Below are 72,089 nucleotides of genomic sequence, written 5' to 3' on the forward strand. Positions count from 1 at the left end.
ATATATTATTTGCACAATTCAAACACATTACTTAGGTCATCTCAAATAAGATCTATCAAGTGTAACATTTGAATCAGAGAAGGTCCACCCTAAACATGTACATTGATCATAAAATTTAGTTGTAAATCAACCAATCACATAACTAAAACCTTTAAATCATACCTTAATGCATCTTTTAAAATTAATTAAATATGTCTAGACCATCCACAAATGAAGGAATGCAACATGAGAATCAATTATCAACACAACTCTCTAGACTACTTACTATTAACATCTTTACCATCAGCAAGAAACTCACAAAATCACATGGACCAATGAAAAGGAATTTAAGGCCATATAAAACATTTCAACAACATCTCTTGAATAGATCAATCATTATATGATAGTACAGAGAAGAAACATCACTGAATTGGTAAATATTGTGCAGATTGAACCAACTAATGAAATAATTACGAAGAATACTATGCATCAGAGCACCAAGAAACATGAAACTCTTGTCACTAATCCAACACATTATCTTGAACTACTTCCTAAAACCACAAGGCCATACTAATTATTGTGGTAGAATGTGGATCATTCTAGTGACCTAACTAAGACAACTTACACTAATAGATTGTGAACCAAAGATCCACCACTCATAACTTTCTGTATACAAATAATTGCAACTTAAAAATTGGTAGATTGATACTTGACATACTTCAGAGTATGATTCAAGAACTGCACATAAAAAATGTGCAAGACATAAGAATGCAGAGTATATTTCCATGACACAGTCACAAGGAGCTAGATTGTTCTATACTTCAATTTGGCAGTAAAATATATTATTAGACTAATACATCATATAACTAACACCTAGAGTAGTCAAATTCATCTAAGAAAACCACAACATATATATAGACAATTTAAATAAGCCAATACAAACCATCTACCCCATACCATCTACTTAGGATCGGTATGATGTCATCAGGTGATTCTCCAAATAGTCTTTGATATCTCATATTATTGGCATAGATGCACTCTAATATCTTCAACCCATCAAACACATTACTAAGTAATATATTCAACCCATCAAATAGATACTACTAGAAATCAAGTTGACATCAATACAAAAAAACATACTTCAAATAAGGTAGAACCCAAATATTTGTTTGATGCTAAAAAGGGTGAAGGATTGTTTAAGTCAATGGAAGAAGAGCTTGATCAAATTGATATGAATCAAACATGAGAACTAGTCCCTAGACCAACATATTATAAAATAAGTTGAATGAAGAAGGACAAGTGACAAGGAACAAAGATAGATTGGTTTGTTAAGGATATTCTCAAGTAGAAGCTATTAATTTTGAGCATAATTTTTCTCTAGTGGCTAGAATGGAGGCAATCTGAATGTTTCTTGTTGGCATTGTGTTGTCATTGATGTCAATTAGTAATGGTGACATTTATGCCAACTAGTATAGCAGGTAACTGGTATAGCTTGTCATCGGTAAGAAGAGGATGTCAACCAGCATTGTGGTCATTGGAGTCACCGGTACACAAGTTAGTATTGGCTTGTGTTGAAGAAATAAGTATTGGAGACTTGTATGGTATGTGGTCAATGGAGTCACCAGTACACAAGTTAGTGTTGGATTGTATTGAAGACATAACTATTAAATACCGGTATGGTATGTTAATCAGTAAGTGATATGTTGGCAGTGCGTTGTTGCCAACTGGTAAGCATGTGGCTAGTAAGACAACAGGGAGGATCTAATGATGAAGTTCAAAATTGGTATGTCGTTGGATTTCAATCAATGGGAATCTCACTAGATGTAGATGCTATCACAAGATATTGATATGAATGACATAGTTTGGACCACTGCAAGTTAGTAAGGTAAACAAACGGGATGTCTACTTGGCTATCTGCTAGATTGAAGATATATTTGCATAATGATAGTAATATCATATCAATACAATGCCAGAAGAAGATGACAAGAATCCACTCCCACCAGGTAGTGGAGCTTATCCCCCAACATGCATGGAATGAATCATAACCTGCTAGGAAAGGACATAAGAGTTAAAGGTAGGTGACTGAAGGCTCACATTTGATGAAATGGTGAAGTGTAGGGATACCTCAGGTGTGTGAAGCCAGAGATGTGCATCTTATCAGCAAGAGTTGGCATGTTGAGCTACCAAGATAGAGAAGGAAGAGTAAAGAAGGATAAGTTTGTCACTTTGACAAACTAGTTGAGAAGTGAACCGGTCAAATGAAGATGAAGGTAAGGTTGAGAAGCTGCAAACAGTGAGTGCATTCGAAATGCAAATGGAGATAGTTGAAGATTGATGGCATGGTGTCATCAAGGTGCCTACCAGTAAGTATGTGAACTAGTAAGAGAGCAAACATGCAAAGTGGTGTGCTCCTATCTAATGAAAATGAACATGTTGTAGATTGACAAGGTTGGTGACTGAGTTAAGGCAGTCCACCAACAAAACAACAAAGTGCACGCTTGAAGGATGTCTAGTTGATGTATAGCCGGTAGGGTTAGGGAACTGGTAGATGAACCCAGTTGTGTGTTGGTCGGTGATAGAGTCTAAACTGACACGATGACTGAGCTGAGGTGCATGCTGATAGAGATGTCACATGGAGTCCAGGTGTCAAATAAATGGATCATGCATTGTTGGTGAGGTAGTTGGTGGCTGGTTAATATTAATGTTGATGGCATAAATCATGAGTAGAAAAAGGATGCGGCTCAAGGTAGATCAGAGGATGGATATTTGATTTTTTGGCATCATGATCGATGTAGTGTGTTTGGGTGTTTATCAGTGTAGGTGAAGCTAACTACGTGATCGATTCATTGTGGTTGACAAGTGCAGACCAACAAACATGCCATGTTTTCTATATTTAGCAAACGTGTTTTGTATACAATGGGATTGTCAGAGTTGAGTGATCTGTTGTAGGTGGTCAATCTTTAGAATGAGATGTGATTGGATTTGGTACACCTCGTGGTCGATGAAGAAATCCTAGACATGTGAAGATTGAATGTCGGTCATGGCGAGAAAAATCTCATATAAATATGCAGGTTTAAGATCTAAGTGGTTGTTGTTGTGAAGATTGATGAAGGAGGTCAGATGCTAGATGTCATATGCAAGTGTAGAGTGCAAACAAAATAGTCTGAATGTTTAAGTGTTAAACATTGAAGTGACTAGGAGTGTTGAAGTTAGAAACTGATAAGAGGGTTTAGCAGAAGGTTAAACTGACAAGGTCAAAGTGAGCGGTAAGCTGCAAAGTGTGTTGCAATCAAGTGAACTGGTGGTGCTAGAACCTATAGGAAGGAAACAAAAGGTATTTTAGTGCACTCAAAGTGTTGGTAAAGATCTCACAAGGTATGATCTATGCGGGGCTTGACCTATAAGCTGAGAACCGGTAATGATTAGAGTTAAGACAACTGATAGATTAAAGAGTATCGGTGGTGGAAAGTATAAGTGTGTTCGAGTGAGCAGTGAACCGACAAAGAGAAGAGTAGAGGAAGATCGATTGAGAAGAGTATAACCAAAAGAAAGATTGTAGAAGTTATAAAATTTATTTGTACACAGGATATTACTTTTGTATTGATATATGACTTTGTAATCACTGAGTTGGATCTCGATGAAAGGGTTGGTGCTCCTTGGGTTGGTGCCCTAAAATCAGAAGAAATGGAGTTGACAAATCGATAAGATCATGTCATGTTTGGCAAAACAAATTTGTAAGTAATATGCCCTCCTTCTTCGGTTACTATTTTACTTGCAAAGATTATGGCCATAGGGAAGATGAATGCAAAATGAGGTCTAGAAATAGACAAAATTTTTCTCCTAGGAATAACAATGTAGTCTGTCAAGAATGTAATGCATTTGGCCATAGAAGTCATGATTGTAGAAAGATGAACTTGCAGTCATATGGAAGTTAGTATAAAAAATGTGCTCAATATGGAAGTGGGTATAGAGCATATGTTAGTGAAAGATCTGCATGAAACCAAAGAAGAAATGGCCCTGCATGATCAAGGAATAAACCAGTTCTGGTTGCTAGCTACAATAGCCTGATCAAAAGAAGAGGGGAAAACCGGTTGGATAGAAGGTCCTTAAGAGAACTGCTTGGTATGAACACCATTTTCTACTATAGCAATGTTTATTGAATCAAGGACCAATCAGCAAAATAAGGTAAGACCTTCTCCAAAGACTGCAAATGAGAAGAAAAGGGAGATCAATTAGGTTTGGAGGAAGAAGGAAGAGAACATGATCATGGAACAACTTTGTGCATTCAATGCACAAGTGACATCTCCTAAGGCTTAAAGGAGATGTAGGACCTTAGGGAGAGTTACTTATTGACCATATTATTCACCCCTTAGTGAAATGGACAAATGGAAGCACAAGTTGTTGCCGGTATAAGGAAGAAGATGAGATGACAATATGTGTAGTTGTTGCCCTGACTACACATCTATAGATGAGAGATGGATTACTGTTGCATGTGTCAATGGATGGTTAAATTTCCATTAGGATCAGAAGCGCTTGACACAAGAAGAAAAAAGTTATAGGAAGGTTATTCGGTGGAGATGATGATCCGGTGTAGTAAACATGTACGTACAATATGTTACTGATATGGATATTGACCAATATTGCAGGTTATATAAGTCAATGAGTTTTGGGATCATTGCAATAACTCTGGTGGCATGGTTTGAGGCATTTATGTCTTAGGTGATATTGGACATGACCTGAATGACATGTGTTGGCCTGATAGTTGATCATATATGCATGCATCCTTTTCGGCTAACCGGTTTGATAATTGGCATGATAGTGATGTGGTATGACATTGTGCTCATTTAAGATTATATCATAAGTTATGATGGATATAATGGAGCTGAAAAATAATTTCTAGATCACATATACATAGCTCAACCAATATAAGGTGTAGATTAGAGAACCGGTTTAGAACTTGACAAGCAAAGATGACCCGAGATCAATGGCTCAGGGGGAGTTCACAACCATATTTTTTAGTTTTATCAGATATACTAGACACAGTGGGAGATCAAGTGTCTATGGATGTACCAGTATGATTGAGACTTTGGGATTTGCTCATCGGTCCTTGTTTGTGAGGTCTTTCAATGTCTACTCAATTTGTACTTAATATAAATCATAACTGGACCACCGGGAGAGTTGCCTCCAAAGAGGGAGAGTTACCTACACAGGAGAAGAACATACATTTGGTATCCAATTGGTATTAGTGTCATATTCAACACTTGTTATTAGGAAATCAAGGTTAGAATAACTTTTTGCATATCAAAGGGGAGATGATGCAGTCTGATCGGCAGGTAATTGGAATTCACTGACACATTTTTTTCCTACAATTGGTATCAAACTTGTCTATACACTTGGTACCAGATTTATACATACACTTGGTGGCTAAGCAATTGGTGTCAGTTGGAGTCTGATCTCTCTTTCTCAATTGTTGTTGATTGAGAGGATGTAGAGTAAATGGTCATAGAGGGAGAAGCAACTAGTAGAGAAAAGAGGGAGAGAAACTCTATCAGTGCCCTTTTCCATTGTTGTCAAAGGGGGAGAGAGAATCTGTAGTATGTTGGATACTACATGCATTGACATCAATGCCAAAGGGGGAGATTGTTGGCATTGTGTTGTCATTGATGTCAACTGGTAATGGTGCCATTGATGTCAACTAGTATAATAGGTTACTAGTATAGCTTGTCACTAGTAAGAAGAGGATGTCAACCAACATTGTGGTCATTGGAGTCACCGGTACACAAGTTAGTGTTGGCTTGTGTTGAAGACAAAAAGTATTGAAGACTGGTATGGTATGTCAACTGGTAAGTGATATGTTGGAAGTGTGTTTTTGCCAACTGGTAAGAAAGTGGCTAGTAAGAAAGAAAGGAGGAGCTAATGAAGAAGTGCAGAACTGGTATGTCGTTGGATGTTGATCAAAATGACTCTCACTGGATGTAGATGCTATCATAGGATGCTGATATGACTGACAAAGTTTGGACTACTGCAAGTTAGTAAGGTAGACAAAGGGGATGTCTACTGAGTTATGTGCTAGATTAAAGATATATCTTCTCAATGATAGTAATGTCATATTAGTATAATGGTGGAAGAAAATGACAAGGATCCACTCCCATCGGTAAGTGGATCTTATCCCCCAAAATATATGGAATGCATCATAACCTTCTAGGACAAGACAGAAGAGTTAAAGGCAAGTGATTGAAGGCTCACACCAGATGAATCGATGAAACACAAGGAGACCTCAGGTGTGTGAAACAAGATATGTGTATCTAATCAGCATGAGTTGGTATGTTGAGGTACTGGGATAGAGAAGGAAACTAATAAAGAAGGATAAGTTTGTCACTTTGACAAACCACTTGAAAAGTGAACCGATCAAATGAAGACGAACATAAGGTTGAGCAACTATAGATAGAGTGCATCTGGAATGCAGATGGAGATAGTTGAATATTTATGGTATGATGTCATCATAGTGCCTACCAGTAAGTATGTGAACCAATAAGAGAGTAAAGAGGCAAAGTGGTGTTCTCCTGTCTAATGAATATGACCATGTTGTGGATTGACAAGGTTTGTGACTGGGTTAAGGCACTCCACTGACAAAATAGCAAAGTGCATGCTTGAAGGATGATCGATTGATGTATAACCGACAGGGTTAGAGAACTGGTAGATGAACCTAGTTGTGTGTTGGTCATTGACTAAGATGAGATGCATGCTGACAAAGATGCCACGTGGAGTCCAGGTCTCCAACAAATGGATCATCATTGTTAGTGAGGTATTTGGTGATTGGTCAACATTAAGGTCGATGGCGTACATCACAAGTTTAAAGAAGAAGGATGTGACTCGAAACATATTAGAGGACAAATATTTGATTTGTTGGCAGCATGATTGATACAGTGTGTCTAGGTGTTGATTGGGGTAGGTGAAGCTAACTGTGTGATCACTTCATCATGGTTCACAAGTGAAGGCCAACAAGTAGGTCATGTTTGCTATATTTAGCAAATGTGTATTGGGAACAACAAGATTGGTGAACTTGAATGATCCATTGTAGGTGGTCAATCTCTGGAATGAGATCAGATTGGATTTGGTATGCCTCTTGGTTGATGAAGAAACCCTAGACATGTGAAGTTTGAATGCCGATCATGGAGGGAAAACTCATGTATAAATATATAAGCTTAAGATATAAGTGGTTTCTACTATGAATATCGATGAGAGATGTTTGATGCAAGTGAAGAGTGCAGACAAGATAGTTTGAATGTTTAAGTGTTAAATCTTGAACCAACTGAGAGTGTTGAAGGGAGAAATCGGTAAGAGGGTTTAACAAAAGGTTAAACCAGTAAGGTCAGAGTAACCCATAATCTGCATAGTATATTATAGTCAAGATCTGCATAGTGTATTACAGTCAAGTGAACCGATGGTTCTAGAACCTACAAGAAGGCAACAAAAGGTTTTGCAGTGCAGTGGGAGTGTCAGTGAAGATCCGGAAAGGAAAGATCCATGCAAGGCTTGACAGATAAGCTCAGAATTGGTAGTGATCAGAGTGAAGAGAACTAATAGAGTAAAGAGTACTGGTGGTGGCAAGAAGTAGTGTGTTTGAGTGAGTAGAGAACCAACAGAGAGCAGAGAAGAGGAAGACTGGTTGAGAAGAGTAGAACTAGAAGAAAGATTGCAGAGGTTGCAGAACTCATTTGTAACTAGGATATTACTTTTATATTAATATATAACTTTCTAATAGTTGATTTGGAGCTTGGTGCAAAGGTTGGTGCCCTAAAATCAGGGGTTGGTACTCCTTTGGTTGGTGCCCTAAATTAGGGGTTGGTGCTCCTTGGGTTGGTACCCTAAAATTTGTAACAATATTTATTGTGAGGCTAGATTGGAGTAGTTGACTCCAACAACATTCCTCAGCAAGATTTTTTGCATGTTGGGTTTTCCTCATAGATCGAGTGTTGTGTGATGTTCCTTTTGTGTGTGGTTGCATTTGTGTCATCTTCTTATCTCACCGGCACATCCACCTTGTGTTAGACCTACTAGCTATTACACACCCTTTAGGATTTAAAGGGGTTAAGTTTAGAAACCACTGATTCACCCCCCTGTCAGTAGCATCTTGTGTTCTACATTTCTTTCATTTGTAGCTCAAATAATTTTAACATGTATCATATAGCTATCAAGTCAACATTCGTGATTAGAAATTTAGAGGAGGAAGTGTACATAGAGAAACTTGATGCTTTTCAATTTATAAAGGATGCAAACATGGTTAACAAACTCAAAAAAGAACTATATGGTTTTTAATGTAAGCTCCTAGGGCTTGGTATGTAAGGTTGGACAAGTACTTACTTCGGTAGGGTTTCAAGAAAGGTATTGTAGATAGCAATCTTTACTTTAAGGTTGAGGAAGACACTTTTATACTTGTATATATTTATGATATTATCTTTGTTGGAGATGATGGTGTGTGTAATAAATTTGAAAAATAAAAGGAAATAATTTGAGATGTCAATGATTTGTGAGTTGTCTTTCTTTCTTGGACTTCAATTTCCTTAGCTACACGATGATATCTTTATTTCTATGGTTAAGTATATTTAAGTGGAGATGAGGAAGTTTGGTATGGAGAATTATAAACTAGTTAGTACCCCCATTTCTGGTTGTCATTTGAGTAAGGATGATGAGTCTCTAGGAGTGGATTAGAATCTCTATAGGTCTACGATTGGTGGAAAACTATACTTAAATACTTCTAGACCTAATATTTTGAATCAAGTGTATTTGGTTTCTAGATATCAAGCTAATATTAATAAATCTCATGACAAGGCTGTTAAAATAATATTCTATTATTTGAAAAGGACTATAGATTATGGATTGTGGTATAAGATGGATATGTTTTCTCTTTGAAGGCTTATATTGATGCTAACTAGGTTGGCTATGTGGATGATAGAATAAGTACTAGTGATAGTACATTTTTCTTGAGATGTGGATCGGTTTCCTTGTTCAGTAACAACTAAGATTCGATATATTTATCAATAGAAAAGGCTGAGTATATTGCTACAACATCCTACTATGCCTAGGTGATGTGGATGAATAAAATATTGAAAGATATCAAGGTGACATAAGATGAGCCCATTCCTATTATGTGTAACAATACAAGTACTATAAACATTTCAAACAATGCATTGATACATTCAAGAACTAAACTCATTTCTATCTGGTATCATTTCATAAGAGAGAAAGTGGCAAAAAAGGAAGTCAAATTGGATTATGTACCCACAAAGGATCAAATCAATTAATGAATATATTTACTAAGGAACTTTCAAAGGATTCTTTTGAGTATCTTAGATAGAAGTTAGGGGTTATTACCCTTCATTTTTCTAATTAGATGCATAAGTTGGTGCATCTATTGAAGGGGAAAAATTCAAGTTATATCCTTTGTCTCTTGGATTGATGTGACTGCTACTCTCAAGGAGAGCAAGTATTTTTTTGGTTTCTATTGAAAAGAGAGAATAATGTAGAAGTATATAAGAAATTAAAAAGGGAGAGATAGTGCCAATGAGTAAGAATGCAGAATAAGATGAAGACATGTGCCCTTTGTCTTTGATGGAAAAAGGGAAGAGATACTAGATGGATACTATTTCAGGAGAGTATAGATATGAAAAGAGAGAGAATGTATAGTTGACTACTTTGTCAAAGGAGAAGAATATTAAGTATAATTGAGTATTTCCATCAATGAAAAATAGGTGATTCTTGGCAATTGTTGTACTATCACTCATTTCAACCTACAACTTGTGTGTTATAAGGAGAGGACGATTAAGTATAAGTGAGTGTTTCCATCAATGACAAATTGGTGACTGTTGGCAATTATTATACTATCATTCATTTCAACCTATAACTTGTGTGTTATCATTGATGATATGTCCAATATGATGATTGTTGAAGTATAAAAATATTGTTGGTAGTTTGTAGTTGTTATCACTAATTATTAGTGTACAAATGGATCATAGTTGTAGATTTTATATATTGTGTATGTCCATCTTGTGGGTTTCTTATGTCTACACTTATTATGATGTGTTGATGTTGATGATGATGTTGATAATGTGTTTGATAGAAAATATGGTATAATGATCATTTCATATTAAAATGAGGATTAGATGCATTAACATGATGATTAGAAGTGTTAAGATAAGGATTAGAAGGATGGAAAAAAGTAGATATGATTATCATGATATTATGTATGCTACAGGATTATGGTTTCTCTATGGAGTAAGAAAATATTGTTTGTGGGACATTGTAGTCATTGGAAGATTAATAACGTAAGTAATTGCATGAATGTATGTTGAAGAAAGTCTAGAAGAATGTTATGATTTCCTTGACATTTGGTGACATGGTCTTGGGGATTTGAACATAATTGCATGCTCAATGTATATTTCACTCCTATCATTTCAATTCTTTGGTGTTCTAGCTAACATGGTTAGTAATTCCAATTTGTTGGTAGTCTGGTAGTTTATCAATATTGATCTAGAAAATGCCTTTTTTCTACACATTGATGTTTCTTCTACTACAAATTTTATGTCATTTTAGTAATGTTTCTTTTTTACCTCAAGTCAAGTTTTAGGTGTTGAATTGTTCTACAAGAGTTGAAAATGATCTATTCATGATTGAGCTTTTCAACCTTCTAGAATGAAGCATATTCTTTATCAAGTTGTGTTGCACCAATATGGTTTTGAAGTGACTGTAAGAAAGAAGAATTTGGGAATTTTGTGGGATATTCAATGGATTCCATTATGTGCTTCGCATGATGTTGGATGATCTATTTTGTGTTAAACTGTAATTAGTATTTGTGTTTCAAAGTAATTATTATGGTTTGACCAACAAAGTTTTCTCTCTTCCTTCTGGTGTATCATTAGGTGTCATTTCCTACATTCGAGACTATGTTAAGGTGTATTTGTTGGAAACACGGTTCCCATTGCACCAAAATATCAGCCTGTTAATGCCTGATACAACAACATGACACATAGAATCCATGGGAGGTGGTTAAGGCATTTCACAAATCCATCGCTTGTGCTGAACAACACAAGGAGACCAAGGGAATACACCTTGCAAGAACCCCCCCAGCACAAGTGAGGGGTTTGAACCCATGACCACTCTTTGATACAAATTGTTGAAAACACGATTGTCATTGCACAAAATGCTTGACACAACCACGTGACACATAGAATCCACGGGAGGCCATTAAGCCATGTTGCAAACCCATGGCTTGCAGTACACAACACAAGGAGACAAAGGGAACACACCTTGCATTAGTATTTGGGTCCTAATTTAGCATGTGAGGGTCCACACTTCATTAATTCATTTGAAAGATATGTTATTTTGTCGACTAGTTATGTGCTACATGATTTATCTACATGTTACCTTGTTACCAACTTTGGAGGATTTATTGTAGTGTGTGCAATTTTTGAGGCTTCTTAGAAAAATGTGATGATTATTTGGTCCTCTCTATCTCCTGGATTGAACTTATTTCACCAAAATTATTTTTTGTCTAACTTGATAGTACTTATTCTTGTCCCTTATTGTGGTCGACCTAATTTATTTTTTGTAATGAAGAGGATGATATATAGAAGATCAAATATATATTGATAGTGGCATGTATGAATTGATTGGAGTGTGTGCAGTTGAAAGATCAAATCAATTGAGATGTGAATTTGAGATAAAGAAAGTAAGTGGTGAATGTTTCTGATGTTGGTCACTTGAGACAGAGATTTAAGGGAAGCTTCATACTTGGAGATTTCTAAAGGAAGTATAATATAGACATTCATATTGATTCATAAATACATGTACATTTCTCAAAGATATCAAGTCTCCCTAGTAAGTTCTTTGTATCTTTCCCTTGGGAAGTGATTCTTAGCCTACAAGTCAATTGTATCTTGCCCTATGGTAGTGCACCTCACCTTATAAGTCCTTATAGGAGCATTGATATTTCTAGGCAACAAGCCTAAAATATGTAGTGTAATCTTGTGCATATATTATGAGTAAAATATCACTATGGTTTTTCCATCCTTGGTATTTCCACATAAATATAGAGTTCTCTTGTGCATGGTGTTCATTTTTTAACCTTTTATTTTTTCTAATAATATTAAGTATAAGTTGAAACTGATTTGAGGTATAAATTTTAAGTGACTAATCAAGACTATTCCACCCCCTCTAAGTTTTGAGGTGTGTTCAACAAAGTACTCATCCCATAAAGAAAAAATTGGAAGGGAATAATTAAACTTTTGAACTAAATCACTTGGGGCTATTCATAAGCTAATGCGAGTCTGATTGACAACAAAAAAAAATAATGAATTCTAATATAGTGTCTTAAAAGGAGGAGTGAGAACTGAGAGAAAAGCCTCTAATCCATGTGAGGACGTGAAAGACTCATGATATACTCAAACATCTCAGGAGTACCATGACATAGGGTATACGATTTTCATATGCCATGAGAAGGGAACAATTTCTTGTGAGATTATCTATAAATGAAAAGATATGAGGGTCTTTAAAGATCTCCCAAAGGAATGTCCAATGTATGCATGAACATTCAATGCCCAACAAACTACACATAGTGTCAAGATCAACACTAGAACCAATCAGTCCTACAAAATGGTGATTAATGATCCTCTAAGAATGGTGAACCCTCTCTGAAGATGGTTGAGAGATGAGTCCATATATATAGGAAAGAAAATGAAGCCACCTAAGAAGTGTGAATACTTCCTTTTGCCAAGACTCATAATTATAGTTTGCTAGACTAATAACAGAAGGATGAAAAGAAAAAAACATGCTACCTCCTCAAATAGAATAACCAAAGTCCAAAATTTTTATCACATGCAAAGCACATCAAATATGACCCTCTCCAACAAATTGATCCATGCCAAGTGCCAAAACATCCAAGTAATTGACTATATAGTGAAAAAATGTAAATATAAATAAAATATACTTGGTTCAAAATATGAAAAAATAGAGTTGAGATTTGGATAGAGGACTCCTCGAACTTTCCAATGTTGTTGGGTTTTCAAAAAAAGGATTCTAGATGTGAAAGATATTGCCTTAGAAGCACAAAGAAGAAGGCCTAATTTTGAGGCCTACTATAGAAAAATAGAGGAGAATATAAAAAACCACCTATAGATCTACACTCATGTCAAAACTAAAATTTTTACAATATCTTGTTTGTACAATTTTGTCCCTGTATACCCAAATTATGGCCAAACAATCACACCTTAATCAATTAGGGTTTGGATTCTTTAAATGGGTCTAAGGGTTGGCCATATTGCTAATGTTAGTATCATATTAGTGATTCTTTGAATATTCACCTTTGATAGAAAAAATTTAGGCTCCTCCAAAAATAATTCTACCCATGTATTCCTTAGATCCACTAAAATACTCGCCCTTAACACTGCATGCAAAAATAATGATGATCCAATCATAGGGTTGGCTACTAAATATAGTGACAATATCCAAATTAGTTGGTGAGGTCATTAGTAGGTACTTGCATAGGGCTCACAAAAAAGTACAATCCCCTTGACTTTAGCATATTTTAAAATGTTTGCAAAAAATTTGTAAGATTTTTCACAAAAAAATTAAAACTTTACAAAAACTAAATGGAGCAATTTTTTACTAGCCTATATTTTTTAACATTTCTTACCTTGTGCATGGGTTCATATACCCATACATATCTGTATGGTATGGTACTAATTTATCTATCCCCCAAAAATGAATTTGTATTAGATTGTCCCAAGTTAAGATGTTTTGACAAGCAATTTTAGGGTTTTTGGGCCTCCTAGGTATGATCATTACCTCCGTTCCACTCCCAAATGCCTATATTTTTTAGCCACGCATGAATTTTTCCTTAATTTTTGTGCCCTTAGCTAAATTAACCCAAAATTTCAACTGCTTAGATTTTACTAAAATGATAGGCAATCTTAGGATTTTGGGATTGTTTGAACACAATGGCAACCTATGTTTCATTTCATTGTTCATAGAAAAATCAGCCAAGCTTGGATCCCTTAAGCATGTGGATAGGAACTTGATAGACTTGATGCTCTGATACCATTTAGAATTTGAGGATACAATCACATGAGTCAAGAATCATCTACAAGCAAAATTCCTATAACACAAAAGAGATCAAGCAAAGATAAAAGGTTTCAAAACAACATGGGAATTTTGTATTAATGAATAGTAATACTAGAGATACAATTGCAATGAATGAAGGAATTTCTCTTATAGAAAGCAAGAGATTCCCTAATCCTAAAATTAGCAGAACTAAATAAAAGTAAAGAGGAGCTATACAAAGATCAACTACAACTGAACTAAAGCTAGAAAAGTAGAATGTTAGATGAAGAAAACACCCAAATTTAACTTTAGTAAAAAATTAACTAAAAGACCTAATTAATAAATAATTAGATAAGGTGTCCTAATTACTCCAACACTATTTACACAAATTGATGCCCAAACATTAATCACAATAATAGAAGATACATCTTAATACATGAGAACATTCATGCAGCATCTAGGTTGTACTATTGACAATATTTTTAAATAATTTAAAATTAAAAAACTTATCATATTCTAATTTTTAATTAATTAATGAATGCGATTAAATATGCATCTTATAAACCACATAGACAATGGTCTAATACATTACTTGAACAAAGATATGATTTATTTTCTATACCTAAGTAATCTAGTAATAGAGTTCATCATTTAATTCCTTCTATTTATAAATTAAAAAATTCCATTCATAGGAGTTCATGTATCTACTCTTTCTCATCTAGCAATTTCTATCATCTTTTCTAACACATGGCATTATGTACTTAGCTAGGAATCATCCTACAACGTGGAATGAAGAAAAACTGAAGATATATAGTTACCATCCTCTTGAATATGAGTGCAACAAATTTGTGAGGCCTCCCAATTATACCAAAAACCTAAAAATATTCAAGAGCATGTTCATAATTTGATGCAATTCCTTTTTGAACAGTTAGTCATCATTCCTTTACATATAGACATGTCTAGTCATCATTGTCCTAATACCTCTCATTACTTTTGAAACACTCATAATTGGGCATCCTTGACAATTGTTGGATAGAGTATGCTATAAAATACTTGTTCTCCAAGAGGAAACCACTCACATAATTGCATTGCAATATTAAACCCTCACCAATTTTCGTACTTCATTATAATTTGATTCTAACCCAACCATAGTGATAGTATAGTAGGTAGATTTCCAACACATAGAAGCAATGTATCTTCAAAATAATTCTACAACCTTTGTGAGAACTTGATGTCACTATCCATGATAACCTATGATGAGACATGTGTAGTTTGTAATGCCTCGATAGGAAACCCCGAAAGGATAAAGCTAAAACACACAAATGGAGTGCAAATATATATTTTTTTAAATTAATAATAACATAATGATACAATAAGTTATCAAAAGCTTAGATAACACAGTAAAGAATAAATAAAACCTAAGGAGTTTCCCAATGTTATTACTTAACTTAACATCTAACTCAACTCATGACATCTGACCCAGTAAAGCAGGTTAATTTAATTTCATGTTATTACTTTAAACAAGGATATAATTTGTTTAGTAAATTAACATTAAAGATAATAGGACGCACTCATCCATTATGGTTGAAGATGAGTCTAACATGAGGAAATTTACCCACAGAAGTTAAAACATAGATAACATATGAATTCATACATTAAGGTTAAAATATAGTTAACTTGACGAGTCCATCCATTTTAGTTACAATATAGCTAATATGATGAAGTTTATTTATTAAGGTTAAAATGTAGATAACAAAATGAAGTTCATCCAATATTTTTTAAACCATTCATTATGTTCAATTTTACATTAAACACATGCCATGCACCTTGTTCCAAAATGCACTTTAATTTCATCATAACTAGTGAGATCTTTTAAGGCATACTTATTTTCATTAACAATAATAGAATGCATTCTTTCAAGATCCAATTTACTGCATTTAAGATGTGACTGCATACATGCATTTACAATAAATCTCTTCTAATCCACTTATACATTCTATCAAAATGCCATCCATACATGCTAACACTAAACATGAAACATAAGAACAAAACCATCACATAACACCAAAATTGATATCGGAGTTCACCCCTAAAGGGCTACATTTCTGGGTCTACTCAACTGCAAGACCCCTCTGATCATTTAAATAAGTTAATGATATATAAGTTTCACATCGTTTACATTCCTTCCATCAAGGCGATCATACCAATAAACAACTGGCCACATCAGTCAATAAATACCTAAAATATCCCTGAATAGGAAAGGATCCACTGAGCTTGTTAGAAACAAATACAAGGTCCATTACCCGATGATATTGTAACTAGAGACCTGAGCCGCTATGGTCAACCACAAATCAACACTTGACACCCGCATAAAGGAAAAGACTAGTTATAATACCATCACAAGGCAACAACCAAATGAGAGACCGAGGACATAAACAGGTACCCCAAATCAACCAAATAATAGGGTCCAAACAAACATATCAAGGCCTTGCCATTACTTTAAGCAAAAGCGAATACAAAAATAAGACTTCCATAGGCAATAACTGGAAAAGGACAATCTTTTTCCATATTGATTTAAATATTAAAGTCGATAAAATTTCTTAAATGATCTAAGTTTGATTGCAGTTTGTCTACCTTATCCAGGTACAGGTCGTTTTTGGTTTTTCTAACTCACAAAAGTTTGTTTGCATCAAACAAAACATAAATACATCATTACGAGTTTTTGAACCAAGTACACATAAATATAATTAAATAAATATTAACCGTCTAAATATGATATTTAATCTTCAAATAAAACATCATTTCATCTTGAGTCAAATGCAATAATATAATCTCATCTCTAGCAACATAATATATACCTTTCCAAAAATGGAATTATACATTAAAAGAAAATATTAAAATAAATAAACATCCCCCAACAAAATATAGTTCCCTTGCATATATTAAACAAACACAAGATCTAAAGATACTAATCAGCATATACATCTCTCTATATATACATGCCTAAATTTATGAATCAATGACTGAACAATCATTATTATATATTTGAAAATATATGCTGATTGGGACTTAACAATTAAGATATAATTAATTATATATATTAATATAAAAATTATCACAATTAACATATATATTTAAAATATACTTTAATTAATAATTAATAATTAATATATAATTAATCAATTATATTACTTAAATTTTAATCATTTTAAAACATTCGAAACACAAAATTTAAATCTAATATATTATATATCTATTTTTTTTTTAAACTAAAAAAAATACTAAAAGAAAAAACCATCGAAGGGCAGCTGTGGGCCCACCTCCCATCCACAGGAGTGGGGCAGTCGTGCCCTAGCCATCGAGCTAGTAGCCACCACGGTGGACGCAGACCCTTGGCCTCCACATAGTGGAGTAGGGGTCTCTGCGACCACCGTGGTGGGCGCAGACCCTTCGACCTCCACCTTGTGGAGCAGGGGTCTCTACGGCCACTTACATGGATGCAGAACCTTGACTGTGGATCTACGGAGAGGAGGATGCGAGTTGACCCTCAGCGTCTCTGCCCTCCAACCCAAAATCAGCCCAAAACAAAATAAAACTAAAATATCATTTTAAATAATAATTTTATTATTATTTTAAAACTAACTTTGAAAACAAAATTGAAACCCCATATTTCTTTAGAAATCACAATCTCATACAGAGACTAAAAACATATCTCTTTGTACAAACTTTTAAAACAAAAACAAAACCCCAGATTTCTTCAATAAAAAAAATAAATTTTAGGCAACGAGAATCATTGTTCACACATGAATCCATCATTCTACTAAACTCTGACTAATTCCTCAATCAAATAATACTGAGAGCATTTCAATGGAGATTTTAACCAATACAAATACAGGGAGAATACCAAACCCAATCTTTGACCCAAAAATAACCAATATTCCCAAAACTAAAACTTAAATTTTAAGAACATTCATGGAGGTTTTAAGAAAGAAATCTTCAAGAACAACCATTCGCTAATTTTTATTTTTTTTCAAGAGACAAATCCAATAAATAACACAAGAAATAAAAAAGATGCACCTGAATCCTACCTCATTTCACATTCCTGGCAAGATCTAATGAAAAGCCCAACCTGCAACTTAGGAAAACCTTCCTTCCAAAAATGCCCAAATCTCCTCCAAAAATCCTTCTCCAGAAATAATCCCCCAAAAATATTTCCAAACCTAGGGTAAATGGAAGAATAATATGACCTAATCCCTTATTTCGGAATTTAAACAACTTTTGAATAATAAAGAAAAATCATTCTTTTCAACTATTCCAATAATCTAAACTTGCTTTTCTACTTAAAAATCAAAATGCTTCTCTCCCTCATTTAATTTTAATTTTCTCAATATTAACAAGATAATATTTGTATTTCACAATATTAATGAGAATAAGATATTTTAATTAAATTAAATTAAATTCCCAAAATCAATCTTTCACACTATATCAAATATATAAATTAAACTTCCCTTTCTAATAAAAATTGATTTTCTTAAATAATTAAAATTTACCTTTCTATTCCAAAAAGAAAAAGGGATTAAATTATTTCTATTTCAAATAAATTTAAATCTTCCCTTTCAAAATGCATAAAACTAAATAAATTCATCATTTAAAATTAACCATTAAATTAAACTTGCTACAAACATGAATAAAGCAATTTTTTAAAAATAAATGATTAATTATATAAAAGAAACCTATTTACTTTAGTTTCTTAATTACTAATGCATAAATGAACACATTAAATCAAAATAACTACTTAGGATTAAATACTCAGTTTTACCACATGCCAAGCATGGAACCCAAGAAAGCCAACCAAATACATGACTGCAACCCCAAATGAAAGGGAAAGTAATGGACCACAGGCGATGCTCACTTGAGCATGACTAGGGTAAACTGAGGGTTTTACGACCACCTAACCCAAATTCTAAGGACAAAAGAGGTATACTCAACCCTGGGAATCCAGGTGAAGACGACCCTCACACCTAGGTGGTACTATACCTGCAATCTCCTGCAACCAAGAGTCACACAAGCATATATATATATATATATATATATATATATATACTTAATGAAGGTGTTAGTTCATGATTAATAACAAGAATCAGGAGAACAATTAAGCTTACATAAGAATGGATGCGAAAGCACATTAACAGGTATGCATAGTAATCATAATATCTGACTACAACATTACATAATGGTAAATCAACCATCCAATAATGCCACATAAAAAGTCAACCAAGGTCAAATCCATTTTACAAAGCTGACTAGGGTAGGGGCACTACATCCTTCCCCTAGGCTCCGACTTACTCCCAGACGTCGTAAGGCTAAGTGGAAATCATGCAACATGTATTATCCCTGAAACTCATTTAACAATTATCAATTTGCACATATAAATATTTCCTCAATAATTAAAATATTATTGCTAAATCCTCTACGACTGTCATTATCCATTGGCAAGATACATCTAAAACCATACACTTCTTAAAATATTCTAGGAATTATACACAATCATAGCAGAGAAACAAGAATCTTCTTCCTTTCATTACACCACATTAAAGCATTAAAAGAGGTAAGCAACCATTACCAGACTCATCTATCAAACATGACAAGAAAACATGCCATCATGATCAATTTCTTTTACCAATTCATCTTTTTTGCAAAACTTTATCGCATAGAACTAGCTTCAAAATTCAAATTCTACAACCAAGTTAGCTTTCATTGAATAAGAGCAACATATTGAGCACAATTATTTACACTTGTCAGGCATATAAAAAAAATCTGTCTAATGACTATGTCCCATAACATAGTGACAAGATAACACAATTTTACTCCATGATTACACATACTAACCATCCACATAACTGGAATGCACAACTCAAAAGGCCACATGTGAGCATGTCTAATGCTCAGTCAAAGATAACATGTAGGATCAACATATCTATGCCTGATCTCAAAATAATAATTTGGTAATAAATATCCAATATCTCACTCAAGGGCTTGATGGTGCTAGGGCACACCATAGTGGTGCTACCTTCCATACAAGACCTTCATGAACATTCCTTGTTGAGTAAGGTGGTTAGCCTCCAAGACATAGTCACCACACATAGGTAGGTAGTGGATCCTAGCTGTCATATAGCCTCACATACCTCCATCCTCAAGGTTCCCTACATCTTCTTCCTCGTAAACACTCAACTAAGACCATCTCCTACGTTCTTGGAGAGGAATTCACATTTCAACACAAGACCAACATACAAAAACAATAAGGATTAACTAGTTTAGCCACCAAAGTATAGAAAAATAGAGATAATAATCATCAATTCCAACAATAAGGCAAGAAAATATTTCCAGAATTGTAACACCAAATCAAGTAAGCGAAAGATCACAAGATCATGGCTAAACCTTCAAGGTCAAAATCAAATAAATTGCTGGCCCACAAGGAAATAAATAAATAAAATATCATAAGTGCGCATAACATCACTATGTGACTAGCATCTAGCCACCAACAAGGAAGTAAGGAACAATCATCTAGCTATTGCAGTAGCTCATCATGTGGTGTGGCCTAGTCACACATCCGCATGGCATGGCAGTGTGCACCTTGACATAACCCTGCATCACGTCATCATGCGGCATGTCTCTAAACTAAACCAGTTGGTAGGCTGCATAGCAATGTCTACTACATCTCGCATCGTGTCTCAACATGGTATGGCTATACTCCAAGCAGAAAAGGCATGCAATGGACGTATCCCGCATGGCAGTGTACCTCACGGAAAAGGGCACGCGTAGGTCACACCCTGCATAGCGATGTACCTCTCAGGATACTCACCATAAGCCAGAGTTATACATGGCTAAGGTCCACCCACATGTCTACCAACGCTGGCTAATTGGTAGCTCATGTGAAAAATGACATACCTTTCATGAAGACAAGGGAAAAGATCCTCCAATAAAAACCATCATTATGCTCAAGAACTGTCATCAATATGCTCAAATAAAGGATAGGAATAGGCTGGCGCACATAAACCTTATAAATTTGTTCATCAAAAGGGAAAGTATTGAACACACCTATAATCTATTTTCATTATTTAACTATATTTTTCCTTAAAATAGAGAAGCTAAAGTCGCTTCATGCCGACATTAATCGTACGCCGATCCATACTATTCAAGGAATGGTGACTTCTAATACTACCCCTTAACATACTGAATTACCAACAACTCGAGGTTTGGTACTTAGTAGGGTAACAATTATACAACATCACATAAAAAGTATGGTTTCCCATACTCATAAGTAAACATATCTTCCATGGTTGATTATTTCACCATCCCATGGGCACACAAAGCAAGCACAAGTTTATTAAAATACACAAGGAAAGCACCAATATTGGTTTAGTCACATTTCCGGGAAGTACTTTTCAGTAAGCTATCATCTACTCAAGGAAGGTTTTAATTATGCTTTTCACATGAATAACTGAATAAAATTTATTCTAGATACAAGTACTGAAATTCTTCTTAACCATTCAAATTACATAAGGAAATAACATCATTTTGTTATCTTTTCTAAATCCATTAAGCATTCACAACCACATTACTAACTATGCAAATTTTGTTATGAAGCTCAAGACTTTTGTCTTTCCATAAAAAGCCAAAAATGCAAAAAGTATAATTTCACATGTTTTATAAACACTCTATTTAAATAAATGCACTCTTTAGTAGCATTACTAAAATCTAATAGTCTAGACAAAGAGGCGGAAAAAGAGAGTTTGGTAACTAATCTATTTCATACATGGACACAAGATCACACGACATTATAAAATTTCTCACTATAAGTCTATCATATTAATTGTATGGTTTTTGTTTCACTATTGTTTAGAAGAATGCCAACAGGTCTAACATGACATTTCCATTTATTATGGTTGCAACAGAATGTTCTAGTTTTCCAAACAACAAAGATCAAGACAGACAATCTTTTCGATAATAAAAGATCTCTTGCAAACACTCACTATTTTTAATTCTCTACAAAGACTATCATAATATGCAACCTTTCTTTGAAAATGTAGGGTACGATAATAAGGTAAACGCGAAATTTATCAACTAAATAATACATATTACTGTATGCACATCAAACAAGCTTTTAATTCACACTTTCTCATCATAATAAAGCAATCATATATATCCAAAAGTAAGTTCAATGTAGCATTGTTAAAATAGATCCTCAATTGAATCGATATTATGAACACATAAAACAATCTTTCAAGGAACACATTAATACACTCTTAGCCACTATAACATGTTCCCTTTTTTATACTTCTTTTACAAACAAACCAGTTTCACATAACAACTATTCAAACATTAATGCACATTACTTAAGATATAATTTAATTATGTTAATCCTACACTACACATGGAGAATTCCTTAATGAAAACATAAAATTTCCTCCCAATAACCAATATGATTCTTTAAATCCATAGCCCTCTTATTATCTAGAAGTACAAAAGCATCATAAGGTTCACACAAGGGTTCCAGAAGTCACTACCTTCTCTCGCAAAAAGAAAACTCAAATAAGAGATAATTACACATATCAAAAAATATTTAATTTCTAGAGAGAGAGAGGAGGAAGGGTGATAATAATTCAATTGTCTACATAATAAGCATTCAATATCTACCACACTAGTCCTACAAGTGAACAACACTAAGCTAGATCATAACCTTAAACAATCACATTTCGTACTTTTAGATTCAAGACAACACTAACCAACCCAAATGGATTAGTCTAAAGAGCACAACAATCAAAAAGGAAGGTACATATGACTTTCTTTTTGAATAAGAGTAATCGTAGACCAAGAAATCCATATGCAAACAAAGCACATATAATCACTCTAAAGCACCAACATCAAGAAGGTGAAAACAAGGTGTGAACACACACATTACACACAAGTTAAGGTTTGCTCAATAACACTCATACAACAAGGAGGACAAGAATACAACAAAAAAATGATACACCACACACCAATGAAGGGCACAAGTGAAACCAGAGATCCCAATGTTTGCAACATGGGCTCTGATACCAAATGTAATGCCCTGACAGGAAACCCCAAAGGGATAAAGCTAAAACACACAAATGGAGTGCAAATATTTTTTAAAAAAATTAAACATAATATAATGATACAATGAGTTATCAAAAGCTTAGATAACACAGCAAAAGACTAAACAAAACCTAAGGAGTTTCCCAACATGATTACGTAACTTAACATCTAACTCAACTCACGACATCTGACCTAGTAAAGCAGGTTAATTTAATTTCATGTTATTAATTCAAACAAGGATATAATTTGTTTAGTAAATTAACATTAAAGATAATAGGACATGCTCATCCATTATGGTTGAAGATGAGTCTAGCATGAGGAAATTTACCCATAGAAGTTAAAACATAGATAACATATAAATTCATCCATTAAGGTTAAAATATAGTTAACTTGATGAGTCCATCCATTTTATTTACAATATAGTTAATATGATAAAGTTCATTTATTAAGGTTAAAATGTAGATAACAAAATGAAGTTCATCCAATAATTTTTAAACCATTCATTACATTCAATTTTACATTAAACACATGCCATGCACCTTGTTCCAAAATGCACTTTAATTTCATCATAACTACTGAGATCTTTTCAAGTATACTTATTTTCATTAACAATGATAGAATGCACTCTTTCAAGATCCAATTTACTGCATTTAAGACATGACTGCATACATGCATTTACGATAAATCTCATCTAATCCACTTATACATTCTATAAAAATGACATCCATATATGCTAACACTAAAAATGAAACATAAGAATAAAAGCATCACATAACACCAAAATTGATATCAGAGTTCACCCCTAAAGGGCTACATCTCCAGGTCTTCTCAACTACAAGACCCCTCTGATCATTTAAATAAGTTAAGGGTACATAAGTTTCACATCATTTACATTGATGCCATCAAGGTGATCATACCAATAAATAACTGACCACATCGGTCAATAAATACCTAAAAGATCCCTGAATAGGAAAGGATGCACTGAACTTGATAGAAACAAATACAAGGTCCATTGCTGATGGTACTCTAACTAGAGACTTGACCCGCTATGATCAACCACAAATCAACACTCGATGCCCTTAAAAAAGGACAAGACCACTTATAATACCATCACAAGGCAACAAATAAATGAGAGACCGAGGATGTAAACAAGTACCCCAAATCAACCAAATGACAGGGTCCAAACAAACATATCAAGGCCTTGCCATTACTTTAAGCAAAAGAGAATACAAAAATTAGACTTGCGTAGGCAATAACCGGAAAAGGATAATATTTTTCCATATTGATTTAAATATTAAAGTCGATCAAGTTTCCTAAATGATCTAAGTTTGATTACAGTTTGTCTACCTTATCCAGGTACAGGTCATTCTTGGTTTTTCTAACTCACAAAAGTTTATTTGCATCAAACATAACATAAATACATCATTACAAGTTTTTGAACCAAGTTCACATAAATATATTTAAATAAACATTAACTATCTAAATATGATATTTAATTATCAAATAAAATATCATTTCATCCTGATTCGAATGCAATAATCTAATCTCATCTCTAGCAACGCAATATATACCTTTCAAAAAATGGAATTATACATTAAAATAAAATATAAAAATAGATAAACATCCCCCAACGAAATGTAATTCCCTTGCATATATTAAACAAATACATGATCTAAAGATATTAATCAACATATAAATCTCTCTATATATACATGCCTTAATTAATGAATCAATGACTGAACAATTATTATTATATATTTGAAAATATATGCTGGTTAGGACTCAATAATTAAGATATAATTAATAATATATATTAATATAAAAAATTATCGCAATTAACATATATATTTAAAATATACATTCATTAATAATTAATAATTAATAATTAATATATAATTAATCAAATATATTAATTAAAATTTAATAATTTTAAAACATTCTAAAAAAGAAAATTTAAATCTAATATATTATATATATATTTTTTTTAAAACTAAAAAAAATACTAAAAAAAATACTAAAAGAAAAACCCATCGAAGGGCAGCCGTGGGCCCACCTCCCATTCACGGGAGTGGGGTGATTGTGCCCTAGACGCTGAGCATGCGGCCACCATGGTGGATGCAGACCTTTGGCCTCCACACAGTAGACCAGGGGTCTCTGCGACCACCATGGTGGGTGCAGACCCTTCAGCCTCCACCTTGTGGAGCAGGGGTCTCTACGGCCACTTACGTGGATGCAGAACCTCAGTTGCGGATCTTCGGAGAGGAGGGCACGAGTTGATCCTTGGATTCTCTGCCCTTCGACCCAAAATCCGCCCAAAACAAAATAAACTAAAATATCATTTTAAATAATAATTTTATTATTATTTTAAAATTAACTTCGAAAACAAAATTGAAACCCTATATTTCTTTAGAAATCATAGTCTCATACAGAGACTAAAAACATATCTTTTTGTACAAACTTTTAAAACAAGAATGAAACCCTAGATTTCTTCAATAAAAAAAAAATTTTAGGCAACGAGAATCATTGTTCACACATGAATCCATCATTCTGCTAAACTCTAACTAATTCCTCAATCAAATAATCCTGAGAGCATTTCAATGGAGATATTAACCAAAACAAATACAGGGAGAATACCAAACCCAATCTTTGACCCAAAAATAACCAATATTCCTTAAACTAAAACTTAAATTTTAAGAACATTCATGGAGGTTTTAAGCAAGAAATCTTCAACAACAACCATTCCCCAAATTTTATTTTCTTTGAAGAGATAAACCCAATAACACAAGAAATCAAAAAGATGCACCCGAATCCTACCTCATTTTGCATTCCTGGCAAGATCTGATGAAAAGCCCAACCTGCAACTCAAGAAAACCTTCCTTCCCAAAATGCCCAAATCTCCTCAAAAAATCCTTCTCCAAAAATATTTTCCAAAAAAGATCTCCAAAAATAATCCCCCAAAAATATTTCCAAACCTAGGGTAAATGGAAGAATAATCTGACCTAATCCCTTATTTTGGAATTTAAACAACTTTTGAATAAAAAAGAAAAATCATTCTTTTCAACTATTCAAATAATCTAAACTTGCTTCTCTACTTAAAAATCAAAATGCTTCTCTCCCTCATTTAATTTTAATTTTCTCAATATTAACAAGCTAATATTTGTATTTCACAATATTAATGAGGGTAAGATATTTTAATTAAATTAAATTAAATTCCCAAAATCAATCTTTCACACTATATTAAATATATATAAATTAAACTTGCCTTTCTAATAAAAATTGATTTTCTTAAATAATTAAAATTTACTTTCTATTTCAGAAAGAAAAAGGGAGTAAATTATTTCTATTTCGAATAAATTTAAATCTTCCCTTTCAAAATGCATAAAACTAAATAAATTCATCATTTAAAATTAACCATTAAATTAAACTTGCTACAAACATGAATAGAGAATTTTTTTTTAAATAAATGATTAATTATATAAAAGAAACCTATTTACTTTAGTTTCTTAATTACTAATGCATAAATGAACACATTAAATCAAAATAACTACTTAGGATTAAATACTCAGTTTTACCACATGCCAAGCACGCAACCCAAGAAAGGCAGCCAAATACACAACCCACAACCCCAAATGAAAAGCGAAACTGACGGACCATAGGCGATGCTCACTTGAGCATGACTAGGGTAAAATGAGGGTTTTACGACCACCTAACCCAAATTCTAAGGATGAAACAGGTATACTCAACCCCGCAAATCCAAGTGAAGACGATCCTCGCACCTAGGCACTTCTATACCTGCAATCTCCTGCAACCAAGAGTCACACAAGCATACATATATATATATAATGAAGGTGTTAGTTTGAGATTAATAAAAAGAACTAGGAGAACAATTAAACTTACATAACAATGGATGGGAAAGAACATTAACAGGTATGCACAATAATCATAATATCTGACTACAACATTACATAATGTTAAATCAACCATCCAAGAATGCCACATAAAAATTCAACCAAGGTCAAACCAGTTTTACAAAGCTGACTAAGGTAGGGGCACTACATAGTTTTAAAGGAGATATTTGTCTAGCAATGTAATTTTCTTTTATTCTTAATGATAACAAATTTACACAATCTATAATTGAGTTGTTGTTGTTGTTTCTAGGTTACACTGTGCTTGAATTTTTGTATGAATGCCTCATATCACACTACATGATCTATCATCAGAATAAAAGAGGCGTGAGAAAGAGGAAAAATGATTAGTAGAGAGTAGGTATCAACTTAAAAGGGGGAGAGGGAGGATGGTAGGTGGCATGTAGTTCAATGTAAAAGGGTGACAAATAAAAAAATAAAAAAGTTGATAAAATGAGGGAAAGGCTAATAAATACTTGAAACAAACGTAAAACATAAGAAAATAATACTAAAGATTAAAAAACACATTAAAGATACTTGAAAAGAACCAATTTGAGCTAATTAGAAATTATGAAATCAATATATAAACTAAAAACTAAAAATGCAATAATTTACTAATAAACATGAAAAAATGTAATTCTTAATATCATATTATAATATAACATTATACATATTAATGTAGTAATAGTTGATATCTAATAATATGTATAATTTACCTTGTTAACACTAGTATATCATATGATGGTAAATATAGCTGCAATATATTATGCATATAGAATATTATAATAGGTGATAGCAATATATAGTCTATCTATTATATTTGAAAACCTAAAAATAGACATGTAGATACATAAAATAAAAATAAAAAATATTACTATTCAGAAAGCATATTATAATTATAACTATATAATTAATATAACATTATATTTTTTACATTCATACACATAGAATATAATACAAGATGTGACATTATATAGCAATATAACTGATTATACGAATTAATAAAGAAAATTGGTGATATTTACTAAACTTTGACTTTAAGAATATCATGTTATTAATTTTTAATATAAACTATTATGATTATACTACCATGACATAAAATATACTATATAATACTTGGAGTCAAAGTGTATATAATACTTGGAGTCAAAGCGTAAAATAATTTTAGAAAGTTTAAAAACATTTTATATTATAGTTATATACTTTTAACAAAATGTATCTAAATAATAATTTAACAAATTGTAAATATAGATATGCTAAAAAAAAAGAGTTGTTAAGAAAGAATACAATTATATAAATATATTATAATATAATTATATTATACTAAATACATAGAGGTTCCATGATTCTATTGTATAGTATTATAATTATAGAATAAAAAAGTTATAATATTTATAAGAATATAAAATAATATTATATTAAATTATATATTAAAGATTAATATAATTATAATACTACAATTATATAATCATAATATAATACATTATATTAAAATTGTACAAAATAATTTAAAAAATAAAAATAAAAATAAAAACTGAATTTTGTAAACAAAGAAAGTCTAGTTAATTATCATATATGGTACAACTTTTTGTTGCAAAGGAGCTTGCTAAAGGGCCTTTAATAAGCTTTGGCTCTTCTAACTTCGCAACCTATATATTTGAGCATGAGAAGTATCCAATAGATATTGGAAAATCAATGCCCTTTTTATGCTTAGATGATAGAAGAGATTGGAGGCCCAACAGTTGCCTTACATATTCTAACAAAATTATTCTGTCATTACAGTACTTGGGGAGAAACATTGGGTTTCTTATGAATCCACTGACCCTAATATAAGTGGAGTGTGCGTTTTGTATAAACCAACATGCCCACTCTTGGATAACAGCCATGATCTCCAGGCTAATTCGGTATCCCGTATCTCCTGTTAGTTTAATTATTACTGGAAAAATGAAGGCATCATTAATTCTTTTGAAATGAGCCTTTGCATTGACTAGGGGGAGTTGGGAATAATATTCCCATACCTTCTTCTTTCCTTCCTCATCCGCTAATTGACCCTCCACCTGTAATCCCAAAAAATTTCTAGCTTTGGCAGCCACCCAGATGACATAAGATGTGAAAAAGAATTTCTTAGTCTAGTGGACCTCCTTCATTTGTTTGCAGATGTTGTCGGAGAGGATCTGCAGCCAATCAAAATATTTTTTTCCTACCAAGATAGTGATCATAAATTGGAACATACATGGATGGAAGTGTTTATAATCAGGCTTACCAAAGGCCCTGCTTAGCATCATAATCAAGTCTCTTTGAGACTCCTTGAAGTCTGCCCTCAGGATCTTTGTTGCCTTGAGACCTATTGTTCTTTCCTCTGCCAACTAGTTCTCATTCATACACCTCTTGTTCATTGTAACTTTTTCATTCAACACCCTTAACGCTTCCTCTTTGTTCAAGAGGAATATCTCATCTCTCGTTAAGATACCAAACATGAATCCTAGCATGTGAGGTGAAAAATCTATAATTTTTTTTCCTTATGCATTTGTGCACTTCCTAGTATCTAGGTTGTAGAACTAGGCAATTGTCATTACAAACTCAGGTGCTTGCACTGATTGTGGAAATATATTTGCCTTTACTAACCTTGATCTTTTGATTCTTCTCTATGGGGCCTCCAATCAGGGGTTATCCATCTGGGTTCTGATATCTTCTATCTCAATATGGTCAATTTTAGTATCAGTGACCCACCTTATTTAATCATCTAGTTTTGAAGCATAGACCTGTCATTGATATTGGTATTTCATGGTTGTTGGAAGTTGACAGATATCCTTGCCTCTCTTGCTAGAAGATGTGTCCATTTAACTACTTGAATCTCCAAGAAGAAAATGAGGATCAGTTCCTCATCAAAAACATTAAAATTTTAATCACTTCGGGACTTCTGGGTTCTGGAGTCCTGGGGTAGGAAGTTATTTTTCTCAAAATAGGGTCCCTAACTCTAGGATTTCTAGGTTCTAGGCTAGATATCCATGAATGGAGTCTAAAACTCTAGGGTTTTGGGGTAGGGAATTTAAGCTCATCTCAGAACTTCGGGGTCCTGAGCCAAATGGAGATATCCCATAGGAATTAGAAAAGTGAGTTGTAAAGGTGGACTTTAGAAATATGGGAGTCTGGGGTTCTAGGGTGAGTGGTAGCAATTCCTCAAAAGGGATAATTTGGAACTCTAGGGTTCCAGGGTTTTGGGCTTCTCAAAGGTGGGATCAACAAAACTTTGGAACTCTGGGGTTCTAGGTTGGGTAAGAAGCAGTGAACCCGGAACTCCAGGGGTCCGGGATGAAAATTAGGGCACACGGGAACAAACACGAATAAAAGAAAAGGCAACAAAAAAATTTTAAAAATGAAGAAAACAAACAAAAACCCATGACAAAACAACAAGATCTAATCTAAAAATGATGAAGAGGGCTGAGAAAATCACCAACTTGGTGAAACAAAACACCCAAGAATGGAAAGGAAGCTCTGAAGTTCGGAGGCTCGCGATCAAGACCCAAAAAAGAAAGAGCTCTAAAGACTGAATGCACAAATGAAATTTAGAAAGTTCATTATCCATATTTATCCCCCCCAAACTCCTCCATACGAATGCCTTAAACAAGACCTTGGGACTCCGGGGTCCCAAGGTTCTAAGCTCAAAAACAACACAAAACACCTCACCTAGTGATTCCAGGGTTCCATGGTGAAGAAAAAGGAAAGAAAGAATGCAAGGATCAACCTCGGGACTTTAGGGTTCTAGGGTTCCAAGCTTGTTAACAAAACAAACAATCGAACACTCAACCTCGGGACTTCGGGGTTCCAGAGTTTTGTAGTTGAGAAAATGCAACACACCTCGGAACTCCAGGACTTCGAAGTTCCAAGGCAAAGAACTCAAAACACACAGAAAGGAGACCAACCTTGAGACTTCGGGGGTCCAAAGTTCTGGGGTGGATAAAACAAAAAGAACAAAGAGATACCTTGGGACTCCAGGACTTTGGGGTTTCGAGGAAAAAGAGCAAAAACAAAAGAAAAAGAAAAAGAAATAAAAAACACAGGAGACCCATATTTCAGCAAAAAGAAAACTAATAGGGATGGGTATACAAGGAATAACAAATAGTTATTTGAACCAAGGTGTAAAATGAAAGATGATTTTACTTAGAAATGCTATGAAGTAAGATGGGATGGTGATTGTCCACTTGATACAATTTTTTTCAAGATTACTAAAGATAATATCTATACTCGCATAGGGAAAGTGTAGAAGTAAACCTTGAGAAGGACATTTGGAAATTATTAAATTTTATGAAGAATCAAAGGAAATATATATTGAAGAAATGGAATTAATTTTATGTCAATTATCTCACATGGAAGTAGAAAAACAGTTTTTATGGCAACCTCTAGACATATTATCAATCATTTTCTAAAAATAAAGAGAAGGGTAGAGTTGACGAAGAAGGGTAGAGATGACGAAATAGGAAACGCAAGTTGTAATAATTTTGTACACATGATAGCAAAGTGCAATTGCAGGAGAATTACAAGCCACACACTGTGAAGGAGAATAGATAGCCATTTAACTCTTCCGTATATTTCCAATGCAAGATAATGACCATTTTAGAACAGCCAAAATTTGGAGAGAAAAAATCCATGAATCAGACGAAATAAGAACGATCAATATGCTTTCCAGTTGCGTGATATTCATGGAGTGTCGTGTACATTTTGTCGCCGATGTCGTGACTCAGCCGGTCGGCACCTTCGTGGCTCCATTATTGAATTCATAAGATATTATCATTACAGGAGATATAATCCATTGGTAAAACGTATTGTAGATGTAATTAGAAAAAAAGGTAATTGGGACCTCCAAATGTGAGACAGGGTATCCAAGTTTCTATAAGAAATCAAGTACCCGCTTAATTTTCAACTATTATAATGTAAAGAGAATTTAAATTATTCCTTTGATTTGATATACTTTAGGTTAAATTTTATTTGATTCCTAATAGATCTTAGTGTTAAATTATCAACACATAAAAGAAAGTTCATTTGTAACACATATTGAATCAAATTACTAAAGGATTCTAAAATAGAATGAAAGTACTAATCATTAAGAAACACATCTTGTTGGATTCATTCAACTTATAATTAAACTATGCAATGAGTTTAGCTTCTTGACATAAGACAACACTAATAGTATTATTTTTTGCATAATAATACACTACAGAAATGTACTAGGCCTTGTGATTTATTTAGGGTTTTAGTGTTAATGTCTTATAGTGTTTATTCAATATCCTAAAAACTTTCACCTTAATTTCAAGCTTTTGTATCTTTAACTTCTAATTCATCAATGACCTATTGAACCCATGAAAGTATCATAATACTGGTGCAACTTATCAACATCCTATGTCTCTTATCTTTCATGACTACATACATAAAATATTGGAGGACTATTTCCATAATATCTTAGCAAAGTCCATCGTGCACCAAGATCATGCCAAAATGCTTCATAAAATCTTTGAATGTATTTGGAAATATGGCATATGCTTGAATCCTAAAAAGTTTTCTTTTCATGTTGATAGTTGCAAAATATTGGTGTTCATTGTTTTGCATCTAATTATTGAGGTGAAAAAAAAAATAATGCTATAGTTTTTTTTGATTAGGGAAAAAGTGGGTTTCACAGGGACCTGAAACAACATAGTTACAAACTAAAATAAAATAAACAATCTAAGTTCACTAGCATAGGAAAGCTGTCGAGCAAACAAAAAGGCAACAAGCTAAACAAAAAGAGAGCAGAAGCTAAATCTAGATAAACATTAACCTAAAGACTTTAAAGTCTTAGCTATCTCATTTTCTAGAGTGTTCATCTCTTGAGCTGTCTTTTTCAGGTCCTCAAACTCTTGACTAGAGGACTCCACCTTTTGCTTCAAGTTAGCTCTAGTTCTCTTGAAGGGATAGGACTCCTCTTTCTGGCCTTTTTCTCTATCTGCGTCAAGGTCCATGATCAGGGATCCCTATTGGGAATTATCTAGCTTATCTACTAGTGTGTTCGTAGTGGTTGCAAAGTTTTTAACAATTGTGTGGCTTTGTTTCATAATTGCATTCAAAGTTTCCCTAAGTTTAATAACTTCCCCTTCCAACTGCATGGTTTTATTCTCATTTTCTCTTTTCATCTATTTCAAAATTTCAAGAGTCCTTTGTAGACAGTCTGCCATGGAAAGCTTCTCTTCCATAGTCCAAACTCTCCCTTCCTCTTTCTAAGGCTGCCCTTTTTCAACTAGCTCATCCAGTTTGCTTGTAAGTGCCCTATTCTTAAGGTTAATATCTTTGATTTCATTAAAGACCCATTTAAAAACCCTAAAGAGGTACATGATACCATTTCTGGCTATAGACAAAACATCATCTAGAGATTCCCTATTCTGCTTGAAATAGTGGTCATCTGATTTAAGGTCTTTGGGAAATATCAGCCTATTCTCCCTATCAGTGGCTAGGTGGGAAGAATGGGAACCTTTAGGGGAGCTAGAGGTATCAAGGAAATCACTCGATGAGTCCACAGAGTAAGATACCATCTTATGCTTCGAAAGGGCCTTTCCTTTCTTTTTTGCTTTGGATTGGGTTTTCACAAAGAGCTCTTGTTTACTCAGAGGCATTCTCAAAGGGGATTTTTTAGGCACCTTTTTATGAGGGTGGTAATTTATTATTTCCAATCAAAATATCCATCAAAATTACCCTCAAACACACTAGTTTCTATGTCATACCCATCCAAATCTAGGGGTGAAATAGGGTTAGACGGGGCAGGCAAACTAGCAAAGTGCTCATGAATGAGCTGAATAAGACCAACATGTAAAATAGGGAAATTCCTAGGACTTTTATGGTATTCCAGTATACAATATTTTAGAGACCACAACAAATAGTAGGGAAAAAAAACCTTAACCTTGTACCTAAAGTGGTTAAGAAGAACGAAATGGTAGTCATAGACTCTAGTGAATTTGTCATCCATAGTAATGTATTCAATCACCACTCTTAGCACCTCTTTCTAGAGATTCTTGATGGTGTCGGCTTCAAAGTAGTTGTTTGAAACGTTAACCAGAGCTTCCCTTTCATCTTTTGTCTTCGAAAATTCACCAACCACTTCATTGGAGATCTTCCTCTTGCGAAAGAACTTAAATCCTTCTATACAAAGGCTGGTGACTTCCCCAATAAGAGCCTTGTTGATTATCACTTTTCTTCCAAAGAGAGTGAAAACTTCCTCCTTCCAATTTTTAACAAAATATTTCACAATGTCAGGGTTAGTGCCATGAAGTTTTTCCAGGAAAGGTTTTAGCCCACCTTTGACAATTTGATTCCAAACCTTCTGGTTCTTCTGGTGCTTTTTCTAGCTTATAGGCTCCACCCTCTTTCTGTTATACCCCATTTTTTTTTGTAGACTTCTCTATTCACAATAGCAGAGAAGATAAAATTTGCCGCAATTCTACAAAAATGCCTAGGCACACACAAAATGTGCCACTTAACATGCTTTAAAGAGGTAATAATGGCACCGTCATTGTAGTGAATGTAGTACCCTCCTCTGATACCCTTAATCATTTTTTGAAATGAAAAATTTTCCATTCCTAATATCATATCTATTTAAGGCTTTAACCCCCACTTTTAGATTATTAACATAGGAGTGCCATGCACACTAGCTAGTCATCTTGACTCCTTCGCTAACAAAATAATCAGCCTCTGCATTTGCATCCATGAATGCATGTGAGATTTTGACATTTTCAAAGTTGTGAAGGAGGGATTTGGAATCGTCAATCCATCTTTCGATGGTCCATAAGGGGGGGGGGCGAATTACCTAGAATGTATTCGATAATGTTCTTAGAGTCCATCCCCCTCTATCCATATACTTTTAATGTTCAATTTACTAGAAATATCAATGACCTAAAATGCTCTTATGACTTTGGCTAAGTGATTGGACTGAGAGCCCAAGGGGAGTGCCACCATCAAAACAAAGTTTTCATAGTGATCTCTTAACACCCCCTACTCCCAGCAGGCCCAAGATTACCCCTGGTCACCCCATCAAAACTAGCTTTAATCCACCCCCTAGGGGGATGGACACAACTAACACCTTTATGATGTTTTTTCCCTTGTCTTGCAACCTTAGATATGTCCCCTTTGATATTCCATTCTCATGCCATCTTAAGATCATAAGAGGTACAAACAATTATCTCCTTCTTGTTCTCATTATTAGTTTTGTTGTTCACATTTTCCACCAATAGTCTAAAATTCCTATCAAACACTATATTCTCTGGGTCCTCCTTATTCCAAAATAATCTATTATTTCATTCTTTCCACATTCACTAGAAAATATGTGGGAGGGTAAAACACCACAATATATGAATAGAGGGGTTTAAAGAGGGAGCATACCATTAAGCAAAAAGGTCTTAACACTCCAGGAAAAACCCAAGTTAAATTCCAAAGAGAAAGAACTCTTCCCCATATGGAAGTCACATGCAGACAATGGAGAAACATATGATTAATTGATTCCTCTACTTTTTTGCTTAAATAACATAGGTTAGGGATTTGAAAGCTCCGCTTACAAAGATTATCAATTGTCAGCACCTTATTCTGAAGAAAAATCCAAAGGAAAATATTGATCTGAGGAGTAAGGTGTTTAATCCATGCTTTGTCCCAAAAAGGAGAAGGGGCAAAAGAAAGGGATAGCATAGAGATAGTTAAAGACACTGAGAAGTACCCTGATAGGCTAGGCATCCATACTAAGTAATAACGTTATCGACTCATCCCAATTTTAATAGCCAAAAACACAAATTGAAAGATCTAGGCTGACCTGACGGAGGTCCACCCACCCTCCATTCCACTAGTAGTCCTTGACCTGACTACCAAAAAGCATTTTGTAGGTATCTATCCACCCTAAGAAGTTCTTGTAATACTTTAAGGGCTCCTTCATAACCCATCTATCTTCCCAGAACCTTACTTTATTCTCGTACGTAATACACCACCCTGTCCCCATTTCAAGGATTTTCCTTCATCTGACTATATCATTCCAGAGAGTTTACCCATGTGACAGATTAGTGGACTCAACAAAGGAATTAAGAGAAATACAATTGGCCAGATATTTTCTTTTTAGGATGTTGTTCCATAAACTATTAGAATAAAAGGTTCTCCAGATTTTCCTGGCTAGGACGGCCTTCGTTATAGTTTCAATTCTCCTAAGACCCAATCCTCCATACTCTTTAGGACTACATATCGATTCCCAACCAATAAGCGGAATTCTTTTACTTTCCTCCACTCGAGACCATAAAGTTTTTTTTTCAATTTTTTCAATGGCATCTGCAAACTTAGATGGAATTTTAAAGAGACTCAAAGCATAAATTGGGATATTATGGAGTGTATATTTAAGAAGTAGAATCTTACTTGATTGACTTAGAAGAGCACCCTTCAAACATGCAAGCTAAATCTATCTATTAGTGCATTCCAAAAGGAATCAGTGGGCTTGAGACCTAGAGGAAGACCCTAATAAATAGAAGGAAAAGCTTCAATTCTACATTCAAGAATTCTAGCCCTTTTTTTATTGCCTAGGCTACTGAGTGTTGAAGAAAAAATGGAACTTTTCTATCTGTTCACCATTTGTCTAGAAGCTGATTCAGAATCATCCAAAGCCTTTTTCAAGTGTCTAGCTTCAATAACTGTGGATCTTCCCATTAGGATGGTATTGTCCATGAACTATTGGTGAGTACAAACCTTACTAGTAGAGGAGGGCTTCAAGCCCATTAAGGAACCCCACTCAACCATTCTTTGCAGGTTTCTACCAAGACATTATGCCATTATGGTGAAAAGATAGGGGAAATGGAGTCCCCGTTTCTTAGCCCTCTTGAATTATTAAAAAAAATGTGAAGGAGATCCACTAACAATAAGAGAGATGGTAGCCATAGAGATGAGTTGACCAATCATCTGGAGGACTCTATTGCTGAAATCAAAATCCTTTAAGATTTTGAGCAGAAAATCCCATTCTACTAGATCATAAGTTGTCGAAATGTCTAGTTTAAGAAGAAAACCCTTTGTTTTACATTCCGTGAGTGAATGAATATTGTCATGGACTTTTATTATAGAGTCCACGATCTGTCTTATAGGAACAAACCCATTTTGCTGATGAGAAATTAAGAAGGGAAAAATACTCAACAATCTAGAACTCATAATGCTATAGTTAATATGACACTTGCTAGAAATATTTCTTGACTTCATAGATTACAAGGAAAGACTTAGGATATTCATAGATTTGTTTCACACCTCACTAATCAAACCCTTCCTTTTACAAAATTTCTAAAAAAGGATAGTACTTTTAAATGGAATGTAGATTGTCAAAAATACTTTGATGATTTAAAAAGTTAGTCAGTCAATCCTCCTCTCTTCCAATCTATCATACCTAATAATTATTTTCTTCTTTATATTATTTCTTCCTCCAATTCTCTTCCAACCTTATTAGGATAGAATAATAGTGCTAGCAAAGAATGTCCTTTTTTTACATAAGTCACACTTTACTCGATTATGAAGTCCAATATATTGCAATTGAGAAATATTGTTTTGGTCTTGACTTTGCAACTCAAAAGTTAAGATATTATCTTCTTAATTTCAAGACATTGGTTATTATTAAATTTGTTTCATTGAAGCATCTTTTCTCCAAAATAGATCTTTTAGGACACATAGCTAAATGGCTTATGTTGTTAATTATATTTTACCTTAAGTTTATTTCTTAAAACATGATTAAAGTCAAAGTTTTAATAGACCATTTAATAGATGATCCTTTATAATTCACTCTTCCTAATCATTAGACATTTCCTTATAATCTTATCTTTCCTTTCGATGTGGATAATAAATGGGATTCGATCTTTGATGGATCTAGATGTCAAATTGGCTCTGATTTTTGTGTCATATTAGTACCTCATTTGGGAAAGCCAATTTCTTATATACCAATAACATTGCTAAACATGAAGACCCTATAAGATATTTAGCCATTATATGGTCCAAATTTAAATAATTATTGGCTTTAGGTGATGCCATTGAGAGGAATTTTGCATGTTAATGAGACCACATAGTCGCTAAATCCTTGTTTTAAATCGTATAGGTAGGCATAACTAATTCCTAATAGGTATGAAATAAGACCTATATAAACATTAGTAAGTCTTTTAAGCTTATAGATAGGCATATCTAAGTCCTTTTTGTTTTAACTATTGCAAGTAAGCATTAGTATGTTCTATAGGCAAATTTGTGCTCAAGTTCTACAGGCATATTGTAAATTCTTCTGCTTGTAAATCTTTGACTAGGCTAATTTAAGGAGACTATGCTCTAATATAATTTTTTATATATTACCTCATAACATTATTTTTCAAACACTCAGATTATAAAGTATGACAAGTTGAATTTCATGTAGTCTAGAATGTGTAATCTTCATGTTGGCATATATTTTTGTCCCTACTTATTACTATCAAGATGACTTTCATTCTTGGGACACTTCATTTAAAAAAAAAAAATTGACATGTGATCCACTATTAACATTAAGAGGGAGTGCTAGAACATAATGTTATTACAGATCGCATTCCTCTAACATTTATGTATAACATCCTAATATAAGGTTATAAAACCTTATATATTATATTCCTTATAAGCATTTCTCATTTGAAATAATTATAATTTAATTATCATTAAATTATTAATTATTTGTGAATGGGGGTTATTGAAAAGATATGACTAGTGAAGTCACCATTAATCCTATATTAAATGAGGTTCTCTCTCATTTGAGAGGTGTGTGAATTTGAAGCTTTATGGTGAGGTGTATCACTATGCACAAGAGGTATTATTCACCACGTGGAAGTATTGGAGGAGTGTCCCCATGTTCTTATCTATTTTATGATATACTGCATTTGCTTTAATAAAATGATGTTTTATACGGTTGTTTACCAAAAGGGTTTTTCCCATGTATATCTTGTGTGATGTGTTAATTTATCATGCATGATTCTTAATGCATTTATTTTAGATCTTGTTTATAATGATTATTATCCTAAGATCCTAATTTCTAACAATATTCCTTTTCTAGTATTTGATTTTATTGTGTGGGTGCTTCTATCTCATTGAGGGTTGAGCCATCATTCTAGTATGCATGTTAGGAGCAACATTCTAATTTCAATGATATTATCTCTAGCTCACATTCCTAGAAAATGCCTCCACTATATGAATTGTTGTTTTCTCCCATTACTAAATGGTTTCATTTCCATATGATTTGATGACTATTTAATTACATGGTTATATATGCATATTTTTTATATGATTTTAAAATGAGCAGATGCTTAGATTACATTTGCTTTTTATGTAAGTTACTTTTTATTTTCTTTCTCCCAATTCATTGTCTTATAGATACAACTAACTATTCACGGCAAGATATCCTCTCACCATGTTTCTGTGTAAGATATGAAAACAAAAACATATGTTTATATAAATTAATCTTATGTAAAGTACATACACAAAAGGTGAATGAATTTGACCATATCATGTAAGAAGTTAATTATTTCTCATGAACCCAATGATAAATATACTATAAACTTTGAGATACATGGTCATTTTAAGACTCACATGTAGTAGGGAAAAATGTATTGCTAATATTTGTATACCCATATCGTTTATCACTTAGTTTTATTCGTATTTTGATTAGAGTACCTAATACATAGACATAATACTAGATGATGTAAATGTAATTTTGATAAAGTTGGTTTCCTTTAATGATACTTTATTCTTATCTATGTCATAAATTGCAATTAGCCGCACACTTATTTTTTATTATAAAAATATTATTTTTAAATTTAAAAAGTTATTTACAAGGTACTACCAAGTACATTTTCAAGGTGATTTATTATTGTGTCTTTGTATTTTAGTGCATTCATTGTAATAATTGAATAATCACATAAAAGAGTTAAAAAATCAAGATTTATTTGCATATCACTCACATGTAAACACTTTGACTTGTTCTTCTTAAAGGAATTTACCCTCCATATTCATTTTTAGATCATTTTTATAAACAAAGTGTGTTGTTGTCTTCAGATGTATAGTGCCACTGTTAAAACATGTCAAGCAACCACCAAGGTTCAAATTCTTGCTGGGCCATTGAGCTTGCATGCGTTGTGTTTTCGCTGGACCGTTGTGCTTGTGGGTTTGATCAAGTGAAGAGTGGGGATGAGGTCCCCCATTTGTGGCCTCACCGATTCATAGGTGCAGATCAAAGTGTTTCAATAGGCAGGGACTGATAAATCATTGTATTTTTTTACTTGGTCATCTGTAGGATTTCTTCATTGGTTAGCAGTTGTTTAAACCATTGAGTTTATATATATTACCATGATCACATCTAGGGTTTCTTCATTGGTTACATTATCCTTGCTTGGGTATTCGTTGGGTAAAATGAACAATTGTGAAAGCGTTTTGATTTAGGTTGCCACCTGCATAAGAAAGTCTACGCCAGAAAGTTTTGCGAAACGGGAGGAGAGTGCTCATTATCTTTGTATTAACGGATGCCCATATTTTGTTACGCTCTCATTTTTCACTGCAGCTTTCTGACGCGTTTTGATTTAGGCCGTTTGAATAATTTAGAGTTTGAAACTTAAAGGAATTATGCACAGTGAAAAGGAAAACAGAAACAGTGACTTTTAAGAAGAACATCCTCTTTACAAGATCCTCTCATCATCTTTACTGTACTCACATTGTTGATTAGTCCAATTGTATGGTAATGTCATTTTTACGGCGGTGTCTATGTTATAATGTCTTATGTTGTTGTAGGGAACCTGCCTACAACAACATTATCCAGAGCATCAAGTGTTTGGAATGCAGAAGCAGAAACGATATACCAACAATTTTGCAGTGAGACTTGGCCAAGGAGGTTTTGGTACAGTTTTTAAAGGTGAGGTTCCTAATGGATGTATGGTAGCCATTAAAATTCTTGATAAATCAAAACACAGTAGAATCCAATTCATGAATGAAGTGGTTACCATTGGAAGGATCCACCAGTTGCATCTGGTGCGGCTTCTGGATTTTTGTATCGAGGGGTTAAAAGAGCTTTGATTTATGAGTACATGGTCAATATTTCCCTCGAAAAATATATTCATGGGGATGACCAAACTGTATTGATTTGGAAACAGTTGTACTCCATTGCAATGGGCACAGCTCGTGGGATTGCATGTCTACATGATGAATGTGGAAGTAGGATATTGCACTGTGACATAAAACCCCATAATGTATTGTTGGATGCCAATTTTTCTCCAAAGGTCGTAGGTTTTGGTCTGGCAAAACTAACAAATAGAGAAGAAAGCCACGTTTCTCTAACAGGTGCTAGAGGAACCCCCGGTTACGCAGCTCCAGAAGTGTGGTCCAAAACCAAAGGGCCAGTGATAGACAGATAAGATGTGTATAGTTATGGTATGTTGGTGATGAGATGGTGGGAGGAAGAAATAATCTTGATATAAAAGCAACAAGATCTAGCCAATTTTATCAACCAGAGTAGGCTTTTAAACAAGTGGAAATGGGAGAATTTCAAAAGTTGACAGGAAAAACTATAGAAGATGATGAAGACATTGTTATAGAAAAGTTGAGCATGTTAGGACTGTGGTGCATTCAGTACGACCCTTCTCAACGGCCTTCTATGAGTAGAGTTATTCAAATGTTGGAAGGAACTGTTGATATCATCATTCCTCCTCAGCCTTTTCCTGTGGATACACCAGTCCAAATAACAATATTTGTTGAATCATCGTCTAGCATGTGATGTGTGCTCACATGTGTTGGAATAGTAATTTCTTCTATATTGTAGGAATAACTGCCGTCTTGTAAAGTTTATATATAGTAATTTTAAAAATATAATTTTCTAATTGGAGTTATGCATGAGTATGCATGTAGCTATTTTTATTTGAGTCATCTTTTGATAAATCCAAGACCTCTATTTATTTAGTTTTTGATCGGTAAAGGCAGAGTCGAGATTCATATTATTTTTACAGTATTGTCATAGCTGAGTGGCATAGCATAAAAAACCATTCTCATCAATTCCAATAAAAAATAGTTTCCAAACAAGTAGAAAACCATAAGCATTATGATTTATCATTTTTTTTAAACCTAACAAAATTATGCAGTCTCAAGATAATAAAACTTAAAAAAAACATTTAGATGGCAGATTCCCAACTGCCTAGATAACGGAGATTTTAAACATAGATAAGTAGCCAAAATAAACTATAGATAGTCTTGGATTAAGCTTCAAGAAAAATATTTCACAACACCGAATAAGAAAACCTAGCTTACACTAGAGGGTTCAGATTGGGATGGACCAATTCTCACTCTCCCATGACCTCTACCTGTAGGGTGGCCACAACCATGACTAGAGTCCCGACGGCCTCTCCTTGATCCACCCCGGCAATTTTAATTGGCTTGAGGCTCTTCATCTGCAGCTTTCAGTAGCAGGAGTCCATTGAGTCTTGTAAATTGGAAGAGGTCTTCCTCTCTATCCTGAACCTCCAAGTTTTCTCCTAGGAATCGCCATTTGAGATAGCTCAGACCAACTCCAATAAAAACCCTGTGTCTATCCAAGTCTTTCTCTTTCAAATCCAACAAGAAAGGATAATATTTGATGAGCTCTCCATGGGCGTTGAATAGTATCCAGTCACTTGGGCGAGGAGCCCCTAAGTCATGGAGGGCCTTATTCAAAATCTCTTGAAATTCCTTAAGGATTTCCTTAGGAAAGAGCTTCTTAGTGAGGCTCCACACGGCTTGCTTAGGTAATTTTTGATCCAATAGAGAAGCCACAAATCTGGAGGAGATACTAGTGTTGTCTCGTGGATACTCATCCCTATTCAAATGGCCACTACCCAGAATCATCTTTACTGCAAGGAGAACAAGAGGGTCCAAGTGAATGAGGAGATGCTTCAGGCTGAAATCTGTGATCTTTCTGGAAGAAACCTAGCATGTGGAGGCCGAGAAGGAAATGAGAGTGTCTACTCCAAAGCATGAGGAGGGCCTTGGATAAACACTCATAATGAATCCAAACGGAGCCTCAGTCAACATGGTTAATCAAAGAAGGAAACTTACCAGAAAAAAAGACTAGAATGAACTATGAAATGGATTTTGCAAGATAGGAATGAAAGTGACTTGCAAAAAATGCTAAGACAAAATCATCGGGCGCGCTTCTGAACACCTAATAATGAGGAACGAGTTTGCATTAATATTTCCAGCAAAGGTGGCAGAGAGTAATTGTCCCGAGCAAACTAAATCTCCCAGGCATAGATGAAAAGAATAACCTACCAACAACGCATACCGTGGGTACAAAATGATGGCTCATGCCACCTGGAGCTTCAAGAAGTGCAGTTAGGAGAAATCTTAGTTAGGTTAAGTGTTAGGTTGGCAAAAAATGGACTGGACCCACCACTAAACCTAGGTTAAAGTGGAAACTAAAATCCAAATTTATATAGCCGTTAACCCAAGACTGCCAAAGGTATGCGAATAGACAACTACTTTCAAAATTAATAAACAACTAAAATCTGCCCACCTCATTCAAGATGATCTAATGCATTTTTCAAAAACCCTAAATGGCCAAAACCTGCTAATTGTTTTGATTTGCTTTACCACTAGACCGATCACTCTGCTCCCACTAGTGAATGAGAGTTCCTTGAGCTACTAGTTTTGATAAGGCATCTGCAATTGCATTTGCTTCCCTGTAGATATGTTTAGCTTCATAATGCTCAATTTTGGTCAAATTTTCTAATATTTTATCTAAATTGCTTGGAGTCTCCAGTTTGGATTTTTTTTCTTCCTAATTGCATTAATATGTATCTCTGAGTCTCCCTCCATTGTGATATTTCCTAAGCCATGGTTGATGCAGTCCATCAAACCAAGTTGCAGAGCTATGAATTCTATTATATTATCAATGTCTAGTGGAATCGGCTTTGCCATTTTTCCTATGATTGCTGCTGAGTGATCTCTGATTACGTAACTTATTCCAGAGGGACCTAGGTTACCTCTAGAGGCACCATCAAAGTTTAATTTTATCTGGTCAGGCTTTGGAGGGGACCAGGTTGCATCTTTTGTAGGATTGAATTTTTGACCAAAGGATGGAGGAATTCTGATCCCCTGCCACTTTTGCCTGATACATTCATCCCACGAAGAGAAGAATTTGGATTGGTCCAAAGAAAAGGCTATTTTTGAGTTGACTCAGTCCACTATTGCTGATTCAATTGAGTTTAGAACTGATTCTTGCCTCCTAGCTTTTCCTTCAAATAACCTACGATTCCTTTCTTTCCAGATTTCCCAGACTAAGCATGATGGGGACACTTCCATAATTTGACTCAGGGAGCTCTCCTTAAGTGAAAGGGGCCAACTTTGGAATAGAGACTTGATGTCATTCGATAGGGCAATAAACAAACCCATCTTAGCACAGAGCCATCTCCAACATTTAGAAGCAAAGGGGCAATTCAATAGAAGGTGATCCACTAACTCTGACTGGGCTTTGCATAAAATGGATCTTGATGGTCCTTTGTAACTCATTCTTGTAAACTTATCTGTAGTTAGAATTTTTTTTTGAAAGGATAACCATGCAAAGATGCCTTCTTTTGGAATTATTTTGGGGCTCCAAAAAAGCTTCAAAGGGATGTCTTGCTTGTCCTGATCTACAAAACTAGCTAGAACTCTATCCATTTTTTGAATTATACTACCCCATTTTGTATGGTGCCTAGATCAAGGAGTCTACCCCTCTTCTGGGGCTGATATTTCTTGCCTCTAGTTGTTCTAGGAGTTGATCTAGATCTTCCCTTGGGATTGGCAAGCCCTCAATTGATTTCCATCTCTAACTTTGGGAATTCGACAGGTCATCCATTTCCAAGTAGTCTCTAACTTAGGAACCCCAAAGCTGTTTAAACTAGTATTCTACAATAGGAATATTAATGGAGTTTGCCAGAGGTGGATAGCCACCCCAAGATTCCTCCCAGAATAGGATAGAGTATCCGTCATGAATATCCCAAGATATTGATTATGAAATCAAATTTCTGCAAGAAATGATGAAATTCCAGGTTCTAGACCCCTTGGGAAAATTACCTATTCTGAGAATGTTGAGATGGTCCTAATCTAGTAGATACTTTGTTGCCAAAATTCTAACCCATGTTGCATTAGGGTATTTTTATGAACTTCTAGACTAGTTTAGCCCCTAGGGCTATGTTTTGCAATTTAAGGTCTTTGATGCCTGGACTTCCCATTTTCCTGGGATTGATAATTTTATCCCAAGCTATTAAGCCAATTTTATGCTTCTCCTCAACATTTTGCCAAAAGAAATTTCTCATCTTCTTAATTATGAAAGAATTAGCACTAGATGATAAGGATAATATGGATAAAAGATAAATAGGAAGGGTTGAGACCACTGCTTGGATCATCACTAGCCTTTCCATCCAAGAGAGCCACTTGCCCTTCCAAGAGTTTGCATTTTGTTCCACTTTTAGTTTTAAAGGATCCCAGAATTTAGAATTCCTTAGAGCTCAGTCTATTGGAATGCCCAAGTGAATACAAGGGAGAGATCCTTCGTTGCAGTTTAGAATTCAGAGAATTTTGGTCTCTAATAAGATTGGAGTAGTGAATAAATAAAATTTAGTTTTATCCTTATTTCTTAATTGGCCTAATGCCCTTCCATAAGTTTCTAGTATCTAATTAAGATGGGAATCTTCCTTAACTTTTTCTGCCCCCAAGAGAAGGTTATCATTTGCAAACTACTGGTGTGTGACTATAAAATCTTTTGTTACTTTGATTCCCTCTAAAAGACTATTAGGATGACTAGATTTGGTTGCCCTTCCCAAGGCCTCCCCCATTATGATGTAGAGGAAAGGAGATAAAGGGTCTCCTTGTCTGATACCCTTTGAAGAGGAAAAGAAGCACGTTGGCTTCCATTTATCAAATTTGAAAATTTAGGAGTTGATCTGAATTCAAATACCTACTTGATCCATTGATAATCAAAGCCAAATGTTTGCATGATTTTGCAGAGAAAGCGCCAATCTACACTATCATAAGCTTTTTCTATGTCTAGTTTTATTATCATACATGACCTGTTTGTGCTTGGAAGAGTGTGGATTGCTTCTTCTGCTATAATCACCCCATCAAGGATTGAGCGACTAGGGACAAATCCTGTCTGTTCTTTTGAAGTGATGATGTCCATGAGAGGCTTCAATCTATTAGTCATAACTTTTGAGAGAATTTTATAAATTGTGTTGCATAAGGAGATGGGTCTATAATCTCCAAGATTTTTTACCTTCTCCTTCTTTGGAATGAGTGCTATGAAAGTGTTGTTTACTTCTTTGAGAATATTCCTAGATCTTCTTGAGCACTTTAGAGCTTCTGAGAGGTCCTATCCTAAGATATGCTAGCATTTCATGAAGAATTCTGTAGGAAAGCCATCCGGGCTAGGTGCCTTACCAAAGTGGAGTTGGTTTAGAGCTTGGAATACTTCTTCCAACTTAATTCTTTCATTTAGCATTTGATTTTGCTCATCTGATATGATCTTGGGGATCCTTGCCAGGAGATTTTTTTGTTCCAGCAATTGATATCCTTTATTGATGTTTAAGAGATTAGAATAAAAAGAAATTATCTTTTTCTTTGATTCCTTCGGATCCTCTGAGATTTTGTTACGCTTAATTTGCAGTTTTGATATCTAATTCTTGCTTCTTTTGAGTTTTGTTACATTATGGAAGAACTTGGTATTTTTATCCCCCATTCTGAGCCAGTTTTCTCTAGAATTTTGCTTCCAGAAGATTTCTTCTTTAGAAAGAATGTCTTCATACTCCAAGAGGAGAGTCCTTTCTTGTTAAAAAGATTCTTGATCCATTCCCACCGAGATGATCCTGTCATTAAAAGCTGCTAATCTCTCTTCTAGTGATCTTTTTGTTAAGAATATGTTTTGAAGTGCTAAGAGTTCCATTGGAGCAATTTTTGCTTAACTAATTTTAGCTTTCTGATGAAGCATAAGAGTTTTGATCCCTCAAATGATCCTTCCTTCCACCAATTTTCTATTAGGGTAAGAGAATTTTGGTCTTTCATCCACATATTTTTGAACTTGAATGGAGTCCTAGACATTCCCTGAGTGCCTTGCAAAGAGAGCAAAATGGGGTAATGGTCTAAACCTGAACAACAAAGGACATTATAGGAAGGAGTGAAGGGAAAAAGCCTCAAGTCCCCTTGCCAGAAGAATCTGTCTATTTTTTCTGCTATATTACCAAATCCTTTCTCCTATTTGTCCATGTGAAGGTGTCCCCTAAATCTATTTCCAAAAGATCATTCCTTTCAAACCAATCATTGAAGTCTTGCTGAGAACAACCTAGGTGGGTGATTCCTCCCCTTTTGTCTGAAGCACTCCTAATAGCATTGAAGTCTCCCCCAATCAAGACTTCTTCCTCAGCTAAAGTAGACAAGACTCCATCTAAAGAAGACCATGTGAGTCACTTTTTGTGTGTGGACACTAGGCCATAGGTATTTATAATAAAGAATAAAGTGTTTGTTTGAAGATGAGTGATTTTGGCAAGAAGCCAATTCCTCCAAGATGCAATACCTTCTGCTTTGACTTGAGAAGTATTCCATATTATAATTAATCCTCCATATGCTCTGTCTGAGGTTGCTATCAATTGAAGAGATGCCTGGAACAAAGGGCTAATTCCACTTCCAAAGGAAACTGCTTGCTTATCCTCTAGTTTAGTTTCTTGTAATAGGATTAAGTCTACACTGACCAAAAGAATCCTTGTTTTGATCACCCTCTATTTGTTAGGGGAATTGAGGCCCCTAACATTCCATGATAGGATTTTTATTGTTGTTCAGGAAGGGGATTCCCCTTCCCTACTTTCCAAATATCTGATAGTTTGGATTGATTCTCCACCACTCCATCCTCAGATCTAGCTTCTATGAATTTTTTGCAGCCCTTCTTAGGAGGGAAAGAACCAAAGTCTAGCTTCTCCAGACCCTCATGAATCTAGTGTAGCACTAGTTTCCTTTTTTCCTCCATCTGAGAGTATAGAACTACATGGGGGGTGTCTAAGATTGAGTTCAGGTCTTCCTCTCTTATCATGAGATTTTGCAGAAGATTCTGAGCATTCTGCTCACTAGTCAAATCCAAACTATTAGGCCCTAAAGGTGGAGAGAAAAGAAAAGGGAAAGGTATTTTTGACAAGAGGTTAACATGTTGATTGGAAGGGGGAAGACCTGAAGAAGGAGAAATCTCTCCTTCTAATAAGTGTGATTCATTATCCTCCTCCAGATCAGCTTTAAGATTTTCTTCAATAGCTTCCTCTTCCTATAAGATTTTTGACAGATGTATATTTTTGCTTTTACTGGATTTTGTTGACTGGAGCGATCCCCTAAGTTTCTTATTCTTAAAACTGCTCTTTCTTTTGGAAGCCTTACCTGAAGGTTGGGAAAATATATTGAATGCCCCTCTGCTCAGGGAAGGAGTTTTTTTTTCACCAAACAAACTCTTGACGACCTTTTGGGATTGACGCTTAGCAATCGCTGATAGAATGGGAGGGGGATGACTCAAAGGAGAGGGTAGGGAACCCTGAGAAGCCTGACCTGTAATAAATTGGTTTAGACCTCTTGATTTCTCTCTTTGACAAAGATTAGATCTAGGAGAGTGAAGGAGTTGAAAGTCTACATCAACTATTGAGATAGGAGGAGAGGCTGAGGCTCTAGCTTGGGACTACTAAAGAGCCATCTTAACTGCCTGGGCTGCAACCAAAATAGCTGAGTCCGCTGGGTCCGAAATGATTTCCCAATCCATGGCCATCTTTTGAATGTCTAGGCTAGTAGTGATTGGCACTGAATGATGTTGAGGAAGGTTGAGGGATCCCATGGAAGCTACTAGAGAACTGTTATTGACTATTTGGTTCACAAGCAAACATTTACTACGGACTCCATTATCCAATCTTATCAGTTTCTGATTCCATCTACCCAATTCTTAAATTATTTCTAGTTCAGTATATAAACCTTTAATGAGGTCCATCTCAACATAAATGTTTTCTATGTCCCCTTTAAGGCCTTTCAGGAAGTCCATCTCAATCCCCACCAATGAGCCAAGAGCATTGCCAATCTTCAAGAGTGACTCTGGACACCAAAACTCAAATGGAAGTCTTACTAAAGACAACTAAATTGAAGTTTTCTCAAATCTATGATGCACCAGATCAAAGCCTGGTTTCCAGTCAAGGAAGTGAAAGGTGGAGCCTTGGAAGAATAGAGGACTTAGTCCTTTTGTGATTGCTTTCTTCAAAGACACGTCCATACATTCTAAGAAAAAGAAATCATTTTGCATTTGTCTTAATGAAATTAGGTCTAGAAAATAATATTTCCACCAGTCAAGAATATCTTTGCTAGACCCACCACTACCACACCATTTCACAAAGAAAACATTTTCCTTGAGTCGAGCAATCATAGGATTCAAGGAGTATGAAGGAAGCACAAACAGTTTGCTTCCCATAGATTTCTTGTTCTATTTCTGGTCCTTATGCTCAAATTTGGGAGTGGGCCATGAGGGAAAAGATTTTCTAAAACCCAAGGCATGCGGACCTCTGTAGGGCAACCCAGATGCAAATGGAGGGAAACCTTGCAAAATTTGATGATGAGGCTTTCGTTTGAAGGAAAGAGTTTTCTTGGGAGGAGCAAAACTCCGAGTCCTAGTTGCAATAGGGATGTTGTTTGAGCCAGTCGCTACTTTCTTTGCCTAAGAGTCTAAGTTTTGATGCTTCATAGAGACATTAAGCCAAGATTTCAGATATTTTGTTTGTTGAGAAGATCTCTGAAGTGGGGGGCTTCCTTGAAAGTTAGAATTCTTCTTATATCTTGAAAAACTCTTGGGGGCAAAACGACTAGCCAGCCTCATGAAAGAATCCTGGATGGAGTGGAGATTTTGAGTCCACGATGGATTTCAAATCCTCTGGTTGCTCTAAAAATTACATCTCAGATCCTGGTGTAATGGGAGAAAACCTCAAGCATTCCAGCACTGGTTTCTCATGGCTACATTCTCAATTTTTTGTGAATCAAAGAACCATTATTGCTACGGTTTTAATATCCAGCAGAAAGTAATAGAATTGCAACACTTAAAGTATTACATTTTACTGGAACATTTCAAGGTACACATTAAGAAATGTTTTTCCCAAGACCTCTATTTATTGAGGCCATTGTAATGCTTTATTTGTCTCTGGTGTCTAGAAATATTTTATGCATAATATAGAAATATGGTTAGCTTCTTTCAATTGATTAGAAAGTCTCCTTTTAGGGAAAGCATATATGGTATGTCCTAGTGACTCCCTCTGCATGTAAATATATGTACATGATTCATTTATATTGACAAACAATTGCATATTTAAAAGTATTCATGAACTCGTGATAGGGATTGTAAAATCTAGCACACCATTAGCAACCCCCATGCAAATCTCTGTATATAGAGGAATTAATGGAAACGCCCCTAAAACATTCCTATGACATTTTTCTTCTAAATGAAAGCTTCCAAGCTCATCTCCAAGACATGTTATTGGAGATATAGAAGGGTTGTGTGTGATGAAATCTCAGATAACCTCCTTTACCTACCCTCACTGATTGTGCTGATTGCAATTTGAACTCTTTTTTTGCCTAGATTTCTTTAATATTATAACTAACCGATAGGATTTCCTAGTGGGCTTTTCAGGCCAACAAATTGTCAAGAAAATGGATCAAATAGTGTGATGTCATATAAATAGAAAAATGGTTTGATTCATGAAATTATCGAATAGAAAGAAAGGGTATCATAGAGGATTACGCATGCGCAATTTATTGAGTTGAATTTCATTTTGTTTCTATTTGACTGAAATTTGTTTAAACAGTTATCAAACTGGTCCAATTTTTAGGAAAAAAAGTTATTATTGTTTTATTTCTCTAGGACATACATTTCCATATAATGGGGAGTCGATCAAAGTAAACATCATAGGAAAGTTACAACCTCTCTATGTAGATACCTTCTCTCTACTAGATATGCTAATGTACTGTCAATCTTGTTGGGGGGAGAAGATGCTTAGGAAGATTTTAAAAATTACAAAACATAAAGATTTGGAATGTAATCTACAATTTTTTTCATTGGAGCAATAATATAAAATCAAAATCTAATTTATATGTTATGTCCAAAATTAAATAAAATATATTTAATTATATGTAGGTAAGAATATTAAGAGGGTCTACATATATGGATAATAATTTGACAACCACAATACATTTCTTTAAATTTTCAATATCTTAATGTAATTTATCAAGTTCACATAAAAAATAAATTAATCACATATTAAGTTAAATAAAATTATATAGGTTTATTTTTTACATAAATTTTATTTATTTCAATTTAATAACCTATTCAATTCTTACTCTTCAAACTAAACTCAAATATGATTACTTACATATGCACTACAGTACAAGATGGAAAATACAAGTTTTATTGAATTTCTACTAGGTTCCTCCTATTAAAATATTAATGCTATATTTCTTCACATACTATATTTATATTATAATGTTTTATTTATTTCATTTATTGTATATTATAGATGTAATTATATTTGTTTTTAAAATAAAACAATATTATATTTATTTCCTTCATTACATATTGGTTTTATTTATTTCATTGTCCTAAAGATGTTTTACTAGTATATCAAATCACAGTGCATTTGCATGTTACATGTATAGTATCTATAGATCGAACAGTTGGGAAAGGATTAGGCTTATTTTGCTCTTTAGTAAGAATTTTCTCTATATAATTTGAAAAATTAGTGTTTGAGTATGTTGAAGTATTTCAAATTTGTATATTTGAAAGACAACTATAAACAAGTCTAATTCTATTTAAAAATGTTTAAAATCTTAAAATCTTCTTAATCCTCTTGCACACCATGGGAATTTGTACCAAATTTTATCTACTTGAAGATGGGATAAACACACTCACACTTTTGTTTTCTTGCATTTAGACATGGTAAAAATGGGGCTAGGCTCAAATGAGGTAACTCTCTCTCTCTCTCTCTCTCTCTCTCTCTCTCTCTCTCTCACACACACACACACACACACACACACACACACACACATTTCAATATAGAAATAATATGATGTCTAACCAATTTTGGAAGACATTGTAAAAGATCACATTCTAAGGAAATTGGATAAGGATTATAGCCAGTTTCTAGATCACAACCTTTCCATTGATGAACTTGAAAATATTGTTTTCTCTATGGTAGCCAATAAATGTCTAGTAGTTCATACACTTTTAGTATAATTCTATGAAATCATGTCGTAATATATTAAATATAAATTTTATTTTCTCTATTTAGAGGCTGTAGAGACTAGTACATTAGGGTCTAATATCAACAAAGGAATTTTTAAACTCATCCCCAAAGGAAAAATGAGGACACAGTTTTAGGGTGATGGTCTATTACATTACTTAAAACTTCCTACAAAATTATTGCTAAAGCATTGGTTTCCATGATTAAACTAGTCATTAAAAATATTGTTAGACCTGAATAAACGAGGACTCCTTGGTGGGAGATTTATTTTTGATAATCTCATCCTTGCATGGGGAACTACAGAATGGGATCGACATTCAGGCCAAAATGCTATTCTTGTGAAGATGGATTTTGATAAAGCTTACGATAGAATGCACTAGACTTTTATTCTCAAAATATTGCAATGGTTGGAGTTTGGTTATAATTTATGTAGAGATGTTGAAATGATGTTTGTAGATGCCAATGCTTAGTTGATAATAAATAAGGAATTGCTTAACCCCTTTCCTTTGCAATACTCTATTAGAGATGGTTGTCTCTTATCTCCCTTTCTCTATGTGCGAGCAGCTGATGCTCTGGGTTATTTGTTACAAACAAAGAGTCAATTCAACAAGATCAAGGGTATTTCCATCCCCAATAATCTAGTTGTATTAAACTACCATTTTGCTGATGATAGCGTATTTTTTTCTTGAAAATTATAAAGAAGAGACCTCTTATGATATAGATGCTCTCAATATTTATTGTTTAGTTCCTAGGTCAAAGTTAGCTCATCATAAAAAAAATATCATGATAAAAATAGATTGAGTCCCTCCTTTGATTCCTAAAGATTGGAAACAGATGAAACATGGTTAGGTCACTCTTTTTTTTGGGTATTCCTTTTGTTTTGAGAATTTCTTTCTCTGATATGTGGAAATGATTTCTCAACAAGATCAAATCAAAATTATACTCATGGTAGAATAAATTATTATCTTTAGATGGAAAGATCGAAGTGGTGAATCATATTCTTTTGGCTTCACATGTTTATTACCCTTCTTGTTGGATGCCCTCAAAAAATGTTATAATGGCCTCATCAAACTTGTTCAACAATTTTCATGGTCTAATTGGAGAGGAAATGTTGGGTTCAAGTACACTTCATGGCTTCATTGTATCCAATCTAAAACAAAAGGTGGGTTGGGTCTTTTCGATCCCCACTCTCAAGAGGTCTATTTGGATACTAAATTGATAATTAGATAGTGTTTATGGTGAAAATGGATACAATAATAACAATATTGAAAGGCTAAATGAATTCAACCAAAAAAACCCTAGCCTAACAACAACAAAGATCCACCACAACATATGAAGATTACCTAAGACAATGCAAATCAAATGAAATCACAAAGATTATACCATCACATTTCCAATAGGGTTTTTATCTCCATTCTTCCTATCTCCATTGATCTTTCTTGATATATTTGCTCTCAGATTTTATATGCACAAGAGCTCAACAAAGAACGGAATGTGGTTGCAAGTAGGATCGTAGTGTGGTCCTTAAGATTTTTCATTAGGGTCTGATAATGAAGAAAGCATCTCCTTATATAGAAGACACAATATGAAATGGAGGGATAAGATTGAGAGGTGTAAAAGGAGGTCAGCTATGATTAAAGGGTAGGTAGAAGAAATAATAAAATAATGAAAGGGGTAGGTAGTGTATGAATTAAGAGATGAATGACATGTGTCATGGGTAGAAAAGGTTAATGAATTAATTAAATAAATAAAGATTTATTTAATTAATAGAAGAAGTGGGATCAAATTAAATAAATAAAATATTTATTTAATTTAGGAAAAGGATAATTTAAATAAATAAATGTATTTATTTAAATGAGAAATAAGGCTAGAAGAGGATAAATGAATTAATTAAATAAATAAAGATTTATTTAATTAATAGAAGAATTAAGCTTAGATAATTAAATAAATAAAATATTTATTTAATTAGACTGGACAATTTTCGGTGTCTACATTTTGCCCCTCTTTGAGACAATGCGGCTTGTCGCGTTGTTTCAAAGAAGATAAGATGAAATGATACAGAGTTACCCCAAGATGGGAATGATATGCCCCCTTGAGAGATTGGATGAAAATGTCTGAAAAGATTGCAGACAATCTCTCGATAAGGAAGAGAGGCTAGAATGGACTGACCAGATAAAGTGATAGAGTCACGGGAGAATGAAGACTAACTCGGGAAACGAAGGTGAGGGCTAGGGTAGGCTATAAGATAGACCACGGGGGAAAATACATCCTCATTGTCATCTACACATCCACGAGAGCAGATTGCAGAGCGAAAATAGAGCAGCAGCAGTCAGCAGTGATGGCTTTCACTCATAGATTCGACCGCGTTTGCCGATTCCAGAGGCCAGCAGAGGCAGGAGAGCCGGTAAGTACCACCAAACCTCCTCGTACTTTGACGCATTTAATTTTGTCATTAATGCATGCTAGATAGGGTAATAAATGCACTTAGAGTAGGGTCCAAAAAGTGTCAAAAAATGTCCAGGTGCATCTGCATTGGTGCTAGGTGCATCTATGCTCGCTAGGCACGTTTGTGTTTGTGCCAGGCGCGTCTATGTCTGAACCCGCGTTTGTGTCAATTGCGGCCGCGTCTATGCTGTGCAAGCGCGTTTGTGCCAAGAAGGCACGTCTATGTCTCCTAGGCGTGTCTATGCAGAGCATAGGCACATCTATGTTTTTCAAGCACGTCTATGTTTTCCAGGCATGTCTGTGTAGTCCTTAAGCGCGTTTATGTCAGGTAAGCGCGTTTGCATTTGAAAAGGTGTGAATTTGCATCTTCTAGGTCAAATTGACAGTTCTGTGATGAACATACGCTATCAATTGGATAAGCTACTAAGAGGATACACTCAAGTAGGTCCTCTAGGAAGACTAGGATAGATCAAGGCACTTTGTGATGAACAGTGAGTACCAAGATAGAGTACTTTGTGATGAACAGGGAGTACTAGAATATGAGCAACACTTTGTGATGAACAGTGAGTGTCACACATGTAGTACTTTTTGATGAACAGGGAGTACTACTAGGATAAATAGCAACTCTTTGTGATGAACAATGAGTGTCACTAGGATAGATAGCCATATGCATTTGGATAAAAAGTAGCATTTTGTGATAAACAGTGAATGTCACGATGACTGACATGATTGATTTTCTTGACTGCAGGAGTATTTGCCGATGCTAGAGTCATGGGAGAGATTCCCATCAACGTAGAGGTTGCGACTTGAGTTGTCTTTCAAGGACAGAGCTGCTATTAAGGAGATGGGATTGAGACATGTGCTGTATGTGCCTGAGTTTCGGGTGAACATGGGTTTGCTGACTGCATTAGCTGAGAGATGGCACTCTGAGACGTGCACTTTCTATTTGTTGATGGGTGAGATGATAGTCACCCTAGAGGATGTGTACAGGATTTTACAGATACCGATCGATGGGGAGCTAATCCCATACGATGGAGATGGAGACAGGGAGGCCCTGAGATGAGTATTCCAGGACCCTGGACTGGAGATGAGGGCAGGACACGTGGCATGGGATACCATGACATCCATAGGATTAGCATTGTCGGTAGTGATAGGAGGAGCGATTAGTGGGTTCCTATGTCCAGATAGGGCGACATGGGAGTTGGCTGATAGTTTGGTAGGATTCAGAGGATGCCCCGAGGCTCAGGCATGTATGCCCATACATTTAGAGATCAGGCACAGTTTGGGCCTTTGCTGTCATATGATCAGGTAGTGACACAGCTGGTAGAGATGATGCCCCTACCCTGGGACATGTGGCCAGAGATCGAGGATGCCGACATGGACGTTGAGTACAAAGCTTACTGGGTAGAGCATCCCTTCCCACGCTTGATAGATCTGGGAGAGGCATTGGATGGAGATGGGGGTGGTGATGATGATGATGGTGGAGGTGATGGGGGCAGAGGCCGACGAAGGAGGAGGGGAGCAGTTGGAGAGAGGAGGGTTGCACCTCGGAGGGAGGGTGGTGAGGAGAGGCAAGCTCTGGTGGTGAGGGGCCGCGGTGGATTGCCGCTACAGGTGCCAGTAGCACAGGGTCCCAGAAAGGTACAGGGACAGAGACAGGCATAGGGGTAGGCATCCATACAGGGGGAGCCACAGGCAGAGGCAGAGGGGGCTGACCCAGTGGAGGATGAGCTGTTAGAGCTGAGAGAGATCTGCCAGGGCCAGGCAGATGAGATCCAGGAGCTGGAGAGAGAGAGGGATCGGCTCAGGATGAGGCTCAGGGATACTGAGCAAGAGCGGGATCAAGATATTTAGCACTATACAGAGGGTGAGACAGCACTAAGGGCCGAGAGACAGGTAGTGGAGGATACAGGGGCAGGATATGCTTATGTCCTGCAGGTAGGGGAGGAGATTTCCTACTGGAGAGATCTCTACTATGGTGTAGTGCCAGCAGATCAGTGGGCGAGGAGCTTCCATAGACCGTCGCGTATAGCAACAGCTACGGGAGGGAGCCGGAGGAGACAGGCATCGAGTGGTGGGGTTATGGGTCCTCCACCACCACCAAATAGAGGAGACAGGAGGGATGATCCTGGGGCGGGTCCTTCAAGGGCTTAGATTCCATCGAGGCCAGGCGGCTCCGAGGGAGGGAGTTCATCATAGCCATAGAGGGCTCCCTATGTATCAATATTGTACCATTTTTGTATGATGATGTAGACACCCGCGGGTGCTTTTGTAGCCATATGATTTTGACATCATTGTATCATGACACTTATGATTATATATATGAGATGATTCATTTTTGTGGTAGCTATATGCATGCGTACCTATGTGATGAGATGTTTCATGATGTATGTTTCTATGTGATGGATGCAAATATGTATATGATGCAATGCAATATTTTTGTTCTTTTATGTTTTATATGTGTATGCATGCTGCAAATGTGAATGTATATAATGTAGATGAATATGATAATGCAAATAACTATTTAAATGATGAGAATGTAAAATGTGTTAACAAGTGTTGTGTGCAGGATGTGATGCAATTGTGATATCTATATGTATGTATGAAATGCTTATATGTGGTAATGCAGGTGCAACTACATGAAATGCAAATGTTTTTGGTGTGTCATTATACTCAGTCATGTGATAGCAAGCTATGTGGACTCAAGAAGGATGATGGAAGTCAATCAAGAAAGGGGGATGGAAGACAGAAGATATGAAAGTGAAAGAGCTTCTTGTGCATTATCATCATTAAGCTTTATTATGGCAAGTAGGTTATGACAATCGAGGCATATGTTCGACCCAGAAAGTTATTGTACCTATTTGCATGGAGATAAGACAGTCACAAACAAGGAATGCCCCAATTCATACTAGACTCACAGTGTCCTCATATCCTTGGACAAGTCATAGCATTACTAAGAGACAATCCATAGACAGCAAATACAAATAGGTGACGATACCCCATCCTCACCTTTCTAATCAAAGATATCCTGGAGATAGAATCTCTAGTCAGAGACATCCCAAAAAAGCTAAAAGACATGTCACCAAAAGATAAAATCAAAAGAAAACCAAGACTCGACACAGACATCCACTGTAGTCCTCAAGTTTAGTGTCTCTTGTCACTTGTATAAGTCTTATTTGATTGTGGTCACAATGTTTACTTTCACAAAATGGATAGATAGCACTGAACCATAATGTTGTCTGAGTCTGTCGAAAGATTTGATTTGTTGAAGCCCATTGTTGCTACTGTGTCTCATTTGAAACTGGCTGAATCCATGAAACTGATACTTTATTGCGGAGAAAATGGAAGTTTATTGCGGATCTATGATGCAAATGTTGCTTTATTGTGGATTGTGCGTGGATAGACTGAAGGAAGCTGGAAGAAACTGTACTCCCCGAAACATGTGATGCTCTTAGCTCCACACCCATCACTAGACATAGGATTTGCCTTAGCCACAGATAAGATCTGATTTATTATGGATGGAAAGGGAGTGAAAAGGGAGGTTTATTATGAATGGCTAACCAATCTTGGGTAGATCAATAACAAGCCATGATGGGAATGGGTACATTTATTATGAACAAATAGGTTGTGAGTGTGTGCAAAGTGAAAGGATGAAAGTGAATCCTGAAGGAGGGAGGAGCAATGTCTCTACGCATGGCATTGGTGACCCATTTTTCATCATGGTACTTGCCCAGGGCGCCACCGAAGTTCGATTTTTCAATGTTTTTTTTGTCACAAGGTGCCTGTTTGCCAGGTTTTCACCAAATAACAATTTTTTTGTTTTATAATTTTTTTTTGTATTTTTGAATTTTTTTGATTTTTTTTTTTTTTTGGTATTTTTGAATTAGGATATTCCGAAGAGCTATGTGTAGAACCTATAAAGGTGCATGTTGTTTTTAGGATTCTCCAAAGGTTCACCTTCTATAGTTGAGAGCTGATATGCACCAGATCCATATGCTGCTATAATGATGTAAGGACCAAGCCAATTTGGTTCGAACTTGCCCTTCTTCTCTTTGTCTTGTTGATTTTTAGGATTCTCTCTGAGAACTAAATCCCCTACCTCAAATGTACGAGGCTTGACCTTGTGATTGTAGCTATGACGCATTTGTTGTTGGTAAGTTTTGAGATGATTACAAGCAGTTTGTCTTTGTTCATCCAGTAGTTCCAGTTCTTGTAAGCGAGAGACCCTATAGTCTTCATCACTAATGATGTTTTGCAAAGAAACCCGTAAAGAAAGTAGCTCGACCTCAATAGGAAAGATAGCTTCAGTGCCATAGACAAGTGAATAGGGTGTAGCTCCTATAGGTGTGTGGACACTTGTGCGGTAGGCCCAAAGTGCAGGATTAAGTTGGATATGCCAATTACGACCAACATCGTCGACTGTCTTCTTTAGAATTTTAAGGATTATTTTGTTAGATGCCTCAGCTTGGCCATTACCTTGGGGGTAATATGGTGTGGAGAAATGATGAGAGATATGGAAATGGTCACAGAGTTCATGAACATCCTGATTTTTGAAAGGATGCCCATTATCAGTGATAATGGAAATAGGAATACTATATCGGCAAATGATATAGTTAAGGATGAATGTAGCAATCTGTTTTCCAGTAACTTGTGTGAGAGGCACGGCTTCAATCCATTTTGTAAAATACTCTGTGGCAGTGATAATGAATTTATGACCATTGGAAGAAGGAGGGTGAATCTTTCCTATGAGATCGAGTCCCCACTGAGAAAAGGGCCAAGGAGATGCAAGTGGTTGAAGTTCTTGTGTTGGCGCATGTATGAGGTCTCCATGAATTTGGCATTGCTTACATTTCTTGACAAACTGATATGAGTCTTTCTCCATATTGGGCAAGTAATATCCAGTCCTGATGAGTTTCTTGGCCAAGGTAGGACCACTAGCATGTGGACCACATATCCCTTCATGCACTTCCCGTAATGCAATCTGAGCTTCGTCACTTTCTAAACATCTAAGAAGAGTGCCATCTATACCTCGCCGATACAGGATATCAGCTAAAATGACATATCGAGAGGATTGGCGAATGAAAGTACGACGTTGGTTATTTGATAGATCAGGAGGTAAAGTATTGTCACGTAGGTATGTGAAAATGGAACCGTATAACTGGGACCCGGGACTGACAATGCATATCATCTCAGTAGGCATGATCTCATATGAAGGGACCAAAAGGTTATCCACGACGAACTCATAACGTGTCTCATTTGGAGGTAAATCAATCAATGAAGCAATTATAGCCATGGCATCTGTGGCGCGATTCTGTTCTCTTGGTATCTGCTCAAAGTCTATCTTTGTGAAGTGTTGTTTCAGGTCATCCACTATTTGTTTATAAGACATTAATTTTTCATCTTTTGTTTGGTAATCATCAGTTGCTTGACGGATGACAAGTTGGGAGTCCCCAAAAACATGAAGTTCCTGGATCTTCCATTGAACTGCAATTCGTAATCCTGTTGTTAATGCCTCATATTCCACTATATTGTTAGTGCAAGGAAATGATAAGCAGTATGATTTTGGTATAGAATCCCCTTGAGGAGTTATAAAGAGGATGCCAGCTCCTGCCCCATGCTGTGTGTAGGAGCCATCGAAGTACAGTTGCCATGGCTTTGCATGTGACATTGTCAAAATGGATTCATCTGGAAATTCTAAACTTAGAGGAACATCATCTATCATGGGAGCATCTGCTAATTGATTTGCAATGGATTGTCCTTTTATTGCTTTTCTATCCACATACTCGATCTCGAATTCACTCAGGATCATTACCCATTTGGCTAGTCACCCAGTAAGTGTTGCTTTATTGAGAAGGTATTTCAATGGGTCTATCCTTGCAACTAACTTAGTCTTATGAGTGAGCATGTAATGGTGTAATTTCTACGAAGCAAAGACCACGATGAGACATGCATACTCAATTGGTGTGTAGTTTAGCTCATATCCCACCAATGTGCGACTAATATAATATACTGCTTTTTCTTTGCCCTCAGCAATTTGTTGTGCTAAGAGTGCCCCTACTGCTGTTGGAGTAGCTGATATGTATAGTAACAGTGGTTGATCTGGAACTGGTGGCATCAGAACTGGTGGATTTAGAAGATAATCTTTGAGCATTTGGAAAGCCTGTTGATAGTTATCATCCCATTTGAATTTGATATTTTTATGTCGCAGGTGCTGAAAAGGATTACACTTATCTGCCAATTGTGCTATGAATCTTCGGATGGACTGGAGTCTGCCTTATAAGGATCAAAGTTCACTGATATTTCTTGGTGGTTGCATTTCCAGGATGGCCTTGACTTTTGCTAGACCAGCTTCAATTCCCCTTTTGGATACAATGAATCCTAGGAGCTTCCCAGAGGTTACTCGAAAGACACATTTCTTGGGGTTTAACTTACTTTGTATTTTTCTAACCGATCAAAGATGACTGAAAGTATGTCCAAATGTGTATTTCTATCTATTGATTTTCCCAAGAGGTCATCGACATAATCTTCCATGGTTACGTGCATGAGATCATGAAAGATAGTAGTCATGGCTCTTTGATATGTAGCACCTGCATTCTTTAGCCCGAAAGGCATGACATTCCAGCTGAAAGTTCCCCATGGACAAGTAAATGATGTTTTGTGTTGATCCTCGGGTGCGATCCTTATTTGATTATAACCAGAGAATCCATCCATCAATGATAACATTTCATGACCTGCTGTGAGATCAACAATCAAGTTAATATTTGGTAATGGGAAGTCATCCTTTGGACAAGCTTTGTTGATGTCTCTGAAATCTGTACATATTCTGATGCTGCGATCTGGTTTGCTAACAGGTACCAAGTTGGAGATCCATTCGAGATAATCAATTGGGCATATGAATCCGACATCCAATAACTTCTCAAGTTCTGCTTTGACTAGTAATGCCACTTGTGGATGCATTTTTCTCAATTTCTGTTTCACTGGTTTTGCCCCCGGTTTGACTGTCAGATGATGCATTACCAAATATGGATCTAGTCCAGGCATATCAGTGTATGACCAGGTAAAGTTGATTTGTCATTCTTTGAAGAAATTTATGAATTTTGACCTTTCAGACTCTGTCAAAGATTGAGCTAGGAATATGTTGTGTGGAACCTCTTCTGTACCAATGTTTGTTTTGATGGTCTCCTCTACCAACATGGATGACTTTTCCTCATATGATGCTAGGAGAATGTTGAGCCTTCCATCTTTGGGTGCCTCAGAGAGGTTTTCACCCTCAGATACGTCCTTTCTTTTTACTTTTTTGGGGTCAGACAGCGCCATAGTGTGGTTTTCGCCATAAGACCCTTGGTTTGTTCTTATTTTCACATTTTTGCGACTGGAAGGTCCAACACCCTCACCAAAATATGCCATGCTATTGAGTTCTATAGTGTATCCCACTTTATGGTCTCCAGGGGGAAGATCATCTCGTACCCTCAGGTAGTCAATTAAAGCTTCATCATTTTGGAATGTGTCAAACTATGCAGGTCCTTCATGATCCGAGTCAATGAGTTGGTGGTGGACAAGGGGAAGGCCGTTAATGTCTTCAAAGTTAGGGGAGCTAAGAGTGAAGATGGAGTTATATTCGAGTATGTCAAGGTAATTATCGAGGTCATCGATGGCACTCTCCTGATTAGTCTCGATCATGAGCGAATCCAAATTATCATCACTAGTAGCGCATTCCAGGACAGGTGTTCTCATCCTATGTGATTTCAACCTAGAACCTTGAGACAAGGACTATGTAGAATCCTCCTGGGTTGTTTCTTGACCAACTCTGAACTTGTTATAAAATTCCTCTTCTTCTGTGGGTTCATCTGGTTCTCTGAATATATCATTGAGCTCATAGTCACTGGAAGACTTGTCTGAACCCCATTCCCATTCGTTAGAATCTATGGAATAGTGATCCTCTTGTTGCATTTTGGCAGCTTTGATTTGTAAAGCTTCTTCTGTCCTTTGGGTGTGGACCTTGGAAGTTAAGAAACCAAGTCCTTTCGAGCATTCCCTTTTGAAGGTCAATTTAGGTTGTAAAGGTTCAATGATGCCTTCCTTTCATAACCCTAGAGGGATTTTTCCATCATACCTAAAGTTTTGTAGAATTTTGAAGCCTTTGCCATATTTCTCACATGGTAAATTGATGTGGTCTTGTGTTTCCTCTTCATTATCCCTGAAAAGTATTTTGTATAGATCTTCCTCTTCTAGCTCACCTCATCTTTGAAAGGTGGTAGGGTCCCATTTGAGCATCATGATGGAGATTTGTTTGTTAGGATGCGGTCTTCCATATTCTATTGGGGAACTCATGACTTGTCATAAGTACATGGTTTGATTGAAAGTATATTCCCCCATGCCTTTGTCCTGAAACTTGCCTTTAAGCTCACCTTGTTTTGATGTTGAAGGTTTTAATGACTCAGGATCAATGTATGCCGACGAAGGAATAGCCTCACGATTACTGGGAATGATGGTCTCAGTCTTTGATTTCAGATTATTGCAGTATATGAATGGATTAGGATCACCGTTAACTGTTACTTCCACTCCATTATGAGGAAACTTAATACATTGGTGATATGTAGATGGTACTGCCCTCATTTCATGAATCCAAGGATGTCCTAGCAATATGTTATAAGTGAGATTTAAATCCAGGACTTGACAAACCACATCCTTTGTAACTGGCCCGACTCTAAGAGGTAAGGTGACTGTGCCCTTGGATGAACGCTCTTCGTCATCATATGCCTTAATGGTGATTTGATTTTTAGAATTCACAGCTTTATCAGAATATCCCAATTGTGTAATAGTGCTTAATGTGCAAATGTTTAGACCTACTCCTCCATCTATCAGGACTCTTTTTATTCGATGTTTGTGTATGAAGGCTTCAATGTGTAATGGTGCATTATGTGGCTGACTTACGAAGGTGTCATCAGCTTCTGTGAATGTAAGGGAGTGTGGAATGGAAAGGTATCCCACCATGGCTTGAAACTGGTCCACGTTCAGATCAGTAGGAATAGCAGTATCTCTCAAGATTTTATCAAGAATGGCTTTATGTGTGGGAGATATGCATAATAGCTCAAGGATTGAAATGAGTACGAGTGTCTTCCCTAACTGTTCTACAAGGTCATATTTAGGTTTGGTTGATGAAGAAGTGGTGTTTTTGGTTGGAGCACCTTGCAAAGTGATTTTACCTCGGTGGGTTGTAACATGACATTCAGAGGTAGGTTCGGAAGAAGATCCAACGCCTTTTAGGACAATCTTGGGTCTCTGGGTAGAATTCTCTGACACTTTGTCCTTAATGATAATAGTAGAGATGTAATTGTCCATTGAGATGTGATTGATAGTTGAATCGTAGTTGTAAGATGCTCTGGTATAGTTGGTTTGATCCTCTGTGGCTTTAGCTTTTCCTTTGTCATGTTTTGGGAATGGTTCCTTATCATCTCATGTTCTTGATTAGACGACTGTCCCTCAATCTCAATGTCACCTCTATCAATGAGATCTTGTATGATGTTCTTCAGTCGATGATAATTTCCTGTCTTATGACCCTTGCTCTTATGAAATTCACAATATTCATCATCATTCCACCAATTTGGTTTAACCTTTGGTTCATATGGAGGAAAATCTAGAACTGTGATTACCTTGTTTGCCACTAGCTTTTTAAAAACTGACTCAAGTGGTTCTCCCAATGGAGTGTACTTCCTTCATGATCTGGAAGTTGTTTGAGTATTCACTTGATTGTCTATAGAACTTGATCCAGAAAAAATGAATTTGGGTCGCACTATGTTGCCATCAACCACACCATCGTTGACTGTGTTCTTGTTTTTATTCCAAAATCTTGGCTTGTCTTTTCCTTTAAAGTCATCCTTGTTTTCCTTCAATATCTTAATAACTCCTTGTTCAATTAGGACCTTTTTTGTCGCTAAGCCTTTTTCAATAACGTCCTTGAAGGTGGACAAACAAGCTTTCCTTAGATCATAGCCAATGTCTTTGTTAACATTTTGTGTGAACATTTCTACCATTTGTTTTTGTGGAATTTCACAAGAGCATCTGCTAGCTAGATTGCTCCATCTTTGTAAAAATGAAGCAAAAGACTCTCCCTCTTTTTGCTTGGTGTTGCACAAAGTAGTGACTGATATGTTTGTCTCTATGTTGTATGAGAAATGTTGAATAAATGCCTCTGCTAAGTCACCCCATGACTTAATACCAGGTGGAAGTTGGGAGAACCATTCCATAGCTTGATCGCCTAGGCTTTGTGAGAATAATCTCATCAAATATGTCTCTTCTGCTACTACCTCAATGCAAGCTGTGAAAAACTATCTTATGTGTGCCTTAGGATCCCCTTTTCCTCTATACTTATAAAATTTAGGCGTCACAAAGTGTGTAGGAAATGGAGGCATTGGAATGCTCTTGTCAAATGGATAAGGACATATGTCTCTCATTGTGTATGTTGGCTTTGGTGTATTTATGTCCTCCATTTTCTTTTGTAAGTCCCTGATTTGTTGCTCCAAATTGCTCTTAGGTGGAGATCGACTTCTTGGACCATACCCCATGCTTGAGGCACCAATTGGAGGAGGAGCATGTTGCATTTATGGATGATATTGATCATACACATGTTCATATGGAAGAGGTCTATAGTAATGCTGTGTATATGGACCACTTGGTATAGATTCATGTTGAGGAACACCATATCTATTTTGTGCATGTATACCATACTCTACAGGCATGTCATGTTCTAATGTGTTGCCCCCAAATTTGACACAGGGTTTCCTTGTGTCCAAATTTTGAGCATGCCTTTGAATATCCAATTGCTTTGGTGGTTGATCCTTAGCATTAGTATGTGATTGAGCATATTTGTCTGCATAAGACTTCCATAACGGTCTATGAAGGTGAGTATCATATGCTTGACCATGTGTATGTGGGACCTCTGGTTTTTGAAGCAAAGCTGATGGTGATTCAGGTACCATATGTGGTCCTCTATTTCCTCCACTATTAGGTCTCCTTTGATCCATATTGGAGTGAGGTTGTTGCAAAGGTCAATTTTCCATTATTTGAGACATGTCAAAATCATGAGGTATCCTGGCTCCACTTTGTGCCATCATTTGTAAGAAGTATTGTCTATCCCTCCTCATTATTTCCTCAACCAATCGATTGAAATGGGGATTCATAATGGATTCTTCCACATCTGCTGAATGTACTGAAAAGTTGTTGACATTGTCATTGTGTGTAGCATTGTTGTTCATAGTGTCCATGTTCTCAACATTTGGAATGTTTCTATAGGCATCCATGTCAGGTAATGTAGTATGATCAGAATTGAAAAAGATATCATTGTCATACTCATAAGAACTCATGTTTGCAGACTCTTGAGCCTGTTTAGTTTCTCTCCAAGATTTTTGAAGACGGGTTTCAACCATGAACTAGGTATTGACCAAAATGTGTGAGACTAGATGAAAAATGGAAAGAGTATGGAAGACCAATAGTTGGATGGAATGTAAATGAATCTGAAGTGTACTTGCAATGTCCAAAGTATAAGACCAAGTATGTATGTAGTAGAGTAGGTGTGACTTCCAAAGAGAGGATAGTTTCTCTTGATGAGGTAAGTTGACCTTGACTCTAAGTAAGACCAAATGAGACCCAAAGGTAAGAAACCTTGATGAGGGACCACTTAGCAAAGTGTTGTTGTATGTAGTGTGTTGACAAAGTATGATGAGGACAAGCAAGTGACCTTTTGACTCAGGTTAGACAATTGTGAATGTAAAGTGAGATGTGAAGCAATGATGGACTTTGTGAGACCCAAGGATAGGTTGAATGCTAAATGAAACCCTAGAGAAATGACCTAGGAGGCTCAAGAATTCCAAAACTGACTGTGTTTGTTTGTTGGACTGTAACAGTTTTTTCAATTCTGGACACAGACGCACCTGTATACTTCACAGATGTGGTTTCCCGACACAGACGCTGCTTTGTCTAACACAAACGCATTTCTGAGATTTTTTTGCAAAGTGTAATGTTTACTATTAGAACACAGACACGATTATGCCCTTCACAGATGCGACTAAACAACACAGACGCTATTATGCCCGACATAGACGCATTTCTGCAAATTTTGTGCAATTTTTCCAATCTGTAAAGTTGTTTTGTTGTGACCAAATCTGACTGTTTGACTATTTTTTTTCATGACAAGAGGACACAGTGTTGATGAGGACTCAATGTTTGCAAGTGTCTAGACTCAAAATGACTCCAAGAAAAGTGTGTTGTTTGATGTAAAAATGTTTTGTATACACTTGAAGTCACAAAAGACACAATGTTTTGTTGTTTGGTCTTGAATGTTTTGAATGTTTAACATAAGTCAAGCATAATTCTTATGGCTGGCCAAGACAATAGTTGTTGATCCCACATGGGGTTTTACCCCTGAGGCTACGCTATTCAGAGCCGATACTTAGATGCTTGACCTCACAGGCTCCACCCTCGGCACTCACTTCTCGGATCAGCCAAGCATCAGCCCCCATGAAAACTCCCCGTGGTGAACTTTGTATCTCTACTAAGAACCGTATGTGTGTGGGCCGCTACCAGAGGTCTGACCTCCTGCCTCAACAACTAGAGGGATTTTGGCTTCTAAAACAAAAAGGTGCTAGTAAGGGCATCCGCTCGTGTGGCCATACATGCGACACTTTTAGCTCTGTAAATACAGAAGGCTCCCAGCCGGTAGGGGTTACGCCCTACAACTGATCAAATAAATTTGATCAAACGGGTTTATGGGGAGACATAGTGTCGGTATGAACTAATCAGCACACGTTATCCATAGTTTTCACCATGAATACAGTTGTTTATAGTGGTTCGGAAGAGGTGGGTTTTCCTTGTTACCACTTGGGTCGTTCTCTTCTCACTAGTAGTCCTAATGACCACATGGGAAGATAGGCCCTCTAAAGATTAAACAAAAAGAGCCTATTGCTCAAGACACAAAAGACAATGATTCAATTTTAGTGCACCAATTGAAGTGTTTGCTAGTCTATGAAAACAAGGCACACAATAAAAATCCAAAAACCCTTGCCAAGGACCTGCAACAAAGATTTGTTAGTAGTTTGGATTGTTTCAAATGATCACCCCTTCCTGCAAGCACACAAGTTAGGTAAATTTTAAACCCAAAAGACTTTGTGAAAATAGGGGCCTTCGACCAAATGATTTAGCCTTCAAGACAAGCTGCACCAATTTTCTTAGCTAGATCTGAAAATGTTAGCTCAAAATAAACTAGATCTGAAACCCTAAATGCAAAATCTAAAAATTGAATCAATAAAAATCCAAAATTTGAAACTGGTAAACACAAATGCGGTTACCCTCGACACAAACACACCTTTGTGACACAGACGTGACTACAGAACTCAGGCGTGTCTTCCGAACATAGACGCGGATAAAAACATCATAGACACGGCTTTAAAACACAAACGCGCTTTCCTAGAACCTGCAAAATAAAATATTGCCAATAACACAGACGCGGCTCCAGATGTTACAGACGTGCCAGAAAATCAAAAACGCGATCCGAAAGTGCACAGATGCAAAAATGTCGAAAATGTTGTCGAAAACGTCAGATCTGCAACTTCAAAATACAAAATCTGCAACAAGATGTTAGATGCAAAAAGGGACAAGAGTCCCACCGGGCGTGCCAAAATGTTTATGGTGAAAATGGATACAATAATAACAATATTGAAAGGCTAAATGAATTCAACCACAAAAACCCTAGCCTAACAACAACAAAGATCCACCATAACATATGAAGATTACCTAAGACAATACAAATCAAATGAAATCACAAAGATTATACCATCACATGTCCAATAGGGTTTTGATCTCCATTCTTCCTATCTCCATTGATCTTGCTTGATATATTTGCTCTCAGATTTTATATGCACAAGAGCTCAACAAAGAATAGAATGTGGTTGCAAGTAGGATCGTAGTGTAGTCCTTAAGATTTTTCATTAGGGTTTGATAATGAAGAAAGCATCTCCTTATATAGAAGACACAATATGAAATGGAGGGATAAGATTGAGAGGTGTAAAAAGAGGTCGGCAATGATTAGAGGGTAGGTAAAAGAAATAATAAAATAATGAAAGGGGTAGGTAGTGTATGAATTAAGAGAAGAATGACATGTGTCATGGGTAGAAAAGGTTAATGAATTAATTAAATAAATAAAGATTTATTTAATTAATAGAAGAAGTGGGATCAAATTAAATAAATAAAATATTTATTTAATTTAGGAAAAGGATAATTTAAATAAATAAATGTATTTATTTAAATGAGAAATAAGGCTAGAAGAGGATAAATGAATTAATTAAATAAATAAAGATTTATTTAATTAATAGAAGAATTAAGCTTAGATAATTAAATAAATAAAATATTTATTTAATTAGACTGGACAATTTTGGGTGTCTATAGATAGATCAATAGAGATGAAAATTGGAAATAGTTATTAGCTGATCGTGTTCCATGTCATCCAAGCCTCTACCAAAAATAAATGATAGTCTATCAAATGGTTAGATAAAATTTTAAATATTGGCCCTTGCTTTCTTATTAGAGCCTCCTTTCCTCATCAATATGTTTGAAAGGCTTGGCGGCAAGTTTGCAAATTTTTTAATTAGAATTTTTTTTCATTACAACATGGCTTTAGTTTTATTGACTCTTCGATTTGGTGGAACAAACTAATCCAACATCAATGGCAGCCTCTCATTGTTTCCTTTCGAAGACATGACTATTACCTTTATAAGAAAGGTGTCTACCATCTCAAATACTTGTGGGACTTTAATTATTTAGATAGGGCTCCATGGCTAGTCATTAAAACTACCTTTGGGTTGAATAACAAGCTTAAAGGGTTTCTCATCTTCATTAAATCATTGGTTTTTTTAGAATGGAACTTTTTACTCTACTGGAATGTAAATTCTCAAAGGATTGGTGATGGTTTTATACTAACCTATTTTGCCATTTTCATTTGAAATTTTTTACTGAGGGTTCTTTCCTTCTTTGACATTAAATCCAATATTGAATAAAAACTAGAATTGCAAATTTTAGGAAAAGAATTGGATAAGTTTGAATACTCAAATATGATATTCCAATGCAGAGGGTAACGCACAAATTTTGGCTTTGAAAATTTTACATTTCAAACTACCAGCCAAATACAAGTTGAAATGTTTGATGGTTCAACTAGACATATGTATTTTTTTCCATCTAGATGAAAATCTTAAACAATTTTTTTGTGATTGTATTTGGGGTGAAAAAAATGGAATGCTATTTTTAATTATTTACCATCTAGTTTTTATCATAATTTATGTTGGAAAGAAGTTGTTCTAGGACTTAATCTTAAAAAATGTATTGTCTGATTCTATATGGCAAATTACATTATTCAACATTTCGGAAAGTAGATGAATGGTTATTTATTCTAGCCATAAGGTTCACTGGGAAGGAGAGATTGTAAGGTTTTAATCTGATGTCATATTTCAAACTATTTTTTTTGGACTCACAATTGCAAAGAAGGCCCAAATAACAATGGAAGATCAACAACCAACTTGGCAGGATTAAGTTCTAGCTATTGCAACTACATTAAAGTTATTCTTTTTGTTCTACATAGCTTCATAAAATGCTGTAATGGTTTCATGCCTCACTAGTATTTCTTTAGTTATGCCTAAGATTACTTCTATGAAGTTTTTCTATGGTTGTATGCCCTATTGGAGCTATTTTAGTTTCATGTACTACTAAGTTTTTTTGAGAATTATGTGTTGTCCATATTGTAATATTTTAATCTTTATTACTTGCTTAGTATTAAAGAAATAAAATATTCTTATTTTAATATATTAATTATATTGTCAAAAACAATTTCTCTAATATGGTAAATGCAAAACAAAAAATTGGAAATATGGCGGAGAATAATAAAAGGAGTAGAGTTGACGAAATAAGAGGAGAAGGTTGTAATAGTTTTTGACACATGAATATAAACTACAATTGTAGGAGAATAACAAACCACATACTATGAAGGAAAATAAATAGACATTTAACTTTTTTATACATTTCCCACGTAAGATAATGACTATTTAAGAAAAGCCAAAATTTAGAGAGAGAAAAATATCACAAATAAGACCAAATAAGAAATGGATTGAGAATGATCAATATGCTTTCTAGTTGCATGGTGTCCATGGAGTGCCCTGTACCTCAATTTTTGAATTAATAAAAGAATAGAATGATCTATGGCTGCTACAACCACATCCATCTCTTCAATATACAATCTATCACAACTAATTACTGATTGACCTATGATGTTAAATCAATTAATGTGAGATTATACATTGTGGGGTCCTATAAGATTAGGGATCCTCACTTTGAGTAATTTAAAATTTCTTCTTTTTTATTTTCTTAGTAAATAATAAAATGTTCTCATATTTTTCTTAAATAAAATATATAAAAGTTAATTATTGTGATGCAATTAATTAACCAAGTTTAGAGACTTAAATTTGACTAATTAAGTTAATCAAATTGAACTCCCTTGCTAGTAATATTTATTAAATAATCCATATTATTTAATTAAATATAGCATCCCTTTTGGCTAAATTAATTTAATAGATAAAGAAATATCCAATGAATTTATTAACCTTTTAGTTAATTAATCCCCCTTAAATCCTTCTTGTACTAAATAAAATAATATAATTATTCCATTTAGTTTATGTCACATTTTTCCTCCTTTATTTGAATTTAATTAATTCAAATAAGTTAATTGAGTCACATGTCTCCTAACCTAAATGCCCATCTAACCCTTGTCCTAAGCCTAACCCATGGGTTATAAAAAACCCTATCCACCCAACCAACCTTATCCCTTCTAACCTCCCTCCTCACATGTGTGAGCACATTCCTTATTTTTTATAATATTTGGAGAAAAAACTTTATTTGGGTGGTTGTTTCCCAAATAGACATGTGTACTTAGGGACACATTCATTCCTCTCCAAGACATGTGTTCTCCTTAAGGACACTTGTCTCTCTTTCTTGAGGCACAAGTTTGGAATCTCATTCGACAAGGCACCTTAACGCTTGCCACTTATCCTCTTTTAGGAACAACATTCTTAGTTTTTAATCCTCTCAAATCCCATCCAAATTCTATTAAAACTCTCCATTTTCCAAGCAAATCATCCAATTTTGCACACCCATGCCATCTTAAAGCCAAAATAATCACTCACCTTGCATAATCCAT

Source organism: Cryptomeria japonica, chromosome 5, assembly GCF_030272615.1.
Source record: "Cryptomeria japonica chromosome 5, Sugi_1.0, whole genome shotgun sequence".
Classification (NCBI taxonomy): domain Eukaryota; kingdom Viridiplantae; phylum Streptophyta; class Pinopsida; order Cupressales; family Cupressaceae; genus Cryptomeria; species Cryptomeria japonica.